We start from the raw sequence: 72,089 nt of genomic DNA, 5'->3' as shown, positions 1-72,089 counted from the left end.
AATGTTTAACTAGACTTACTTTAAAACAATTAATACTGTTAAACCAAAATTACTTTATCTATTGAACAGAACTCAACTCTCAGTATTAATGTCTGTGATGAATAATATGAGTACTACCCATTACATACTCAAAATATTCAAAATAGATGTTGTTCCCAACATTCCAATATTTCACTCTTAGTGCACAATTTATGCTACATATCATTAATGAAAATTTCAACCTTATAACATTTCATGCACTTATAGTTACAAGCTGGAACTCTTTTCATACATTCTTGTTCACATGGAAAAATACACATTGTACTTCAATGTCCATTTCAAATCCTTTTTTCCATTTTTTTTTTTTTTTTGTGTGCGTGTCCATGTCCACTTATAGTGGTTGATTTCGGTCTTATTATCAGTCCCCGCTAGAGGTGCATTTGAGCTGTAATCCCAGTCTATGTTCAACATGTTCAACAGTCTATTGGAATGTGAATGCTGTGTTTAACAGTTTATTCTGTGCTACATGCATGTATAAGCTCATGTTCAACAGTCCATTGGGATGTGAGCACTGTGTTTAACAGTCCATTCTGTGCTAAGTGCATGAATTCAGTTCAAGGAGGTATATACTTTTGTAAACCTCTAAACTCTGTTTTAAACAGTCCATTCTGTGCTAAGTGCATGAATTCAGTTCCAAGAGGTCTATATTTTTGTAAACCTCTAAACTCTGTGTCTATAGGACTGGAAAAAGGGGTATGGGTACACTGTGGGTGTCCACAGCATTTCAAAGTTTGTATGATGTGGTTGTGCGCTCATATTGTAACATGTTGGTGAGCCCAGCCTATCATATGTAAAAACCTTTGGTCTCCTATGTGGTCGTTGAGGTCGCTGAAATTCTCCTTCACTGAAGTTACTTGGAGCAGGTGAGTGGACGATGTTTTCTACAGATTGGTCCTCAGTAAAACTGTCCTCCCTCTCTGGAAAGTACTCCACTTGGTCTCGATCTAGGGGTGTATCAGTACACACAGGATTTTCTGATTGATGGGCAAGGCACAGATGGCTGCTGAACTATCACTGGATAATACTCATCATTGTCATCCTCTTCTTCTGGTTGTTCCGTTTCCTCATTTTTTCTTTCACTATTTTTCTTTGACTGTGTCTGTACTGGAATCTCTACAGGTAGGTGGTCACATGGCAGGAGGAGGTTGCGATGTAAGATTCTTGATCGTTGTTTTCCTTTTTCAGGTCTGAGTTCGTAAACTGGGATATCTTTACTGACCTAATGCACAACTGTGTGGATAGTATCCTCCCAGTGGTTTCTCAGTTTTTCTGGGCCGCCACGAGGTGTCAAGTTTCTGATTAAAACACGATCACCTGGCTGTAGTACTGAACTTTTCACTTTATTGTCATAATGACGCTTGCTTTTTCAATGCAGCCTCCTGAGCATTTTCTCTTGTGATCTTATATGCTTCTTCCATGCCCTACTTCCACTTTTCCATGTAGTTATGATGGTTACTGTCTCCCTGCTCTGAAGTCAAACTGAACAACATGTCTACTGGCAATCGTGGGGAGCGTCCATACAACAGGTAAAAGGGTGTCTTTCCAGCTGGCTTTTTGTCTCTCTGTTAGGGTCCTTAACATCTGGAGCAGTGTGCGGTTAAACTGCTCAACCTGTCCGTTCCCCTGAGGGTGGTAGGGAGTTGTTCTCGACCCCGCCACTCCACAGTATGCTTTCAGTTGTTTGAACAGTTGATTTTCAAATTCACCACCCTGATCATGATGTATTCTGGTTGGGAATCCAAATCTCAGTGCATAGTCATTGAAAATCTTTTCTGCAACTGTTTTACCTGACTTGGACGTTGTGGCATAAGCTTGCGCAAAGCGTGTGAAATGGTCGATAATTACCAGAATATACTCGTAGCCACCTCTACATTTATCAAGATGCAGGAAATCAATTGACACAAGTTCAAACGGTTGAGTGGTAACAATGTTCATTAGTGGCGCTCTTGTTTCATGGTGGGGTCTTTTATGTTTAAGGCACACACATCTCCTCATGACATAATCCTCTATTTCTTTTTGCATATAAGGCCAGTAAAATCGGTCCCGTATCAGTGATGCAGTCCTGTCGACACCTTGGTGGCCCATTTCATCATGGAGTTCTTTTAACACTGTACTTATATGCTGTCCTGGAAGAACCAGTTGTTTTCTGCTTGCCGTCTTCCTGTACAGGATTCCACTCTCTTCAATCTCCAGCTTATCCCACTCTCGAAGGAGACATGTCACCTGTGGACTGAGTTGTTTAAGTTGCGAACCTGGGGGCTTTTTTTCTGTCAGCTTGCACTGAATAACTGGTCCCACAGTAGGGTCATTTCTTTGGTCATGTTTAATTTGTTCCGTTGTTAATGGAATGACAAATGTCGTTGCAGGTATATCTGCAGGTGTGGCTGACACACCCATGGACCATACCACATTGGATTCATCCTGATTTTCCACCGCTTGTGTAGCTGCCCCAATCACATCATATGCCATCTCCTCTGAACACTCTCTCATGAATGTTTCCATATCTAGCGGCATTCTAGACAGACTATCCGCATCAATATTTTCTCTTCCAGGGCGGTATTTGACCGTGAAGTGAAAGTCTGCCAGCTCTGCAACCCACCGGCACCCTGTTGCATTCAATTTGGCAGTGGACAGTATATAGGTAAGTGGGTTATTATCACTATATACTGTGAAGAACGGGGCATAATATAAGTAATCCCTGAATTTTTCTGTAATTGCCCATTTAAGGGCTAAGAACTCCAATTTGCCTGAATGTAAATTATAATTTTTTTCTGCTGCAGTTAAGGTAAGGGAGCCATAGGCGATCACCCGCAGCTTTCCATCCTGCTTTTGGTACAATACAGCACCAAGCCCTTTATTAGAAGCATCAGTATGGAGAATAAACGGTTGGGAGAACTCTGGGAAACTCAGTACAGGTGGTTGGACGAGGCAATCGATCAACTGTTCCAGTGTTGACTGGTGTGCGTCAGTCCAGTCAATGGGAGTGTTGGACGGAACTCCACCCTTTTGTTTTGTTTGCCACTTTCTCTTTTGATTGGTTACTACTTCTGTTCCTCTGGGCGTTTTAAGCAAATCATATAGGGAGCTGGCTATACGTGAAAAATCCTTAACATACTGCCGATAATAGCTCAAAAGTCCCAAAATGGCTCTCAGCTCACCAACATTGCCTGGCTTTTTGTGTTCCAGTGCCCTTACTGCAGCTGTATCGGCAGGGTCCATTCTATTGCCTTCTGCTGACACTGTTTGTCCCAGGTACCGAACTTCAGCTCTGAACAGGTCACATTTTGTTGGTTTTAATTTTATCCCATGCTCCCTCAGCCGCTGCAACACCTTTCTGACATGTTTAACATGGTCCTCAAACGTCCTACTAAACACAAGAACATCATCCAGGTATGGCACACATATTTCATCCCTTAAGCCCTCTAAGCATTCTTCCATGCAGCGCTGGAATGCTGCAGGTCCATTCATAAGCCCGAATGGAATCCGCACCCATTCGTATAGCCCCCAGGGGGTCACAAAAGCTGTTAGATGTCTACTGTCTTTGGCCATAAACCCCTGGTGATATGCCTTACCCTGGTCGAGCAGTGAAAAGAGGGTGTTTCCCCCCAGGTTATCCAGTACATCATGAACTCCGGGGGATAGGATGACGATCAGGATGAGTTTTTCTATTGAGCTCTCTGTAGTCAATGCATAAACGCAGGGTACTGTCTTTTTTCCGCACGCAGACGATGGGAGAGGAATATGAAGACATAGATTTTTCAACCCACCCCTGTGCTATCAGGTCCTGCAAATAGTCTTTGATTTCTTTATACAAGGGTTTTGGCACAGAGAGATATGTTTTTGTGACTGGTTCATTATCTTTTAGTGAAATGTTCATTTGCAAATTTGGTACGCAACCAATGTCATCGTCAGTCCTAGAGAATGATCCTGATTCCTCTCTTAACATTTGAGTGACTATTTGTCTCTGTTGCTCGTTTAGGTGTGTTAGATCAACAGGAGGGTCCCATTGTTCATATGCAGGGGTGCTTTCAATAGATGCTTGAGCCTGGATGTGATGGATGGACAGAGATGATTTGTGTTAAATATGTTAACAGGATACTCTGACTTCACTGACTGCACAGACCCAATAACAGTCCTTCCTGGAAGTATAATTTCATGGTTTGTGGGATTCTGCACACTGACAATGATTTTTGGGGCCATTTCTGCCTTCACTGACACCAAGGTATCACAGAATTCCAGTCCTTTAGGCCACTGCGGGTCCTCATGAGGCTCAAAGATCAGGGTCGTATTCTCTTTGAAGGGTGGGGCATGTACTCAACACTCAATTTGAATGGAGCTACGTTTAGGCACACTGATTCGCTCATTTACTGTTCTCACTTTATATTCACGTGTTTGTTCTAGGCTCACAGCGTTAATAAAGATCTTTGCTTTGTTCTTTCTAAGATGAGGGAATGCCACTTTTACTGCCTTGACCAACTCCTCTTTGTCTCTGTGCTCTACCTGATCTCCTTGGCTGTGCAGCACAATGTGTTCAATGACGTTAAATCCAATAATAGGGCATTGTTGTTGTTTGCCTTTTAGCACTAGCACAGGTATTAGCCACTCATTATCACTAGCAGTAAGTTGAAAGAGTACTTCCAGCCAACCAACATATGGCATTTCAGTCCCATTGGCTGCTTCAAGTTGTAGGGGGTCATGGGGGTCAGTTAGCTCTGTTATATCCCGTAGCGGCACGCCTGGTAAGTGGTTGTGTTTCCAGACCTCGTCTATAGTGCAAACTTGTGAACCTGTGTCCCAAAGTGCCTGTGTCTTTTGTCTGTGCAGGAAACATCGGATAAGACACTTCTTTCCTACTAATTCTCTTACAGTATTTGTATTTCCGGCAGCAAAAACATTCTTTTTCTCAGATTTCCCACGAGACTGTATAACTTGTTTCTTCACACCTGAACATGCACGTGGCCCACAATCCCTTTTGTGTGTAGGCCAGTGGGCTTTCTGGCATTCTTTTGAACAGTATAGTGTATTTTTACACACTGAACAACATTTTAATGGCCGTCTTTCTTTATTTTTCTTGCAGCTTGCACAAGACTGGGACTGATTTATACATTTGGTTACCCCGTGTCCCTTGGGAGCAACCATTCTTAGTTTAAATGGCCCCGGCTTTCTAGTTTTGTCCGTCTCTCTGCTCTACAGCCCGCCCTGAAATGCTCAGTGCTCCCACACCTAAAGCAAGCTGACAGTACTCTTCACCAGCTTGGAAACATGCAACACACCTAGGTTGAGGGCGGCGTGCTGGATAATATCGCTGCGGTGCAAATCTCTGTTGGAACTGCGTTGTCTCTCCCATCCGTCCTGGGCCAAATATTGGTCGGTACTCCCGTGTCACTGTTGGTTGTTGCTGGTGGTAATATGGCATGGCATTGGATTCAGCCCTATAAGGAGGGGACTGTGGAGTTGAAAACATTGGACATGAGGCAGGCAATTTTTGGCATTCCGTGCTTGGTGAGGGATACTGTGGGGGTGGGGGTGGGAGTGGTTTTTTGTATAGTTTCCATGATTTGGGAAACCTCAGTTTTCAGGTCTTTCAACAGTACCATGTCAGCGCGCATTTCTTTGATTTCACATAACAAATCAGGGGGTAGTGTGCTTTGCTGGGTGGTGCGGGTTTTTTTCCACCGCAACCTCACTGGACTGCACTGTACTCACATTAGTGACTCGTGATGGGCCATTGTGTTTCTTTTTGTCCTGTCTCTCCTTATCATTGGCGCAGGCAATATTGACTCTCTCCAGCAGGAGCTCATCGGAGGTGTTAGTCTGCAAGAGGTAAGGCTGTAGGGCACTTTTAATATTGTCGTTCTGAAGGCCAGTCAGGACAGTATGCATAAATAGACTTTGCACTAAGGCTGGGTCGTACTTTAAACTTGACTCAGCTTCCTGAGAGGCAAACAGTATTTTCTGCCTCAGGTCCATTGCTCTCACCAGAAAGTTTTGAGGGGACTCTTTACTACTTTGAACCTCAGAAGTGAGCTGTTTGTATAAGTCCGTGGCACCTCTTTCTTGGTAGTGTGACCTGAGTATTCTGCGGAGGGCAGGCAGTGTAAGATTTTCTTTCCCTTCAAGGTAACTCCGTAACTGTAGGCCTGGTGTGATTGCGCGAATTACAGCGTCAATGATATCGGGTTCTGGATAGCCTTTGCTAAGCCCACTTTCAATCTGCCTGGCCAGGCTAGAAAAGATTAGCTTATCCTTCTGTCCTGGTTCACCTATTTGGCCTGCTATTTTGAAATCTTTGCACCACATGGAACTATCTGGTGGTGCTAGACTCATATTCTTTGCAGGAGTACTGATGCATGAAGAAGGGTTCTTGTTTTTCTTTATCAAGTCCCGCATTGCATTCTTTTTCTCTTCTAATGACAGCCTGAGTGCCTCAACCTCTTTCTGCATTTTTTCTTGTTCATCAGTTTGATTTGGAATTTCATTTTGTATTGTATCTATTATGTCCTGAACATTGAGAAGTACTGACATACCCTCATCCTCTAGGTCAGTTAGTTCTTCCTGTTCAAGGTGCATTATGATATGGGAAATCAGCTGACTGCGACTTTTACCAGTCACATGTTTCTCTTCAGGCCCCGAGATCTGAAGTGCATTGCATATTTTAGTTAATTGTCCTACAGTCAATCGATATAATGTTCCTTTAATTTCCAGCTGAAGCTTCTCTGAACATTTCTCATTCTTTCCACCATCAGTGAATAAACATGAATATGCGTACATTCTTACATAACTCTTAAACAGTTACGACAATAAACAGTATGAAACGTAATACAAACTATATAAAAGCCTTTTAGCTTTTCCACATGGCGAAAACCATATTAACATCACGCAACCATGCGTTAGGCCCAACTACCATGTGCTCCGCGCATAATCACGCACTAACACACTCAAAATAAACTTTTACACTTTCAAATAAAACATGCACATGTCATCAACATTTAAACTCGTTTTCTAAATGATTTATACTAACTTTAGTGATCCGTTACCTGAGAATAAACGGAGAAAGATCACAACACATAATGAGTGACGTTTTCCATTGATGGCGTTTACTCGTATGAGCCAACTCTCGCGATCTCACCTGATAACAATCGCCCGCATGGAGGAACTCTCGCGATACCGTGAGAGAGCTTGACATGAGCAATCGATCTCAGATAAACGGATCTACTCTAAACTTCACTATAATAAAGCATCGATTTCAGACTAACGGCTCTATTATAAACATTACAAAATAAAACAATAAAAAAAATAATAATGTTTAACTAAAATTACTTCAAAACAATTAATACTGTTAAACCAAAATTACTTTATCTATTGAACAGAACTCAACTCTCAGTATTAATGTCTGTGATGAATAATATGAATACTACCCATTACATGTGCACCACAGTCCCTCACAGTGACTTAGTGCCAGAACCAATTCAGCCCCTCGCCACACGGGCCAAGGCCTGGCAGGCCGTCCCCGGAGTGTCAGCTTGGGTGCTGAACATAGTAAAATGATGTTATGTACTCCAATTCACTCAAAGGGCCCCGTTTTTCAACGGCGTGGTCCAAACCTCTGTGAAAAGCAAGGATGTGCATGTCCTGCGTTCCAAGGTAAACATCATGCTGGCGAAAGGAGCCATAGAGATGGTTCCCCCAGCACTGAGTGAGTCAGGTTTTTACAGCAGGTACTTCCTCGTCCTCAAAAAAGTTGGCGGTCTCAGACCCATCCTCGATCTCAGACATCTGAACAGGGCCCTGATAAAGCGCTCATTCAGAATGATCACTTTGAAGCAGATCTTCCCGCAAATATGCCCGGGGGGCTGGTTCTTTACCTTGGATCTGAAAGATGCTTATTTTTCACATCTGGATAGCCCCCATCACAGGCGATTCTTGAGATCCGCCTTCGAAGGGGTGGCATATCAATACACGGTCCTTCCGTACGGGGTATCTCTGGCTCCCCGCACTTTTATGAAGTGCATGGATGCGGCTCTCTCCCCTCTGAGACAGATGGGTGTGCGCACACTGAACTACCTTGACGACTGGCTCGTTCTGGCCCAGTCGGAGGTGGAGCTAATATATCCCAGATCTATCATCCTTAAAAACTTTGAGTGCTTGGGGCTCAGGGTCAATTTTACAAAGAGCTTGTTATCTCCCAGCCAACGTGTGTCGTTCCTGGGGATAATTTTAGACTCGACCCACATGAGGGCCACGGTCACTCGAGCATTCTCTGGCCATTCAGCAGCTCGTACAGACCCAGAAGATGCTAGGTCTAATGAGTTCAGCATCTCCGGCTCTGAGGCTGGGCTTGATTCACATGCGCCCTCTGCAGCTCTGGCTGAAACCACGGGTCCCGCCCCAAGCCTGGCAACATGGTCGTTGTTCGCTCAAGGTGAACCAGGTGTGTGTCACAACCCTGGCCCCTTGGACGAACCCTTGCTGGTTCAAGCAGGGCCTGGCAATCGGGGCGATAGACAAGAGGAAGGTTGTCTTCACAGATGCCTCCAAGATGGGTTGGGGAGCTCTGTGCAAAAACCGTCCGGCCTTTGGCGCTTGGAACGGCCCAGAAAGTGAGCTACATATCAACCGCCTGGAAATGATGGCGATATATCGAGCTCTCCAGGCTTTCCTTCTTCTCCTGGTGGATCACCACGTCTTGGTCAGGTCAGACAGCATGACGGTGGTGTCCTTCATAAATTGCCAGGGTTCTTCAAAGCCCCTCTTCACTCTAGCGAAAAACATCCTAGAGTGGGCCCAGTGCAACCTGCTCTCGTTGAGAGTAGCACACATACAGGGCGTACTGAACATAGGGGCGGACATGTTGTCCCGGAGCAACCTTCCCTCAGAGGAATGGTCACTCCACCCCCGCTCAGTCCAGAGAATTTGGGGCGTCTTCGGGAAGGCAGAGGTGGACCTCTTTGCCTCAGAAGACAATCATCACTGCCCAATATATTTCTCAAAAGCCAGGGATGCGCTGGCCCACGACTGGCCCAGCCGCCTCCTTTATGCTTTTTCCCCGACCACGCTGATTCCCCAAGTAATCAGACGAGTCAGGGAAGGTGCTCACAAAGTCCTCCTGGTGGCTCCTCTTTGGAGGACCCAACCATGGTTCTCGGAGCTATCTCGGCTATCGCCCCTGGAGCCATGGCGGGACCTCCTCTCCCAAGCGAGAGGGACAATATGGCACCCCAGACCCGAGCTGTGGTACTTTCATGTGTGGTTTCTCAATGGGAGCCTGCAGGCCTTCCTGAGAATGTCTTAAACACTATATCTCTCAGGCCAGAGCTCCGTCTACAAGACGTCTCTACCTCCTGAAATGGGCCATCTTTGCCGTCTGGTGTACAGCCTGGGGCGAGGACACATTGACTTGTAGCATATCCCAGATATTGTCCTTCCTTCAAGACTTAATGGATAGAGGCTGTACTCCCCCTTAAAGTCTATGTTGCAGCTATAGCAGCTTCTCACGCTCCTATAGCGGTGCAGTCGATAGGGAGAAACGACCTTGTTGTTCGCTTCCTTAAGGGATCCAGGAGGTTGAATCCCCCTCATCCTCTCACGGTTCCTACCTGGGATCTTTCTATGGTTCTTAGAGGCCTTAAAGGCCCTCCCTTTGAACCAATCCAGACTGCCGACCTACGACCCCTGTCGCTAAAACCTGCCTTTCTGCTAGCTTTATCATCAGTTAAGCATGTGGGAGATTTACAGGCACTCTCTGTGAGCCCCTCGTGTCTTGAGTTCAGGCCTAACGACTCCAAAGTTGTCCTGAAAACGAGACATGGATATGTCCCAAAAGTCCTATCTACCCCCTTTAGGGTGCAGATGGTCGTTCTCTCCGCTCTTCCTCCTTCTCAGGATGAACAGGAGTTGAACCCATTCTGTCCTGTCAGAGCCCTGAGGTCTTACATTGACCATTCCGCCTCCTTTCATCAGGCGGAACAGCTTTTTGTCTGCTTCGGTGGCCGCACAAAAGGTCTTCCGGTCATGAAGCCCAGACTTTCCAGATGGATAGTTGGCGCTATAACACTCGCTTACTACTCCTTAGGCCTTCAATGCTCCTTGGGTGTGAGAGCACATTCCACGAGAGGTATGGCCTCCTCGTGGGCGTGGTCCTGTGCCATTGCAGACATCTGTGCAGTGGCCGGCTGGGCCTCACCGTCCACATTTGTCAGATTTTATAATCTAGATGTCCCTGTGCTTCAGTCACAGGTCCTTTCTGCATGAGCCTCCCTGCTGTGTCCAGCTTATGGTTCTCCATTACGACCCCGACCACGTCTGGGCATAACTATGTTCTGTGCTCTCTTTATATGTACCCTAGGCCTCTCCGGTGCCTTAGTTATGGGCTTGGGTGGATGACTACAGTGTTTCAGTACCCCGCTGTCTGGGCTACCCTGTCTTGAGTGCGAGCCCTTTTTCAAGTGCTCTGCACTGATGCTCGGTCATCCCCCTGCGTAGCACGGCGTGACTGTACTGTCCCCATAGCGTCTTGTCTTATTAATAATCGGTATTAATTAATAAGACAAACGACACAGTACTCGTGTAGTATTGCAAGGGAACGTACTCGGTTGCTAACATAACCTCGGTTTCCTTAGATATGAAACGAGTACTGCGTTCTTTGCCGTGCTACGCGCAAGACTCCTCATGCCGTCGCAGGAGTCAAATTTAATTGATTTGCCATGGTGAGACGGCCACTTATATAGCCCGAGACCCCGCCCCTTTTGGTGGGCTCACTCACCATTGGCTTGCGCACTCCGCGCCGTCATTGGTTCGTTTTCTTTAACTTCACGAACCAATGGCCGTGCAGTTCACACTGCATGGTTGTATAAAGGCTTCAGAATCGGAGAAAAAGGAGTTTTCCCCATAGCGTCTTGTCTTATTAATAATCAATATTAATTAATAAGACGAACGACGCAGTACTCGATCCGTATCTAAGGGAACCGAGGTTACATTAGTAACCGAGTACGTTACTGAATGAATCAGCATTTCTGAGTAGCCTAAATGATTCAAATGACCCACAGTCACCTGTCACCATCTACTGGATTAATGATTTATCCTGCAGAAAATATCTGATTGAGTTATTGCTCATAGACTTTATTCAGGGTAGCAGTATATTTAATTATTGACAGCAGAAATGAAAACAAGGCTGTAAGGGATAGATGCCAACCCTCTACACTGTGAGTAAATCACTCATGCCACAAAATTTCACAAGAGTCGACTAAAAAATGTATTTAATTAGTGAATAGCTAATAAATTGTATGATTACAGTTGCCTGTAATTGAGTTAGAGCCAAAAAATAAGTTTAGCACAGATATAGCCTAATTTCATTGCCTGCTGAGCTTTACGTACCGTCGCTATAAGCTGAGAGCGCCATCTGTTGCTTTCTCTCACTCGCATACTCACCGTGAGAGAAAGAGAGAGCACATGCAGGGCTCATTGACAGAACTGTCACTGTCCCAAACAGACCAGTGCTGTGTTGTCATGAAAGTTTATCATTTTCATGCATTTTTAAGCCTTGCCAATTTAAACATTTAAGTGCAAGAAGATAACATGCGCGCACTGTTTTGTGTACATAAACTGCACATCCGAAGCATGCGCCCAGAAAACCGCGCCTGACAGCACGTGAATACTGAACTGAGCTCTTTTTCATGTCTTCTGCTTGAACAATTTCACACAAAATTATGTCAAAATGTCGTCTTGGCGAGTATCCTAATAAAAAATATAGTCAGTTTTGTCTTAAGTGAATGTAAACAGTTGAGAATATTCAATTTCTGTACCTAATCTACCTAATCTGTATCTAACTACTGTTAATCTACCTGAAAAGCACTGTTTATTTCATTTGCATCTTTGTTCTGTTGTTGTTTAATTTTGCTATTGCTTGTAGTTTGATTATTTGTTCTTATTTTATTACAGACTGCTTTTTGACTTAAACTGTGTTTGAAATTTGTTTTATGTTTATATTTTATATTATGTAGAATTTTTTCATTTACTTTGTTCTTGCATTCCATGTAAAAACTCTGGCAAATAAAAAATTTACTAGCCAATAATGGCGACTCTAGCTTCCAGTGTTGTAGTACTCGAGACTCGGACTCGGTCTTGGACTCAGTCTCGAGACCATATTGTAACAGTCTTGGTCTTGTCATGGACTCGTGTGCATATTGACTCGGAATTGACTCGTACTCGAGCATATTAGGACTCGGACTCATTCCCGAGACCACTCGAGTCCCATTCAAAATATTTAATGACTATTACTGTATGTTAATGTTTGGGGGCAAATAGCAATGATAATATTGTGGTCAATAAAACAAAATGCATTTGAATTATAATTAACATGACAATGTGTACAATAGTAACAAATCGCTCAAAAGTCGGTGTCCGTCGATATCCGTCAGGGTGAGGCATTGCCATAACGCATTGCTATAGGTTGCGTGCGTGTGCGACTGACTGATTTTCCACAGTCTGTTCTGAGCCATATATGGTTCTTTCACTAAGTGCCTATGGCTCGACGGAAGAAAGAAAAATTTTCCATCAATAATCAAAACTAGTGTTTCGATTTAATTAAAAATCTATTATATATTTTAAAATATTACATAATTCACCAATGCCGGTTTGTCATGTATAACACCCCAACCAATCGTGATCTGACACAACAAGTTCAAATTTCATTGGACAACGTGAAGTGGAAATTACATGGACAGACGAGCGGTTTCTGCGGTTTGTCTCATTTTATAAATCAAATTGCATCGCTGACAAAATGGATGTTAACTGACTACAAAGCCAAAAATCGCATTAATGGTAAGTAGTGTTCAATTCATTTAATGTTAATACACCGTTTACTATTTGATGAAACTTTCATAGTTAATGAAGCCAAAGTGCCACCTACAGGCCTATTATGTAAAGTATTTAAAAGTATGTAATAAAAAGTATGTAGTAAAGTATGGTGACATAAAAAGAACTTTATTATATTACCATTTTATTTTACCATTACCAAAGTGGAAACAGTTAATATTTTTTATAACATGCTGTGATCCTTTTTTTTCAGGGTTCTTTGATTTAAAAATGTTTAAAATAACAGCATTTATTCAAAATAGAAATCTTTTCAAATTACCTTTACACCACCTTCTATGTGGCCTTTTTACCCTTGATAATATTTTGATAATATTTTTTAAACCAATATCACTCTAAGTAAATAAAATACAGTTTACATGCCATGGTATATTTGATGAGTATGGTGCCAATTTTATTGTTTCCACCAAACATTTACATATTCTTGAAGATTTCTTTAGGTCTTGTCTCAGTTATGTGAACTTGAACTTGTCTTGGACTCTAACCTCTCTGGTCTTGGTCTCGACTCGGACTCGACCCTCTCTGGTCTCGGTCTTGACTTGGACTCGAATGAGCTGGTCTCGACTACAACACTGCTAGCTTCAGTGTGTCCGTAGAGGGTTGGAAGCATTGAAAAATCGGTGCTGTTTTAAATTGAATGACTGAGACATCTGAGCTTTGAAAGATAAATTACTGTTGCTCTGTGATTGGATTAGGACACTGCCCGGCTCATTTGGTAATGAAGGTAAATTAACCAAGACACTGTGCAGACCCCTGGATGCTTTGATCAAAATAGCACGGACATGTGTCTCGGAAGGGTCACATGCACACACTAATCTAATAAGAGATATAATCTAATGAACTCCATTCATCTGTAACTGAAACGGTAAACACAATTTTACCCACCTTCTCTGTCAAGGCAGAAAAATACAGATGGCTAATTTGAACAAAAATTCTGATATTAATTTAGTTCTGGGCTACATGATTATAAGCAAGCCTGGTCTTAGCACCCTTTAGTTTATTAGTGAGATTCACATTTAATAAGTAACCAGTTCAAGGTTGTTGACTGGCTACAATGGCTTACGCTTTTATTTTCCATTTCAAATCATATTCTTTTTTGTGCAGTTAAGAGTAACTGAAACCAAAGCAATGCTAATAACAACAAACAAATAGATTTCCAAAACAGTTGTTGGATATATCATGATCTAATCTAATTTTGTGACAGATAGCAAATATCATGGTGTTCTGCCATATTTATTTTTTTAAAGCAGGCCATGACATCAGCATAAATTAAGTGTGCACACTTTCTAAGAACGCTATTATTGCTACAACTGACAGGATGTGACTGGAATTTAAGAAATGCCTTGCACAATAGCATGTCTGAACTTCTTTATTGCATGTACAGTAACACGGACATCCATGCTGTTTTATTTGTTACAGATTACTAGGGCTGATTAAAAATTTGCATCAAATTAATGAAACAATATGCAATTTGATTAGCCTAATTATGCAGCGTAATATGCATGCTGATTAAATGAATATTCCAGGTTTAATACAAGTTAAGCTCAGCCGACAGCATCTGTGTCATAATGTTGATTACCAAGAATTATTTTTTTGTTCCTTCGTTTTCTTAAAAAATAACAAACATTTAGGTTATCATGAGAGACATACAATGGAAGTGAAGTACAATCAATTTAAAGGTACACTATGTAACGTTTGACCCTCTAGCAGTTAAAAAATCTGTATGTATTTTACATCACAGTCACAGCATGAAAATACTATTAAAACTTAATTTTTGGAAAAATACTGTATTAATTTTTATATCAACTGGCTTTCTATTAATGCAATACAGTGAAAGGCAATCGTTTGTGGTCCTCTAGTGGCTTATAGTCCAGTGGCTTAGGGTTTCATTTGGGACAGGACCACCCCTGGGCACCCCTAGACACCCCTAGACACGTCATGGAGCCTGTCACTCATATGAGATCAATCAATAGCAAACCACAACCATCCAGTCAAATCCCGATGGACAAAATCAAGTCCCACCCTACATTTTTTCTTGTTCAAAAAGGCGTTTCACTCATATAAATGTCACAATAGGGAAGAAAAGATATTGCAAGTTCCGTTTCATGCCGACTTTAATATGTGAAATTGACAGCTGTCCTTATATCCAGATAACTTACCAAATAATATTAAATTAGACCGCTAGAGTTCTGATTTGGCACTGTGGCCATATGTGTCATGAATACGGCTCCGCGGCTCCTCCTCCCGGCCGCCGGAGGGAGTCATCACCTGAGTTTTGAGCTACTCCCCTCTGGACTACATTACCCATAGGCCCTCATTCCTGGGATGATTGCGCACACCTGCACTGCATCACACTCACACTATTTAAGACGCACACACGCATCCATACACTGCGAAGTCTTGATTTGCCCCGGTGATCACTACTGAGCGTTTTCTTGTGGACTGTTACCCTGTTATTGTTTGGACTGTTTATCTCCTGTGAACCTCTGCCGCCTGCCCTGAACCTTGCTTGTTTCCTGGATTGTGTTTGCCTGCCGCCTGCCCTGAACTCTGCCTGTTGTAAGACCCTGAATCTCTGCCGCCTGTCTCGACCTAAGCCTGTCCCTGTTACGCTACTGTCTTGCCCTTGTCTGCTTTGTGCTTTGTTGTTACAATAAAGAAACTGCAAATGGATCCTCACGCCGTTGGCCCATCATTACAGAAGACTTCGCCATCAAACGATCCAGCAGTTCTCCTGCAAATCTCCACCGAACTCTCAGCACAGGCTTCTCAGCTTGCCGCGCACCAGCACCAGCTGACTCGTCTTACGTCACTCACCAAGGAGCTGGTGAAAACCCTGCAGAGCTTGCGGTTTCCCTCTCCTGAAGCCATCACGCCGCCTCCCACGATCAATGCCAGTCAAGCGTTCACTTCTCCACCCGCTGTAAATCCACGCCTCGCACTACCAGAGAAATTCGACGGCAGTCCAGCCAAGTGCAGGGGCTTCCTCCTTCAATGCTCCTTGTTCATAAACCAGCAGCCTTTGTTGTATTCCAATGACACCAGCCGGATATCGTTTGTATGCTCCTTGCTCACCGGCAAAGCACTTGACTGGGCCACAGCGGTATGGAGAGAACATAGCTCTGTGTTCCCCACATTCACGGCCTTTCTACAAAGCTTCAAGGAGGTGTTCGAACACCCAGAGGGCGGCAAGAGCGTCGGCGATCAGCTGCTTTCACTAAGTCAAGGTAAATCTACCGCCGCCGAATTTGCATTGCAATTCCGCACATTGGCCGCACAAACTAACTGGGTGTAGGACACACTGAAATTGCTGTTTCGCAAGGGCTTGTCTCTGGAGCTCCAGGCCGAGCTCGCTTGCCGTGACGAGGGAAGATCACTGAATGCATTCATTGAGTTGGCCATTCACATCGATAACCTCCTCTGAGCCCGACGACCCGTTCGCTCCCTCGCGCCAGTCTCTGCCGCTCCTGAACCCATGCAACTCGGATATACTCCCCTTCTTCCAAAGGAACGAGAGAGAAGGCACCAGCTGCACTTGTGCCTATACTGCGGCCAGGCTGGTCACATCAAGCTCAACTGCCCCATTTGACCTAATGCTTCTAATCCCAAAGCGGTGAGTTCAGCACAGCATTTCGATTATTTGCCCAACTGCCTTAAAATCCCCATCCAACTAACTAGACGATCAAACCATATCTGCCTATGCTCTTCTGGACTCTGGTGCAGCAGGAAATTTCATGTCAGACACATTCATCCGTCAACACAACATACAACTAACCAACTGCAACTCTTCGTTAACAGTGGAGGCGCTAGATGGGAAACCAATAGGAGGAGGAAGAGTGGCGCACATTACCTCGGCGCTTGCCCTACAAGTTGGGGCGCTTCACCATGAACAAATTCAGTTTTACGTCATCCATTCACCCAACAATCCAATCATCCTCGGGTTGCCTTGGCTTCGAACACACAATCCGCACATATCCTGGAAGGAGGGTCAGATCGTCCAGTGGGACCCCGCCTGTCATCATCGCTGCCTGAGTTCTGTCACGCCATTACCTCTCCAAACCATCTCCGTCAACGAGGCTCCAACCGACCTCGAACCTGCTATACCAGCCGAATACACAGATCAGGCCATCGCTTTCAGTAAGTCCAAATCCACGGAACTACCACCTCATCGCTCCAGTGACTGTGCTATTGAACTGTTACCCGGTACCACTCCACCTAAGGGCAGGATATTCCCTTTGTCACAGCCAGAGGATGCGGCCATGAGATCATACATCAAGGGGGAACTGGCTAAGGGATTCATTCGGCCATCAACATCACCAGCTTCATCCGGGTTCTTCTTTGTCAAGAAGAAAGACGGCAGCCTACGGCCCTGCATTGACTATCGCGGCCTGAATGACATCACTGTAAAGTTCCGATATCCGCTACCATTGGTCCCTGCAGCCCTCGAACAACTACGTCAAGCCAAATACTTCACCAAGCTGGATCTACGCTGTGCATACAATCTAATTCGCATCAGGGAGGGCGATGAATGGAAGACCGCCTTCTCCACTGCCACTGGCCACTACGAGACCCTTGTCATGCCCATCGGCCTGTCCAACAGTCCTTCAGTCTTTCAATCCTTCATCAATGATGTCTTCCGAGATATGCTCAACCGCTGGGTCATCGTATATATAGATGATATTCTCATTTATTCCAACTCCTACGACGAACACGTTCAACACGTTCGAGCTGTGCTGCAACGTCTAATCCAACACAAACTCTACGCCAAGGCTGAAAAGTGCGAATTCCACCGCACCTCAACATCCTTCTTGGGCTACGTCATCAGCCGAGATGGAGTGGCAATGGATGACAGCAAAGTAAAGGCGGTGTTGGAATGGCCGCAACCACGCACCTTGAAGGAGCTACAGCGATTCCTGGGGTTTGCCAATTTCTACAGGCGGTTCATCAGAAACTTCAGTGGAGTTGCCGCTCCCTTAAAATCCATGACTAAGCGCCAATCTTCACGACTCGTCTGGTCACCCGAAGCAGTAAGAGCGTTTCAGGAATTGAAGGAACGATTTACGTCAGCGCCCATCCTCCGTCATCCAGACCCCGAGCTTCCCTTCATTGTGGAGGTGGACGCTTCCAGTACTGGCATTGGCGCAATCCTCTCTCAAAAGCAAGGTAATCCAGCCAAAATGTTCCCCTGCGCCTTCTATTCTCGCAAACTGTCAGCGGCAGAACGTAACTACGATGTGGGCAACCGAGAATTACTCGCAATGAAGGCGGCGCTGGAGGAGTGGCGCCATTGGTTGGAGGGGGCGAGACATCCGTTCATTATTCTCACTGACCACAAGAACTTGGAGTACCTGCGCTCAGCCAAACGCTTAAATCCACGACAGGCAAGATGGGCAATGTTCTTTACGCGTTTCCACTTCACTGTTACTTACAGACCCGGGTCAAAGAATGTCAAGGCGGATGCATTATCAAGGCAGACGGAGGAGATGGGACGTAGTGAGGGTATTGAGAACATTCTGCCCGAAACTTTGTTACTCGCTCCAGTACAGTGGGATGTCATGACTGAGATTTCGCAGCTCAACGAACAAACCGCACCCCCCGTAGCATGCCCTCCGAACCGAACATTCGTCCCCATCCAGCTCCGGGACAAACTACTCCACCAAGTCCATGACTTTCCGAGTTCTGGCCATCCGGGTATCACATTTACGCTTCAGCTCCTTCAAAACCAGTTCTGGTGGGAGACCATGCTCGCAGATGTCACCAAATTCATCAGCAACTGTATCGCCTGTCAAACCACCAAAACCTCACATCAAGTCCCTGCCGGTCTGCTCCAACCTCTTCCCATTCCCCAACGTCCTTGGTCCCACATCGCAATCGACTTTGTCACCGACCTCCCCGAATCCCAGGGTCACACCACTATTCTCACGGTCATTGATCGCTTCTCCAAAGCATGCCGCTTACTGCCACTACCCAAACTACCCACAGCACTAGAGACCGCCGAGCTCCTATGTAACTCGGTCTTCCGCTTCTACGGCCTGCCGGATGACATAGTGTCGGACAGGGGTCCTCAGTTCACCTCTCGTGTCTGGGCCGCCTTCTTTAAAGAGCTCAATGTTAACATCAGCCTCACCTCTGGGTACCACCCCGAATCCAACGGTCAGACTGAACGCATGAATCAAGAGCTGACACGGTTCCTCCGCACCTACTGCCATCAGAACCAGGCCGATTGGAGCCGATACTTAATGTGGGCTGAGTATGCTCAAAATTCCTTACGGAAACCTGCTACCGGAATCACGCCCTTCCAATGCATGTTGGGCTTCCAACCACCTCTCTTTCCCTGGTCAGGGCAACCATCCGACTTACCCTCAGTCACAAAGTGGATGCATCGAAGCGAGGAAACCTGGGATCTGGCCCACCACCATCTCCAGCGGGCTGTGAGGCGACAGGAGAACCAGGCAAACCGGCATCGACGTCCCAATCCTCACTACTCCGTGGGACAGTGGGTCTGGCTGTCCACCAAGGATCTTCGCCTCCGACTTCCATGCCGCAAGCTCAGTCCCAGGTTTGTAGGGCCTTTTCAAATTCTTAAACAAATCACTCCTGTATCATTTCGACTCGATTTGCCTGCTAATTATCGTATTTCTCCCACCTTCCATGTATCGTTACTGAAACCCTCCAGGGGCCCGAGAAAGGAGCCAGTGGGAGCCGAGACCCGCAACCCCCCACCCTTGATCATCGAAGGCGAGGAGGCCTATCAGGTTCGAGAATTGCTCGATTCCAGGCGCCGGGGTGGGAGGATACAATATCTGGTGGATTGGGAGGGGTACGGCCCGGAGGAGCGATCTTGGGTCAACAGGGATGATATCCTGGACCCGTCTCTCTTAGAAGAGTTTCATCGGATGCATCCGGAGAGACCGGCCCCTCGCCCACGTGGTAGACCTCGGCGCCCGCTTCCTCGTGTCTGGAGGGGGGGGGGCTCTGTCATGAATACGGCTCCCGCGGCTCCTCCTCCCCGCCGCCGGAGGGAGCCATCACCTGAGTTTTGAGCTACTTCCCTCTGGACTACATTACCCATAGGCCCTCATTCCTGGGACTGATTGCGCACACCTGCACTGCATCACACTCACACTATTTAAGACGCACACACGCATCCATACACTGCGAAGTCTTGATTTGCCCCGGTGATCACTACTGAGCGTTTTCTTGTGGACTGTTACCCTGTTATTGTTTGGACTGTTTATCTCCTGTGAACCTCTGTCGCCTGCCCTGAATCTTGCTTGTTTCCTGGATTGTGTTTGCCTGCCGCCTGCCCTGAACTCGACCTAAGCCTGTCCCTGTTTACGCTACTGTCTTGCCCTTGTCTGCTTTGTGCTGTGTTGTTACAATAAAGAAACTGCAAATGGATCCTCACGCCGTTGGCCCATCATTACAATATGTAATCTTAATGAAATAAATATATTATATCCTCCTGAGACCCCAAACATTTTTTTTTTTTTTTTTTTTGTAAATTTCTTTTTCTTTTTTTTTTCTTTTTTTTTCTTTTTTTACATCATTACTCTTACAATCACCAGTTGGAGTGCCCTAGATATTAGTCTCAGCCTCAGTCACGCCCACGGACTGTTGGGTGAAGGTCTGATACATATGGCACACTTATGGAAACACTTCAGAATTTTTGAAGTCGTCATCTGGTTGGTTGAATTACAAGACATCCGGGAGACGTGTGTGTTGTTTCTTTAACGGTCTGCGTGGAAACAAATGCCGTGACGCAAAACCCCCTCATGGAAGAAGAATGCCTTCGTGTTTACAACTGTGACAGTGAGCGCTTACCAGGATCGACTAAACGCTGGATTTTCAAGAGTATGTGAAGTTCACGGCTCCATTGTTGCAGTAAACTTGCACAATGTTCTTGAATGAATAATTTATTAGATGCACACCAGTCTGTTATTGTAGGGACATCGACATTTTCACACCCCTAAACATGATGCGGAACAAAACGAACTGTGATAGGTTGCGTTATATCCTCTTGGGCGGTCCTTGGCCAATGAAAGCTGCGATAGAGTCCAGACCTTCTGCCGCCAGTCTGAAGGTCTGGCTTCACAAGACTACCTGGATATCCACCAGAGGGCACTCCACCCTAGTCCATTACCATCTTATCTTGAACTACATTTCCCAGAATCCTTTGCCCAGACTCGTTATCCCTGATTGTTCTCAGCTGTTTCTCATTATATTGTTAGTCCCTGCCTATATAAGCCTCATTAAAGGATTAGTCCACTTTCAAATAAAATTTTCCTGATCATTTACTCACCCCCATGTCATCCAAGATGTTCATGTCTTTCTTTCTTCAGTCAAAAAGAAATTAAGGTTTTTGATGAAAACATTCCAGGATTATTCTCCTTATAATGGACTTCAATGGTCTCCAAACGGTTGAGGGTCAAAATTACAGTTTTAGTGCAGCTTCAAAGGGCTTTAGACGATACCAGACGAGGAATAAGGGTCTTATCTAGCGAAACGATCGGTCATTTTCTAAAAAAAATACAAATGTGTATGCTTTACAAACACAAATGATCGCCTTGCAAGTGCTTCCTCTTTCCGTATTCTTCAAAAAGCTTATGCTGTACGTATGTCCTACGCCTTCCCTATTCAACTTACGGAACGAACGCGGCGCCAGTTCCGTTTTTTCCGTAAGCAGAATAGGGAAGGCGTAGGACATAAGCGTAAGCTTTTTGAAGAATATGGAAAGCGGAATGGTGGAAGCACTTGCAAGGCGATCATTTGTGTTTATAAAGCATATACAGTTGTATTTTTTTTAAGAAAATGACCGATTGTTTCCCTAGATAAGACCCTTATTCCTCATCTGGTATCGTTTAAAGCCCTTTGAAGCCGCACTGAAACTGTAATTTTGACCTTCAACCATTTGGAGACCATTGAAGTCCACTATAAGGAGAACAATCCTGGAATGTTTTCATCAAAAACCTTAATTTCTTTTTGACTGAAGGAAGAACGGCATTGAACATCTTGGATGACATGGGGGTGAGTAAATTATCAGGACATTTTCATTCAGAAGTGAACTAATCCTTTAAGTCTCTCTTTGCAAAGTCATGTATGTGTCAGCACTGTATGTGCCTGTGTTCCTGTACCTTGTTATTGTTTGGACTCCTGGGCTGAAGCGAGCTTTGGAGTGGACTCCTGGGCTGAAGAAGGATCAGGAGCAGACTCCTGGGCTGGAGTGGGCTTTGGAGTGAACTCCTGGGCTGAAACAGGTTCTGGAGCAGACTCATGGGCTGAAGCAATTGTAACTGTGTAACTACAGCATTTGTTACAAAAGGACACTCTGCTTGTTACACACACAGGGACGTGCAGCAGCACACAAACATTTTTAAATATTAAAAATAAAAGGATTCCTCTCTGGAGAAGCGTTCAGTCTTTCCGCTTGCAAATTCCGCCATGTAAATAGTGAATCCGCCATGGTGTGAGTGCAGCTGGCTTTTAAAGGGAATGGGAGATGAGACTCTGACTGGTTTATTGCATGTTACGCCCAAAACACTCCCATTGCTCATTAAGAGACTAGGTAGGCTACAACCCTCTTGGGCCATTTTTCTGTCATTAAACTAGCAAAAGAGGATCATTAAAATGGGGCCAGTTGTGTGTAAACATGGACAAAAATGGGTTTTCTCATTATGTACAATGTATCTTTGTCTCTAATTATATAAATGTGTTCTTTGTTCAACATGTAATGAAAACAGAAGTAGAAGAAGCTATAATAGTGAGAGTAATAACTTGGCAACATTTTCATAATATATCATATTGCATAGAACTATTGATAATTACTTCCCTATCCACTTATTATGTCTCGCTAAAATGTCTGATAAGCATGCTGTAAATCCTGGTGTCCTCTACAGTGAAAATTAAACTGGTGCATGTCTCATAACAGAAAGTCATATTCTGATTTGAAACCCCACTAAAGTTGTCTTGAGGTGTTAATTTATGACAATATGAAAATTTGTCAGATTTAAAAGATAATTACAAAATATTATCAAATTCCCATAAAAGTGCTGTATTTAGTCATTCAGTAGTCATTTTTAAAGACCAAGGAGAAGGAGTTACACCTCCAAACATTTAAGATCTCTGAAAAGTCCTGATTGTGCTCTTAACAGGACATCAACTTAAAACTGTGGCTTATATGGTCTCAAAGCAGTTGCCTAAAATATAATGTCCTAAAATATAATATTACTCTTTAACTTAAGAAAAAAAAAAAAAAAAAGAAAAAAAAAAAAAATATATATATATATATATGGTCAATATATTCTGTAATGTAATAGGCCTACTACTTTCAGGTTGACAAAAACCTGAACAGCAATAGAAAGAAAAGAAAAAAAAAATTCAGATTTCACAATTTTGTTTTTCCATAGACTCCATTTTTTCAAATTAGTATTAATTTTGAGATTATTTTAAAAGTGAAAACTAAATGTTTATTTGCTTGTGCTCAGTAGTTCTCCATTAAACAAAAAGCCTTTAAAGGTTTTCTCTGTTTTGTCTGGGATCGCAGTCTATGAATGAAGCCACTGTGCAGTGCCTGGATGGACCATTGCCCGTCCCAAACCCCCCTTGAGTCACCCCACACATTATTCAGAGGGGCGGGACAGAGACACTGACTGAAGAAATCACCCGCTGCTACTCGTACAGATGTTGACAGGGCTCGTGCAGTGCAACAGCATCTTCGCATTTCACTGTTTTTGAAAGAGGAGCCGCTCACATTGCACCTTTACCATGGGGAAAGTTGAAGGCGGAATGAAATGTGTGAAATATCTCCTCTTCGCGTTCAACTTTATATTCTGGGTAAGTAATGCAGTAGTGTTGTATATACATGCCATCATGTGTGGTATTTTAGTAGGCTATATTTTGCTATCTGGAGCCACTTTTGTGTACACTTTCAAGTCAAATATTCGTTCTCTGTGTTAGAGTGTTTACACACTTTGTGCAGGAATTTAAAACTTGATTCGGGGGAAGGGTGAGAGTCACTGCTCGTACGACTCAAATCAGATTTTCCACCTAGGAAAATCCGCCCCTTTTTCCTTCAGCGTGTGTTTGTTTGGAGGGCAGCAGTCGGACACTGGCGCACTGTAGTACTGGGTGTTTTGATTCACCCAACTGACTTCGAATCTGTTCAATGTATAGACTTGTTCAAATTCGTTCACTGATAAGTTCAGTAAGCCCGTCTGCAGGTTACTACATTGTTATGCCAGTAGGTGGCGAGCAGTGAGCTTTGTTTACTATGAGTGAATCATTGAATCATTCACTCAGTTTCATTCATTCATGATTTATCCGTGCACATTATTAGGGGTTCAAGCACCTGAAACCCTATTGTAATTGTAAGGATTTTTATTATTTTTCTTATGCCTTAAAACTGATCGGGCAGCCCAAACCGTAAGGCCGAGAGACTTGAAACTTTGTCAGATGATAGTAGTCTTGCTCGCTACTCAGATACCCGGACTCGTCCAAATCGGCCAATAGGTGGCGCTACAGCGATCAAAAACGCAAAATCGCTAATAACTCCTAAACCGTTTGTTCTAGAGTCGAGTGTCTTATATCATTGGAATCCTTGGCTAAAGACGGACAAAACGATTATCTCCGATTTCATTTTCACCAGGAAAAATTTTCCGCCATTTTGAATTTTGTCAAAAACCTACTTTTGCAAACTAGTCCTAGGTTTTTCACCCGATCAGAACCAAACCAGTGCAGAAATGTTCTCTGGAGTCTGAATATCAAAAGTTATCAAAAAAAAGTTGAAATTTCGATTCACAGTCGCTAAGGGGCGCCAAAATGTTCGAAATGGGCGGAGCTACTTTTACTAAAATGACTATAACTCAAGAACAAAATGAGATATTTGCATCAAACTTGGTACACATATGTAGTGGCTTAATCTTTGGTCACAATAAAAAAAAATCGCGTCGGAGACCGATTGGAACGAAACTCGGTGGCCATGTTCGACTCATGGGCCTAGAGGTCTGTAAGAATTTTGAAAGAAATTGGCCACTAGTTGGCGCTAATGAGATTTACGCCTCAGTAATCACGTAGTGTTTAACAGACCCACAAAATATGCATATCGTTGGATAGATCTCCACATTCTGAACAATTTTGCCTCAAGAACCAATGCTGTCAATCAAATCGTTCATTAATTATTCGTGAATATGTGAAAAACCTACTTTTGCGAACTAGTCCTAGGTTTTTGGCCTGATCAGAATGAAACCAGTGCAGGACAATTCTCTGGACTCTCTAGATCAATAATTATCAAAAGAAAGTTGAACAGGGTCATTTAGAAAGTGGCCATGGCTAAATATACCCAAAATCCTATAAAGCCTAAATGAAAACTCAGAACTTCACGAAATTAGGTAAGCACATGCAGCATATGGCTCTAAAGAAGCATGCCAATTTTTATTGAGATCGGACCATAGGTGGCACTATAACTGTTAAAAACCTTTAAAAAACATGTTTTTAATGGTTTTGGATGAAAATGTGTATAACTTTGGGTGTGGTCAACTTATTTTCATGGGAGCCATGTGCTTAGACTCCTGAAACCTTGCCGAGTCCAACGATACCAGACTTGCCAGGTTTCGGCTTATAGTTTGTGCAACGTTGTGATTTAGCGCTTAGAAAGCTTTTGCGAATATCTTCGAAACTGTTAGTCCGATCGAGACGAAACCAGCGTGGGAAACACAGAATCTAAGTTGATTAACTAAACACGAAAGCCCAAATGTCAAAATTCTGAAAGGAAGTGGCAAAAAAATCCAATCAAAGATGTTCTTGGGTTATTTTTTATGCTCTCATATATATAACTATCTATAACTTCAAAACAAAATGAGATATTTTCACCTAAATTAACACACATATGTATGGGCACACTCTGAGGACACCCAAAAAAAGTGGTGCAGACCGGGCAATAGGTGGCTCTATAACTGTCAAAAAAACTTTAAAAAACAATATTTTTCCTTAGTAAATTGCCTGAAACTGTCCTTTTGTGCCACGAGATGACAGCAGAAGGCCACTAATATAGTTCAAGGTTTCAAGGTTTTGTCATTTAAAATCCCTTTTAAACTATATAAATCCTTATAATAACATTATAAATTACATTTTGTCAAGGTTTACCACTTCATTTGTTCATTTGTTGTATGTTTTTGCAATAATATAACATTACAATTACATTGAGACCTGAAAATGATGATTTTTAAAGGGGAAACATGGAATCTGCATTTTCTTACCTCATTATTGATTTCAAATATCCATTTCTGCAACAGAATGTGTGTGTAGGCACGTTTAATTAATGGAGTAAACATGGAAAATAAACTTAAAACAAAACAGACACTTTTAAAATGAAAGTGAGCCAGTAAGATGTCCTCTGCTGCCACCTGCTGTCTAAAATAGTAATTTTGTCATACTACTCACTAATAATGTTCTATAATTCATATTTAAACTTAATAAAATCATTATTTTAACATTTACTATCAATTTTTTGTCAAAATTCATCACTTCAGTTCCTTTCGTGTATTAGTTTTAACAGTTGTGCCATATTGAGTAAAATGAAACCTGAAAATGATGTTTTACTGAGATTTGCAGAAAGCATCTTTACCCATTGTGTATTTCAAATACTGAATCTACAAGAAAAGATGTGTGTGTCTGTGTTTATGTGTGTGTGTGTGTGTGTGTGTGTGTGTGTGTGTGTGTGTGTGTGTAAGCATGCTTAGTATGTATCAAGTATTATTGTTTAAGCCTTTTCTTTCTCTGCGTTTGTTTTAGCATATATCATAGCTGTTCCTTTATGATTTAAGTGGTTACATGCTGGCTAAATAAAACAATTCCTTTTTACGCACATGTGCTTAAAGGCCTTAAATGCTTAAACCCCGGTAAATGCTGCTTGCAGCTTTAATTATTATTATTATTTGTAATTCATGTGTCCTTGTAATCATCAATCAAAGTAACTTCCCCTGCCTCTTGCAGCGATGTCTCTTCTCTTCTCCGATGACGGCTTGAGGGCGGGACAACCTGTCGCTCACATGAGATCAACCAATAGCAAACCACAACCATCCAATCAATTCCCGCCCTACATTTGTTCTTGTTCGAGAGGCCATTTCTCTTGCATATATGTCACAATAGAGAAGAAAAGACTTCCTTTTCATACTGACTTTAATGCCCAGTGGGTCTATAGATCCTAGTTTACGAACGAGATTCGATTAATTAGTTCATGAGCAGGATCATTCAGTTAATTCAAGAACGATGCCTTATTCATTTAGTTCATTCATGAACAATGGAATATTTATTTATTTATTTATTCATTCAATTGTAAAACTATAATTTAATTATTATAAAATTATTAAACTAGAATTTAAAGTTAACACTGACAAGTCCCAGTTTGATCACCAAATACCTCGTTCAGACAAAGTGACTTGTTAAGTGAACATTGTATTCGTTCGTTTGGCATTTTCCTTCACAGACTCCACCTGAAATGCTATTTCATGTAAATAGCCAGTCTTTGATGGCAGTTCAGTCAAGCACTTTAAATAGACTTTAGTGAACCGAGTAAGTGCATGAGAATGCGTTCTTCGTTTAAAAAAATTGTGAAAACACTGATTCATTCATGCTAGTTCTACTTGTATGGGCATTAACTACAGCATGGGAGCAACAGTTTAATGAAGGCCTGACTATTTTTCATTGAGTTGACACTTTTATCTGATTTACCATAAACGTTTCATACAGCAGAAGCAGACTCTCCTGATTCTTCTCAGAGGCACATGATAGTTCATGGTCAAACTTTTCTAGAGTTTTCTGGAATGAATATATGACCGTTCTTTAATTTATACGTGAATGTAACCATACATTAAAGTAAATTCTCAATGTGAGTGATTAGAATAATTACACTGAATAAAATATGAGAAAGTCTGGGATGATGCAATAAAAAAAAAATAAAAAAAAAGAGGAATACAACAGCATTTATATTTTGGTGGTATTTTTTTCTTTAAGCCCTGGTTAATTTCTTGCATGCATGGTAAACACCTGGACTTATCAAGGAATTTTAAAATATTAATTTACAGACTGGAAAAAATAACTAAAAGTAATAAAATCTTAAAATGTCACTGCAACAGTATTTCTATAATCAGTTTCTATTTGTAAATTTGTTTAAGCTCAACTCTCTAAAAAATATTAAAAAGGAAAAAAATCCCTCTAGTAATCATGAAGAACTGGCAAAGTCATTAAAATTCATTGGTCAAAAGGTTTGAGAGCTCTGTTTTTGAGTTCATCATACTGTTTTGTGTAAATGTTTTGACCTGTTAACATTAATTGACATAAATGTGGTTTATGCACTTCTAAGAATTGCACAGAAACGCCTAGATTCCCATTAAACAAGTCTGAACTTTAGAAACATTCTCTTTTTCCACAATAACAAAACTCTCGTAAAACTTTATTAGTATTTTGTATGACATTACCATGCCCCCCACCCCACATTTTCAGCCATTTTAGCATCAGGTTTTGCCAATGAGTTTTCAAACAAGTGACATTTTTAGCTCCTTTAGCTGCTGCTCCGGCACTTTGGACCTTCAGTTTGACACACACGTGTATACTTAGCTGTCTAAATGAGGACATACTAAACATGCCATGTTTTTATAGAAAGCTAAATGTCTTCAAAGGGAGGTTTTGTTTATTTGGTTTATTTTCATTCTCACAAACTCTTGTGTTCATTCTAATTACAAATGTAATCATAGAATAGATAGATGATCTGCTACATTTGCTAAAATGTTAAGTCCACTGTAAAAATGGCAAATAATAAAATGTTGGAATAGCAAAAATATTGTAATAAGTTGAGCTAATAATCTTGCTTGGGCTTAGTTAAGAAGACATTGTATATTAAGTCGGCAAAAATATATTTGAAAAACATTAAATTAATAATTATTGATGGAGAATATTCATTTATGGGCCTGTCAAAAAACATTTATACACAAAACTGCATATTATAAATACAAATAACTGTATGCAACTCATTAAACTAAAGATGATGACATCATATGACAACATTGTAGAATAGTACAGTTTGAAAAAGTTTGTTACTGCACAATACACACTGCATATAGTTTCATGTAAAAATAATAAGCAGCATACATACTCTAAAAAAAAAAAAAAAAATATATATATATATATATATATATATATATATATATATATAAGTTGTAAATCAAACAAAGATTATTAGGGTACATTTTACAAGAAAACACAAAACAGATTTTAGTACTTTAGCAGGTTGGTATATTAATCAGTTATTGAAATATAACATTTTTTACTGTAAATTTAAGTTCAATCTGTAAAACCTAAAATGTTGCTACCGTAAAGTTCTGGCAACCACAGCTGCCATTTTTACTGTAAATTTCACTGAATTTTTTATAGTGTATTTTAATATTTCTACTTAATGTGTTACTTGCAGTTTCTTTGTAATTAATTATGAAATTTACTTAATTATTTGTTTAAATTTAACAATAAATACAAAGAAACTGCAAGTAACACTGAATTAACCATGGACATTGAAGTAGAAATATTAAAATACACTGTGAAATTTACAGTATAATTTGTAATTTACAGTATAATTTATAATTTAAAATGACTGTGTATTTAAGCGTTCATAAACTGATTGGCAAGTCTATATGATTATCTGTGGGAAACTGACAGCATGTTACAGATATTGTCAATATATCTATATTTGTATATCCAGTACTTATGAATGCCTAAATAAACAGGGTTTTTAAATCACAAATTATTTAACTTAACTTGTTTTGTTGCTGTAGATATTTTAATATTTCTAATTCAAAATTTCATGTGTTAATTGCCATTTCTTTGTAATTATTTGTGAAATGTACTAGCAGTTTCTGAGTGAAAATTGAGAATTGTTTCAATTTTTTTCAGTGCAGTTAGCAGTACTCAAGTATTTCATTCCGAACATTCATTTATCTGAGCTTATCCAAACAGTTATTCCAAACAACCATATTTTATTCAAAGGAAGCTCTTGTAGTACTCAGTGTAACTTTTTCCACTGCAATGTCGGTGTGTTCAAGTGCTCCTGGAAAGTTCATATTTATGAGTTGGGAAGTCGTGTTTACGACGTCAGGTGCGTTCACTTTCATCAGAGCAAGACGGCGGTGTACCGTCTCTTAACTACACATTAATACAGCAATGTTTTTAAACACTACTTAAATGAAGAACACAGGTTTGTTTTGCTTTTTAATGTTTTTAATTAATTTATGAAGCCACTGTAAACTTTATCATTACATATTATGTTGTTATATTACAATGCTATTATATTTTGTGCAGGGAATTAGCTTGATAAAAAAGCCTGACAATGTCACTGCTAAATATTGTGGTATTCCGCCACATTTCACACTGACACGCTCCCAACTCGTAAAGATCGAGGCATAAAAAAAATCCTGAGCTTCCCACTCGTATTTACGACTTTTTGGTGGTGTTCATGTGCTTTCAACTCATCAGCTCATGAATGCACTATGTACATCAGTGTTGAGGGTGTTTCGAAAGAGGCCTTGTGAAACAAATTTGTGAAAAAAAACTACCAGTCTTTGCTGCTGCTGTGAGATTTTGGTGGCACTGCAAGCCACAGGCTTTCTTAGTCCAAAATAAAGGGGTGGGGCCTGGTTGTATTAGTTAGTAGTGTGTTGAAACGCGGTTTGTGGGACTTTTCCCCAAACACACTCAAAGCGGTTGACCAATCACAACACACTGGTCCAGTCAACCAATCAGAGCACACTGTGCTTTTCAGAAGGAGAGGTGTCATAGAAATGGAAACTAAACGGAGTGTTACTGACAGACTGAAAAGAGAGGTGCTGCAACAATGTCAAATATGGGGAAAATAATGTGTTTTTTGAACATTCAAGTATGGAAACCTATTCAAGTATAGAGCCCAAAAACAAAATCAAGACTTTGTAAAAGGGCATGTATAAGTGCCCTGTAAGAACTGTTCAATGAAAGGTTCTTTGGGAAACCAAAAATGGCTCTTCTATGGCAACACTGTGAAAAATCTCTTGGGAACCTTTACTTTTAAAAGTGTAGTTTAATACAGTGAAATGTGGTTAAACAAAATTAAAGAATAGAAGTTTGAGAATACCAAGCCTGATTAAGAGGCCGACAGGGAAATAGGATATAAAAGGGTTCGAGATTGTTGCGTGTGTGTGTGTGTGTGTGTGTGTGTGTGTGTGTGTGTGTGTGTGTGTGTGTGTGAGAGAGAGCGCTAAAGAGAGACAGTTGGTATGATCATGACCTAGTTAACCAGTGAACACAAGAGTTTTGTTAGTAAAATTATGCAAATGCACAATCTTGTTCAATAACTTCTTCTTTTTAGAGATTTGTGTTAACTGTTGTTTAGAACAACAGTTATTTGAGCAACATTGCAATTTTATCAAACTGAAGTGCTGAAAATGTTCATGGCCAGCTTTAATCCCCATAGTTCTGTTCTGAGAAGATCTTGGATTATCAATCCTGGATTAACAATCTCTGCTTCTCTTCAAAATGTAGCTGGAATGTTCTTGCCAATAAATTAAAGGATGAATTTGAGAAAAATCTCTGCAAGGGAGCTTTGTTCAGTTTGACACAAAAACCTAAATAGCCTCAGAACAGTCTCTTTTTTTCCCAGCTAAAACCTCTTGCTCACAACCTGGCAGCTCAGCCATGGAAAATGGGCACAGTTTGGACTAGACAGAATAGGACAAAGGGAGGAAATTGTAGAGGATAATGATCTCTGGCCTGTTTAGAGCCACATTAATCTTGCAGATATTATCATTCATGTTGTCTGACTGACAGCATTTAGCATCCATTGGCTGTTTGTTTACAATAGCTTGTTCTCTCCTCATAAGCCTCATAAATTATCCAGTGAAGATCCAGTGATTATCATCTTCGATTAGGAAAGATCCGGAGTCAATAAAAATGAAGATATATTGACAATATCTGTGACATGCTGTCAGTTTCCAACAGAAAATAGTATATAATTGTCAATCAGCTTATGAATGCTTAAATACACAGTGTTTTTAAATTATAAATTATGTAACTTAGCTTGTTTTGAACCTGAAATATTTCTATAACAGAAAAAAAGAAAATCAAAATATGCATATTTTGCATATTCATGAGTTCTAAAAAGGCATTTGTAATATATGTGAGCTGTAGAAATTTCCCTTGGGCTCAACTTTCAAATCAACACAAATTCAGAAATATGGTGTTTGTACAAATGAAACATTAGCAAATGATTCCACTGGAAAATATGTGCTACAGTATGCCTACACTGTGTGTGTGTGTGTGTGTGTGTGTGTGTGTGTGTGTGTGTGTGTGTGTATGTACAAAAATATACCTTTAATTAAGTATAAGTTCAAGTTTTCTTACCCCATTGGGAAAGAAAAATAAACATAAAACGAACATATATTCTCTGTTTAATCATTTTAGCTTCTAAAGAAAATACATTTATCTTAAGTATGTTTTACTGCAAACAAGACAATTTTATTTGTTGGTTGGTTGGTTGGTTTCAGTGTTGGCAGTACCCATAAATACAAACAGAATTTGGCTGTTGTAGATGGTCTGTTGAGAGTGAATCATATTCCCCTGATGTGTGTTGAATCAGAGAGCCTGATTAATTATTAATAATGCTTTCAGATTGAACTGTACTGTCAGGGGCACAGCGAACAGGAAGACATAAATGATTGAGGTCAGAGCTGCAAAGTGTCTCTAAAGACAAGTAAAGTGAGACAGAGGAATACAAACTATGATGCCCCTTACTGTGACAGCAATAATGTGGTTATTGAGCCTCAGGTAAAAAGGAAACGGAATGTATTATTTTTGGCTCTACTGCTTCCATGCTATTTTTGGTAACAGTTGGATGCCTTATTTGCACAATAATGTTAAAATGTTGTGATAAAAAAGGACACTACTGGAAGTACACATACACAAAACAATTTACTATAGTCTACTATAGTGTTGCTATAGTTGTACAGCATATGGTTTTTATATGTGCTTTATGAATGAAAACTTGACTTGACTGGACTCAGGTATGGTTATTTCTTAATCACCAGTTGTTCTATTGACATACAGACTTGATCCGAACAAGAACAGCACATTAGGAGAGGAAGTGGTACATAAGTTATGATAATGCTGCTGTAATTGATACTAACAGGACAGGAGTGGCTTTGTGGTGAACACCATTAGGCGTTTTAAAGATTTCATGCCTGTAGGGATAGTTGTGGCTGTGTGTGTAATGTGCACTTAGTGTGTTGCTGTCTCTGGGTGTTGCGTGTGTGTGTATATATGATTGTTTCTTTAAGTGGGCACTTTTATGTACTTTTATTTTTCTTTATTGAAGGTCTTGGTAGCTTTTTAACGTTCCTTCTTCTTGTATATTATCTTGTATTTTTGCTTCTTTTCAAATGCCCTTCATGTATACTTTTTATATTGTTTTACCTTTGTCAGAGAACCAGACTTTCAAAAATGTTTTTGAAACCGATAATATAATATTAATGGAATAAAAGCCCACTTGAATGTATTAAAGAGAGTACACTTTCATGATTATGTAACACACTTAAGTACACTTTTTAAAAATTAGTGGTCATGTTAAAAGTTTTACTTTACAGTACATTTTAAATCATGTTTTGATACTCTTTTTTCGTACTTTAAAGAAGTACACTTATTTTGATGTGTTGACTAAAACACATGTTGATTATAATTTGAACTGTATTATTTAATACTGCATTAAAAAGTTATATAATTAATATATTATGTTTTGAATGTACTAAATTACAAATTCATCATTACAGATATATTCAAATATGGAAATTTTCAAAAGAAATGACTTAAGTTGGTCAGACAGTCCAGTTTGCTGTGATTGGTCTACTCTGCTATGATTGGTCAGATGGCCCAGTCTGTTGTGATTGGTCTACTCTGTTCTGATTGGTCAGATGGTCCAGTATGTTAGGATTGGTCAAACGGCCCAGTCTGTTGGGATTGGTCTGCTCTGCTCTGATTGGTCAGATGGCCCAGTCTGTTGTGATTGGTCTACCCTTACAGCGCGTGTCAGAAATGAAACAGCCATTACCATATCTGGGGCACATTCAAGCTCAAATTGGTGTGCAACGTTTTGCTACAGTTTCCGGGTTGAACGACATGTTTCCTGGAAACGGTGTGCAACGGTGTGCAACGAGGTTTAAGATACGTTTTCTCTTGTTTGGTGGGTGTGTCAAAAATGTCAGCCCAGTCAGCAGCAACATGTATATAAACCACGCAGTATTAAAGAGACAGCTCGCACAATGGGTCCAAGTAAAGTCGTTTACAAATGTGTCCGCTGCAGCTCGGTATATGCAACAATTGAAGCTATATTAGAAGACCTGTTTGTCATAAGAGTTAATAATAAAAATATAGCATATCAATTCTTCAAAAAGAACACAATGAATGGCCTTCTTAGCTGCCATAGTTGCAACTCTTGAGTCATCAGAACAGGGTGTTCAACGCACCACCGTTTCCATTTAAAAAACGTTTTGCAACATTTTGTCGGCGCTGAACGCAGCCCTGAATTTCAGCTCCGGATCTTCCTTAGTGCTTGATACACAGTGACACAGAGTTTTTTTTAATTTTAGAATTTCTACCAGAGAATGTTGATGACAAATGGTGGAAATGACATGACAAAAATGTCACAGAATGACATAAATCTTCTGTGATTAATGTATGTCCACTGCTGAGCTTTGTTAGTGGACAAATTAATATACTTGCAAGTTTGTGGTTTAAGGGAGTTTAAAATCCACAGGGTCAGAAATGCCCATAGTTGCCGAAACACCCCTGTGCATGTGGGTGTGTGTCTGTGTCTATGCCTCAGGCTGGCAGATACAAGGGGAAGGAAAATGAGTGAAAAACTGGGCATTGAGAGGTTTTGCTGAATCAGACTTCAGCTTGTGGTAATGTAAGGCCACAATTACACAAAGAAGCAACAGCAGGTGGTGGGGTACAGCATAGTGTGTGTGTGTGTGTGTGTGTGTGTGTATGTATGTTTGTGTGTGGAGAGCGTCCCCTGATGTTCTCTGACCACACCCCTCATCAGTGAGACAATAGCGCACTCTCCCTTTCCACTGACACGCCTCAATAGTATAACCCTCATGTCATTATAGCCTAATTTGCCATAATAACTTTGCAAGAACCTTATTTCCCAAATTGGAAAATGTGCAGTTATTTTCTACCTGAACAGACCTTTAAATTTCATTTTAGTTGATGTAAAGTTTTCAGGGTGATTTAGGGTGTGTTCACACTTGTAGCTCGGTTCGAACCAAAAAAGAAAATGATACATTTAGTCCTGGTTCACTTAGCATTCACACCGTCATTTTTAACACCAAACCTAAAGATACAAAACAAACAAACAAACAAATAAAAAAAACAACAGCTTTTATGATGTATATTTTGTGACTGAACTTGCCAAACGTCCAAAACAAAACTGTTTGCTGAAAACACAGTGTCTAAAAACATGGTAATTTTGAACAGCTCGCCATGTTGTCATTATCACGTGACATATCAGCATCAGTTGTGTCGCTTCAATGCCATTCACAACTCCTCTCCCGTTGCCTCATGGGATAGTAAAGTGTCCATCATATGTACACTTAGTAGGTCATCCAGGTTCTTTTTGCCTACTGTTTTATGAGTAATGTGAATTCAGACATACTACTTTTGTCACATACTGTTTGTCACCTACTATTTCATGAGTTCACACCACAAATAATGAGATAGTTAATAGTATGCATGTCAGATATATATATATATATATATATATATATATATATATACTCATGCTGATTGGGTAGACATGCTGATTGCTGACTGCTGGTTGGAGTGATGTGATGATTAGTTTGATAGTTTGATCATTTGAATGTGTTCCTCCCGAACTTTGTTAATAAAACATCATATAATAGAGAGGTAAGAATCACACCAAAGTTTGTTTTATTCGAATTAAACCTGCCGGTGAACACACCCCAATTCGTATTTAATAATATTTTGAACTTGAATAAAACCAGTTTTACCAAATAAAGCACATTGTTTGTTATCTGGCAAACATTTTTACTGTGTAATTTATTTCATTTGTATTTATTTGTTAAAGATAGCATTAGTAATTGGTCAATCAGGGTGTTCTAATACCAGTACAGAAAGTGGTTTAGTGCACTACACTGAGATGGAAACTTCTCTGAGCTGACTGGATTCTGTTTTCCACCAGGAGATCTAATCAGCTTTTCCTGGGTTTGGGTTGACCAATTCTTTCATTCTTTTTTTTCCCCCCCGTCTTTCTGTTTTTCTTGTTTCATAATGTCTCAGTTTGAAATGTTCCACTTTCTTTTCCAACATATAATTGATGTTTTTGTGTTTGCTGTAGGTTCTTTATTAGAGAATATATACACATGATCTCATGATCTCCAGTTTATATTGTGCTCATCTGGAACATGAAACATCAAAGAAACGTCTGGTAGTTTAATCATGGCCTGTGTTTTCTTTGCTACAAATGAAAACTCTATTTGTTGCAGAAATTATGGAAATTACATAAAAATGTGTTCAGAAATTGTTTTTAAAGACACCATAAAACTCCCAATAAACTTTAAAAAGCCAAATCTTGTTTCAATACATGTAAAATAACCAAAAAAAAAAAAATCAAAAGTGACCCAACAAACAATTTTAAGAGTGGAAACTGCATGGCCTAAAGTTGACTCACATTAGTATTCTGGCATAAAATACACTCACTTATTTAAAACATATTTACAGTATTTTAATTATCTTTATGACTCTTTTGTTTGTTATTCTTGGATTATAATAGCATTTACATTTAAAACAAAATCAGTGGGTATTACTTGTAATTATTGTCTGTTATTTTTTATTATATTATTTGTATAACATTATTGTTTTACTCTACAGTCTCTAGAAATTAATTAAAAATTAATTATATAAAAATTAATATTTTTATTCAGCAAGGATGCATTCAATTGACAAAAGTGCATAAAATTTGCATCAAAAGTGACAGTCAAGACATTTACAAACCCGATTCCAAAAAAGTTGGGACACTGTACAAATTTTGAATAAAAAAGGGAAGCAATAATTTACAAATCTCATAAACTTATATTTTATTCACAATAGAATATAGATAACATATCAAATGTTGAAAGTGAGACATTTTGAAATGTCATGCCAAATATTGGCTCATTTTGGATTTCATGAGAGCTACACATTCCAAAAAAATTGGGACAGGTAGCAATAAGATGCAGGAAAAGTTAAATGTACATATAAGGAACAGCTGGAGGACCAATTTGCAACTTATTAGGTCAATTGGCAACATGATTGGTTATAAAAAGAGCCTCTCAGAGTGGCAGTGTCTCTCAGAAGTCAAGATGGGCAGAGGATCACCAATTCCCCCAATGCTGCGGCGAAAAATAGTGGAGCAATATCAGAAAGGAGTTTCTCAGAGAAAAATTGCAAAGAGTTTGAAGTTATCATCATCTAAAGTGCATAATATCATCCAAAGATTCAGAGAATCTGGAACAATCTCTGTGCGTAAGGGTCAAGGCCGGAAAACCATACTGGATGCCCGTGATCTTCGGGCCCTTAGACGGCACTGCATCACATACAGGAATGCTACTGTAATGGAAATCACAACATGGGCTCAGGAATACTTCCAGAAAACATTGTCGGTGAACACAATCCACCGTGCCATTCGCCGTTGCCGGCTAAAACTCTATAGGTCAAAAAAGAAGCCATATCTAAACATTATCCAGAAGCGCAGGCGTTTTCTCTGGGCCAAGGCTCATTTAAAATGGACTGTGGCAAAGTGGAAAACTGTTCTGTGGTCAGACGAATCAAAATTTGAAGTTCTTTTTGGAAAACTGGGACGCCATGTCATCCGGACTAAAGAGGACAAGGACAACCCAAGTTGTTATCAGCGCTCAGTTCAGAAGCCTGCATCTCTGATGGTATGGGGTTGCATGAGTGCGAGTGGCATGGGCAGCTTACACATCTGGAAAGGCACCATCAATGCTGAAAGGTATATCCAAGTTCTAGAACAACATATGCTCCCATCCAGACGTCGTCTCTTACAGGGAAGACCTTGCATTTTCCAACATGACAATGCCAGACCACATACTGCATCAATTACAACATCATGGCTGCGTAGAAGAATGATCCGGGTACTGAAATGGCCAGCCTGCAGTCCAGATCTTTCACCTATTGAAAACATTTGGCGCATCATAAAAAGGAAGATGCGACAAAGAAGACCTAAGACAGTTGAGCAACTAGAAGCCTGTATTAGACAAGAATGGGACAACATTCCTATTCCTAAACTTGAGCAACTTGTCTCCTCAGTCCCCAGACGTTTGCAGACTGTTATAAAAAGAAGAGGGGATGCCACACAGTGGTAAACATGGCCTTGTCCCAACTTTTTTGAGATGTGTTGATGCCATGAAATTTAAAATCAACTTATTTTTCCCTTAAAATGATACATTTTCTCAGTTTAAACATTTGATATGTCATCTATGTTGTATTCTGAATAAAATATTGAAATTTGAAACTTCCACATCATTGCATTCCTTTTTTATTCACAATTTGTACAGTGTCCCAACTTTTTAGGAATCGGGTTTGTACAATGTTACTAAAGATATACAGTGGGGAAAATAATTATTTGATCCCCTGCTGATTTTGTAAGTTTGACCACTTATAAAGAAATGAAAGGTCTATAATTTTTATGGTAGACTTATTTTAACAGATAGAGACAAAAAATCCATTAAAAAAATTTAAAAAAAAACACTGTACAAAGATTACAAATTGGTTTGCATTCCAGTGAGTCAAATAAGTATTTGATCCCCAAGCAAAACTTGGTGGAGAAACTCTTGGCAAGCACAGAGGTAAGATGTTTCTTGTAGTTGGTCACCAGGTTTGCACACATCTCAGGAGGGATTTTGGTCCACTCCTCTTTACAGATCCTCTCTAAATCCTTAAGGTTTCTTTGCTGTCACTTGGCAACTCAAAGTTTCAGCTCCCTCCACAGATTTTCTATAGGATTGGCTAGGCCACTTCATGACCTTAATGTGCTTCTTTTTGAGCCACTCATTTGTTGCCTTGGCGGTGTTTTGGGTCATTGTCATGCTGGAAGAACCATCCACGACCCATCTTCTGGCAGAGGTAAGGAGGTTCTCATCCAGAATTTTATGGTACATGGCCCCGTCCATTGGCCCCTCAATGCAGTGAAGTCATCCTGTACCCATAGCAGAGAAACAGCCCCAAAGCATAATGTTTCCACCTCCATGCTTGACTATAGGGATGATGTTTTAGGGTCATAATCAGCATTTCTCTCCCTCCAAACACAGCCGAGTTGATGCCAAAGAGCTCATTTTTGGTCTCATGTGACCACAGCACTTTCTCCTAAGCCTTCTCTGAATCATTTAGATGTTCAGACTGGCCTGTACATGTGCCTTCTTGAGCAGGGGGACCTTGCGGGCACTGCAGGATTTCAATCCATTGTGACGTAGTGTGTTACCAATGGTTTGCTTGGCGACTGTTGTCCCAACTGCCTTAAAATCATTAACAAGCTCCTCCTGTGAAGTTCTGAGCTGATCTCTTACCTTTTTCATGACCTTCCTTTCCTCATAAGGCAAGATCTTGCATGGAGCACAAAACAGGAGGCGGTTGATGGTTATTTTGTGTTTCTTCCATTTCTGAAAAATCGCACCAACAGTTGTCTTCTTCTCACCAAGCTTCTTGCTGATGGTCTTGTAGCCCATTCCAGCTTTGTTAAGGTCTACAATCTTGCCCCTGACATCCTTTAACAGCTCTTTGGTCTTGCCCATGGTGATGGAGAGGTTGGAATGGAAGATACAGATTCTGTGGACTGGTTTCTTGTATACTCATAACAAGATGACATTAGGAGTACTTTCTTAAAGTGACAGGACTAATCTGTGTTCCACTTGGGCACATAACCAATCTGTGGGAGCCAGAATTCTTGCTGGTTGGTAGGGAATCAAATACTTATTTCACTCACTGAAATGCAAATCAATTTATAACATTTATATGTGTTTTTTCTGGATTTTTTTTTTTTTTTTGATATTCTGTCTTTATCCATTAAAATAAACCTACCATACAAATTATAGACCCTTCATTTCTTTCTAAGTGGTCAAACTTACAAAATCAGCAGGGGATCAAATAATTATTTTCCCCACTGTATATTCCAAATAAATGCTGTTCTAATCATCAAAATATCCTGAAAAAACACGTTTCCACAAAAATATGAAGCAGCAAAACTGTTTCCAACTTTAATAATAAGATATGATTTTTTTGAGTATCAAATCAAGCTTTGCCATCACAGAATTAATTACATTATAATATATAATTGTCACCATTATGTTCTGTTTGTTTGTGTTTCATGGACTTTCAGTTTGCATTCTTTAATCACATGTATATCTTTGTTTAATTTCCCGCTCTGCGTTTGATACCATGGTCATGTCATTATTTTCAGCTGTGTTTGATTAATTAGTCTCCTTTGTTTTGCTACTGAAGTTGTACCTTCACATTCAGTCTCTGTTCAGTCTTGTTCACGTTATGGTGTGTTTGCATGCCTGCCGTGGATTATCATTAAACTTTGCCTTGTGGAACTTTATTCATCTGCCTTCATCTGTATTCCTGCAACAAACCGTGATGGAAGGACCCAAGACCGAACCACCCAAGTGGATGAATGGGTAAAGTTCATCCTGAGCCACGATTTTTTGGATGATTCGAGGGAGTCTTTCCAGTTTGCCATCACCAGCTCCCTCGACGACGAGACCCTGTGGAGCTTGTTCCGGATTGGGGCAACATTCAACCACCCCATTGACCTCCCAGATGCCACAGGACTGAACTGGAGGGAAACCTTAATTTGGTGTCTGGAGAGCGTTGTATCCCGGTCAGGAACCGAGCCAGACCCAGAGCAAGTTCCACCTATGACGACCGCGATTGAGTCACTTGAGCCCCCCGCAGAGAGGGAGAAGTTTTTTGCAGCAATGAGTGATCCAGTACTTGAAGAAGGGAGGACAGAGCCCACCATCACCCCGAAGTATCTCACCAGGGGTGTAAGCCAGTGACATCAGCAGCCGGAGGTCTGGATAATACGGAGGACTGGCTAATGGACTTAGAAGGGGACTTGTTGATTCCCACCCTATCCCACCCGGTATCAAAATCTTCCTTTGAATTATGAGGACTGTTTGAACTTGAATCAGTCAGTCTGTTCGGACCTACCACTGTTTAAAGACAGTACTAAAGACACTATGGACTTTGAATTGTCAGTTTGTACAGACTTAAAGCTGTTTAAAGACAGCATGGAGGATATTATGGACTGAGAATGAACTTTTTCACTAACCTGTATTGACTGTGTCATCCTGACCGTGGCCTTGTCAAGTCTCTTCTCTACGCCACCTCAGAAGTCAGCCAGTCCTCCAGCTCCATTGCTACCAGTGGTTTGCAGCCCTGCACTGTCTCAGTGGAAACCGTTATGAAGTCGAGCCGCAGGTCATGCAAACACCAGCAGTGTCTGCGAAATGAGGATTCTACGGCTCCATCTCCTGCCTCTGATCCGCTACATCTCGGCCCGTCGACCTGTCGGTTCCGTCTTGGCTCCTCCCACTTTCGGCTCCACTGGAGACCCTCAGACTTGTGGCTCAACCGGGTTCCCTCGTCCTGCCGGCTCCCCTTTGGTCAGTCGTCACACCACGAACACCATGGACTTGCGGGCCATCCGCTGCACTCCGTCCCTCCACCCCTAAGGTTGCAGCGGGTTCCTCCTTTCCCTCAGCATTGCATCGGTCCTCCATCACACCCTCGGGTTCTCCGGCTCCACCTCTGATGCTCGTCGCCACGACATCACCTTGGTCTCCAGTGCCAGCGACTCCCCTCAGTACCATCAGCCTTCTGTCTACGCCATTGGATCCACCAGCTCAGTCTCCACTGGTCATCACACAGAAGTCAACAGCCTCGCCAGCAACATCTTGGATCCTCCCACCATCGACTCTGCTGTGGGGTCTGGAAAGCTCTGGGTCTGTGCTATAGGACATTTAACATCTGTGCTGCCAGGGTTTTGTTGCTGTCCACCTGTCCCCAGTACTCCAGCGCCGTAGGTCACCATCCCTTCACCTCATCCTGCCACCATCCCTTCACTGCTGCATTTCACTATCCCTTCACCATCTCCTCGTCCCCCTCCCAAACCTCCTCCATCCCTCCCTCTGTTTATCTTCTGTTACAGCATGAGGCCGTGCCTTGCCAGAGGGGGCGTGATGTCACCATTATGTTCGGTTTGCTTGTGTTTCATGGACTTTCAGTTTGCATTCTTTAGTCACGTGTGTATCTTTGTTTGATTTCCCGCTCTGCATTTGTTACCATGGTCATGTCGTTATGGTCAGCTGTGTTTGATTAATTAGTCTCAATTGTGTTGCTATTTAAGTTCTCTGTTTGGTCTCGTTCATGTTATGGTGTGTTTGCCTGCCTGCCTGGATTATCATTAAACTTTACCTTGTGGAACTTTATTCATCTGCCTTCGTCTGTATTCCTCAAACAAACGGTGACAATAATAAAATACATTTAGTTAGGTTTATATTATAGTTAGGTTTATATTATATTATATTTTTAGGTTTAGTTAGGAACTCATACATTTAGTTTGGTTTATACTTAAAATTAGTGAAAACTAATTATTTTATAATGAATAGATTTTAGGGAATATTATTGAAGTAGAGCACAGACACACTCACTCATTGTCCTGTAGCGGAGTAACAGACAGACAGTTGATCTTTTGTCCTACAGTTAAACCCTGATGCCCTGAGGGGAGAGGGTGGATGGGGGGGTCTCAGAGTGGGGCAGTGTGCTGATGTCAGCCGGATAATGTTACACTGCAGTGGGGTTACTGAGTGTTTGAGGAGTTGCATCTCCCAAAGGGGGTTGTGCTATATGACAGCTGGAGGACACAGGACAAGGGTGAAGAAAGTGCTGCTTGTGTTGCATCATCCTTGTGGATTTCTTTTTAAACAGATATGTAGTGTGACTCGTGATCACAGCTTTAGATAGTCTTTGCCAGTCTTTCAGGTCTTTCAGACCTGAGACATCTCAGAGGTGTTGATTTTACACAAACGCCCATTTTAACATGTTTTACCCATTTATGAAGCCCAACAAATGGAGAAATGGCCTCAACTGGGAGGGACAGTTTAAATTTAATCAAACTCTACTCAAACGCATGGTCTTTTCAATGTGTGAGGAGTGTCTGCTTTCTTTGTCAGCAATAATTAGAGTTCATTTAAGAGTGATGGGGGCTGAATTCTACGGTCTGCTTTTCCTTTCATGGTTTGGCCTTCAGTCATCATTTCTTACTAGATTTAAGACCTGAAGGATCCTGCCAGAGTGGAAAAATATCTGTGCCACTTCTCCATAACTTCAGAAAAAAATAAAACCAAGAGTACAGAATTTTTTAGGCCTTAGATATAGGTCTGACAATGTTTTATTTATTTATTTTTTGACAATTCATTTTGAGGATTTTAATTTTAGTTGGGCCGAAGTCATTTAGCACCAGGGGTGATTCTAGGCCCTTAAAATGTAATCACCTGAATGATTGGGCCAGTGGTGCTTCCTCCAGAAAGTTGATCATTTTCACGTTTTTAGGTCTTGTCAGTTTAAAGGGGACCTATGATGCCCCTTTTACAAGATGTAATATAAGTCTCTGATGTCCCCAGAATGTGTCTGCTCAAAATACCCCACAGTCTCCGGTATCCCCAGAATGTGTCTGCTTAAAATACCCCACAGATCATTTATTATAGCTTGTCAAATTTGCCCCTATTTGGGTGTGAGCAAAAACTTGCTGTTTTTGTGTGTGTCCCTTGCAAATGAGCAAATGAGCTGCTGCTCCTGGCCCCCTTTCCAGAAGAGGGTGGCGCTTTAACAGCTCGCGCTTCGGTTGCAACAACAACAAAGCTGGAGAATCTCACGCAGCCAAAATGACGATTGTCAGTAACGGTGTTCAGCCTTACATTGCTCAAACCGGAGTTGGACATGTTGCCGTCATGTTAATCTTTTGTGAAAATCCAGTGTTGAATTGACCCTTGTTTGTAAAGCAGTCCGGCGTAAAATGATGGCATGATAACAACACTCTAAGCGATGACAGAATATGCTAATCAATGACTTTAAAGGGAACCCCTGGTGTTAAGACTTGTATGGATTAATATAACGTAAATGTTGTCTCTTACTGAAATATGTAGTAGAAAACCCATGAAAGATTTACGTTATTTAAAAAATCCATGAAATATTTGGACCGATTTGGACAATGGGCGGCGCCATTTTGTTTAGGTGCACAGTGTGTTCTGTGTCGATGACGTCAAATGGTTGCACTCACTGAGCTACTGACACTGTCCTATTGCTATTTTTACCGCAACACAACTCGGAATATAATATACGATGCCACATTGTGCAGTTTTTGGTTGTAATTTTCAGTCGATGAGCCACAAAAGAAGCGATGTAAGTCTTTACTGCTTTACTAGCGATAAGAGGAGAAAAGAATGGGAAGTATCCCTTTAAGATAATTAACTCCACATCAGCTACATAAATTCATTAACTAACCATTCAGAAACGTCCTGTTCCATTCTACATGTTGTCACTTCTTCTTGAGTCTCTCCATCACTGACTCTGTTTTGAACATAAAAGGCTGAACAGTTTCTAACATTTTCAGTGAGTCTGCGTGAGGTAATCGGCACTGCTAACACAAGCTCATGACGCTCCGCCCTCTTTTTGAGAGCAGCAGCTCATTTGCATTTAAAGGGACAGTGAGCTTTTTTTCTCACCCTCAAAAAGTGACAAATTTAACATGCTATAAAAAATTATCTGTGGGGTATTTTGAGATAAAACTGCCCTTGTTTAGGACATATCGATATATAACATGTTGCTCAGTAATTTTATTTGATGATTGATTCTTCAAAAATGTATCTTTTTGTGTTCCATGAACAAAAAATTGCAGCTTTGGATTTTCTTTTGTTCTTGCAGCTGATGGGCTCGCTGGTTCTGGCTGTGGGACTCTGGCTGAGACTAGATCCAAATACTGTGTCACTTTTAGGAGAAGGCGGACCTGAGACCTTCTTTATCGGTAAGCAGTCAGTTGATAATATTTCATGACTACTTCTCCGTGGCCATACAAATATCCAGATGTCTCCTTACAAAGAGCAATGTCCAGTTCTCCAAACAAATACCTGTAAAAATACTGATTGAGTTCTATCCCTTATCCCTTATAAAATGTTATGTTAGAAGATGTTGACCAAATTAATGAAATGATAATATTTAAATAATAATTATAATTAATTAATATAGAACATCATAATTATAGTATATATACAGTTCTGCAAAGTATTTTTAAAAAGTATTTTATTTAGTTGTTTAAGAGTTTTGGACCCCACTGTGGCTCATAAAACAAATAAATGTATGACAGACAGAGCTAGTGTTTATTGGTACTGGATGGAAACATCTGAGGCCACTCAGGGTGGTAAAGTTTCCACAATCTTCTGCCCAGCCATGTGAGACACAGTAAGTTCTTGTACATTTCAGAGGTTGGGTGTTTCTGAAAACAGGAAGTGACATTTCAAATTGTGCATACATGGAGGAAACCACAAGACTTCAGGTTTGCTGTAGCAACAGTTCAACCTGGGAGGAGAGAGAGAAAGAGAGAGGTCATGCAATGCTATATCTAGATGCAGAGGAGGGCACTACTTCCATGAAAATATACTTACCCTCCAACAGCCTCCTCCAGCTTGGTTTAGTCAGTGACATCACCCTCATTTGTGGAATTTAGTACTTAAAGCTGTGATGAGAAGCCAATGTGAAAGAGCGTGACTCAAAGTATCAGCAATATTGCAGTGACAAAGTCACATAATAATTTTTCATCAGCTCAGATGAAGAGTTGTAACCCGCACAGTCAGAAAACTGCATGCTCGTTTTAAAGCATCGCTCACACTTTTTGTCACATTAAGATACAAATACAGCCCACATACAATTACATTTATAGACTTACTAAATATATATAAAGACTTCATATATATATAAATATATATGGTAGCACTTTATTTTACAGTCCTGTTCCCTATATATATATTATGTATTATTACAGTAATGAACCTACACCTAAACCTAAATATATAGTTTTAACTCAGACATTTTCAAATACCACATTTGATTTTAGAGTGCAGCGGAGGTGAAGAATATTAGTGTCACGGCAAGAAGAGGAGAGAAGTGATGCGGATCTAAATATAGCACTTCATATTTATTAACAAAAATAACAACCATAAACTAGAATGGGTAAACAGGAGAAGGAGAATGCAGCAGCCTTACATGCAAAATGTAAAGGCAATCTACCTTATTTTGCAATGCGGAAGTTAGCTGTTTTCTGTGAGTGTGGTTCATTAGCTGCTAAAGGGAAATAACTAAGAATAGCAAAGTGCACTAAATGGTAAAACTATTTGCACTACAAACCAGTGTTTTTATAATTACAACAAGACATTAAAATAAAATGGTAAGAAATAACAGTTTGCAATATCAATCAGCATAACAAACTTAAAATAATTGGCAGCGGATGACACCGGAAGCCAGACGCATTCAATTTACAAATGGCTGTGCCTGCTCTAACGTGAAAAATATGGTGGATACTGAACACTGAGCTGAAAACAACTTTGTTATGAAGCGACGAGAATACTTATGCACACAAAAATAAAACAAAAATAATGACTTTATTTAACTATTTGAACTGTTGTTCACTGTTGACATAGTGAACGCAGCTCAGCGCTTCCGTGTTCTATGTCAAAACACTGACTCATTATTGGCCGGAGTTCGGACGTAGAAGACGGAAGCGCTGCACTGCATTTACTACATCGAATGCGTATAATAACAGTTCAAATTGTTGAATAAAGTTATTTTTGCACAGAAAGTATTCTCGTTGCTTCATAACATTAAGGTTGAACCACTGTAGTCACGGTGACTATTTTAACAATGTCTTTAATACCTTTCTGGACCTCAAAAGGTGCAGTGACGTTGCTGCGTATGTGTGGATCAGATACCCTCGGATTTCATCAAAAATACCTTAATTTGTCTTCTGAAGATGAACAAAGGTCTTGTGGGTTTGGAATGACATGAAGGTGACAGAAATTTCATTTTTGGTTGAACTAACCCTTTAAATATAGTGAATATTTGCATGGTACTGTTGCAGTATACATGTTACTTTAATCATATTTTGTCAGAATAATTAAATAATTTGAAATGGCCATCAATGATGTCATTTCAGCATCTAGCAGCAGGGGTTAACTGGACCATGCTAACCTGCCAAACCTTAATCGCTTGGAATCTGACAATGCTGACAGTGACCAGTTCAGGCTTAGTCTTCTCTGTTTACACCAACACACACACACATACACATTTTACATGACTTTTAGATTATAGAGTCAGCAATGACAAAGGATTGTCTTCTCCACAGCTACTGTGGCAACAGTGTAAATATTACCGGCATGTGACAAGATTGTTTTTAGTCAAGGAAGAAGATAAAGGTTGTTTTCACTCTTTCTGTCACACTTTATTTTAACACTCTCAGCTCAGAGGAAGTATATGGTCTGGGAAAATGCAAAGTGGTTTTTTTTTTTGTTTTGTTTTTTTCTTGTGTGGTTCTGTATTTACACTTGCAATGTTACCTTTCTTTAGCAAATCAGCATATTAGAATGATTTCTGAAGGATGATGTGACACTGAAGACTGGAGTAATGATGCTGAAAATTCAGCTTTGATCACAGGAATAAATTATATTTTAAAATATATTAGAAATAGAAAACAGTATTTTAAATTGAAGTTATATTTCACAATATTACTGTTTTGCTGTATGCTTGATTAAATAAATGCAGCCTTGGTGAGCATTAGACTTCTATAAAAAATATTTATAAATCTTGAAACCCTAAACTTTTGAAACATTTAATACCCTGACCGGAATGTTTGAGGATTATCATACATACTACAAGCGTGACTTTGAAAGCACTGCAATAATTACTCAACATCTTTTCTATTATAATTTTTAATCCTAAATAAAAATGCTAGATAAAGGCAATATCCCCCTCCCCCCTCCCACACACAAACACACTCCCTCTCTCTCTCTCTCTCTCTCTCTCTCTCTCGCTCTCGCTCTCTCTCTCTCTCTCTCAAGAGAGTTTAGATCTCATTTCCAGACTTCCCACCTATCCCAGGTCTCCTGTGGCATAATTACAACAGCTCAGGAAGAACTCCTCATGAACTAAAGAGCTTATGTCTCTAGATTATTCATGCACCCCTTGCCCTCTTTCTATTTTGCTCTAATGAGGATAAGAAGTTGATGGAAGAGGCTGGAGTGAACGCTAATGACATCATCTTTAAATGTTGTGTGCGGTCTCGCTGTTCTCAAAAACATGCTGTTATCTCACAAAAAGACTCACATAACGCTTGTGCTTCCCTCTGCTGGTGTTCAGGTTATATTACATCCTGCTGAAACTAATTGTCAAGACAGAGGTCTAATACCTGGAGAAAGTTATTCTTTAGCGTTCACATCAGTGGCAGTTGCTCGGCTGGAAGTTCACTATTTGAAATCATTATTCAATTGTGACAATTGAAAGCCAAAATTATTAGTGTGATATATATATATATTTTTTTACTGTTGTTATTTTTAATTGTTAGCTAATAGTTGTTTATATATTATATACTATCAGTAATAAACTGCACTGTAAAATAAGAAATGAATATCTCATAATAAGTACAGTATATTAATTATTTTACTTTAATTTCTTCACTTAAACCCTCAAGCTTTTATAGTATATCGGATTTTGCATATCGGAAATTGCAGAGAGAACTTTTAGTTACTGTGACAACAGGTTTACAAACGCTTTCAACAGATTTCTGCAGAACTGGATTCTGTAAATCAAAATTCAAAACATCCATTATCTCTTCATGCATTTATTAAATATTTGAAATATTTTTAAAATAAATATTGTTTTTAGTTACAAATAACAGTAATCTATATGACAAATTATACAATATGCCTTTTTATTTCTCAAGAGATATTAACAACAGTTGGTGCCGAAAAAGCATAAAATTGTTTGGTATGTTACATGTGGGTGTGGTCATTGTAACTGTTATGTGATATGTTGACTGTTGCTTTATTCTTGTGTCCTGTGCAGGGGTTTATATCCTCATTGCGGCCGGGGGTCTGGTGATGCTGGTGGGCTTCTTTGGCTGCTGTGGTGCCGTGAGGGAGTCTCAGTGCCTGCTGGGATTGGTGAGTGAGATAGTGCTCATTCTTCTGTTTTGGGTTTAACAAAACAATATTTCTCAAATCAAATGCTCAGCGAGAAGCTGACAGTAAGCTTACAAGGTTGTCAACTTGATAATCTTGATAATTTCATAGTGTACTAATTTTTTAATTTTTCAAACAAGAGGGAATGTTTTAGATTGAGACAAATATATCAATTAAAAAAATCAATACCAACAAAAAATGACATAATTCATCAAATGCATTGCTATCATACTGATGTTTGTGCTGTTGTTTTTTTTTTTTAAAACATTTCAATTCGAGAAAAGAATAAAAAGAATAAACAACTAGAATCTTTAATTAATAAAACATGGAATATAAAGTAGAAGTAACCCAGGTGCTGTGTCTCTCTTGCATGGCAGTTTTTCACCTGTCTTCTGGTCATCTTTGGAGCAGAAGTTGCAGCAGGAGTGTTTGGGTTCCTCAACAAAGATAAGGTACTACTAAACTGGAAATGATGTGAGGCTTGTTGATTCAGAGGTCAATTGGAATGATATTAGTCTGATCTTTCAAACACATTTTTATTAATTCTTCATTTAGATCATTGAGGAAATAAAACATTTCTATGACGAATCAGCAGAAAACAACAACAATAATGCAACTGTCCGGTCCTACCACATCATTGTGAGTTTATACTTTTATTACACTTTTTGTGTCTCTCTGTTGATTTATTCAGGAAGAATAAATATAGTGTAAATATAAGTGTAAATTGCCCAATAGAGATTACGTCTTGGGGTTACATATGTAAACCGAATGAATGAGATGCTGCATCAGTTGCTGTGGCTATGGGAATGCCTTTGGTGTGCGCTGGTGTCTGAAGCACATGTAAAAACACGCCAATCATTTTCCAAGGCAGTCATGTGATGTCACTCAGTGTGCCGGCATTACTATAAAGACACGTCTGCGATAGATGTCATCAACTTCGATTTGTCAGAAGATGCACAGGCATGCCTGAAGTATGGCAACGCGACGCAGCATCTCGTTCCCTTCACAGGGAACCGGGTTATATACATAACCCTAAGGCATTCCCTTTCGAGGGAACTCGATGCTGTGTCACTATGGGAATGTTAATACCTGCTGCACCATACTGAAATATGCAGCTCTCAAGCATACAGCAACTCAGGGATCTAAGTGCAGGATTGACTTTCCCAGTTGCCACTAACAGAGTGACCATCTGTAATAGATTTAGTGTAGCTCAGTGTCAGTGCCCTGGAGACCTACTGGCAGGTGAGGGTGTACGTACAGACAGGTAAGGAGGCCTACAGGGCAGGTCCAGGGACTCTAGGAACCACGGCGGGTAAGGTGCCTCGGGCAGCCATGGCGGGTCAGGTGCCTCGGGCAGCCACGGCGGGTCAGGTGCCACAGGCAGCCACGGCGGGTCAGGTGCCTCGGGCAGGGTCAAGTGTCTCGGGCTGCCACGGCGGGTCAAGTGCCTCGGGCTGCCACAGCAGGTCAGGTGTCTCAGGCGGCCACGGCGGGTCAAGAGTCTCAGGCAGCCATAGCAGTTCGCTAGCCTTGGGACGCCATGGCGGGTCAGAAGTGTCAGGCAGCCATGGCAGTTCGGGAGCCCCACCCACATGTATATGCCCCCCCCAAAAAAAAAATTCTATGGGAATTTAATGGTGGCAGGAAGGGTTTTGTGGGCTGGAATGTATTGGTGGGCTGGAGCTGGGTCGAGGGCAAGGAACTTGGGTGGTGCCGGCAGGGCAAGGAGCTTGGGTGGCGCCGGCAGGGCAAGGAGCTTGGGTGCGAAGTCTGGAGCTGACTCAGCCTCTGGTGCGGATTCTGGAGCTGACTCGGGCTCTGGTGCGGAGTCTGGAGCTGACTCGGGCTCTGGTGCGGAGTCTGGAGCTGACTCGGGTTCTGGCGGGGCGGCCATCTTGTCCGTAGACACTGGCAGACTTGGACTTGAAAGCGTAGCAACCGGCGGACTTGGACTTGAGTGCGTAGCAACCGGCGGACTTGGACTTGAGTGCGTAGCAACCGGCGGGCTTGAGTGCGTAGCAGCCGGCGGGCTTGAGTGCGTAGCAGCCGGCGGGCTTGAGTGCGTAGCAGCCGGCGGGCTTGAGTGCGTAGAAACCGGCGGGCTTGAGTGCGTAGAAACCGGCAAGCTTGAGTCCGTAGCGGCTGGCGGGCTTGAGTGCGAAGCGGCCGGCGGGCTTGAGGGAGAAGGGGCCGGCGGGCTTGAGGGAGAAGCGGCCGGTGGGCTTGAGGGAGAAGCCGGCGGAGGTTTCGGAATGCCAGCTGTACATACTGAAGTCAGTGGAGGATCGTTCACACTGGACAACAATCCCCTCTGCTCTCGGACGGGTCTCGAGACGTGACGTGACTCTGGGCGATCAGCGGAGACTTGACGTGACTCTGGGCGATCAGCTGAGACGTGACGTGACTCTGGGCGATCAGCAGAGTCGTGACGTGACTCTGGGCAATCAGCGGGGACGTGACGTGACTCTGGGCGATCAGCGGAGACGTGACGTGACTCTGGGCGATCAGCGGAGAAGTGACGTGACTCTGGGCGAGCAGCGGAGACGTGACGTGACTCTGGGCGATCAGCGGGCTGCTCTGGGACGACAGCGGGCTGCTCTGGGACGACAGCGGGCTGCTCTGGGACGACAGCGGGTTCAGGCTGGCAGACTGGTCCATGGACAAAAGAGCTTAAATGCATCTTCCAGGCACGCAGGACAGCCAAAACATAGAATGTGAAGACAGCCCTCTTGGCCATGACAGGACTGACAGGAAGAGCATGCAGGGCTGGAGCGGACTCACGGGCTGGAGCGGGCTCTGGAAGATCAATGGTGGCTTGACTTGGCTCATGAAGATCAACTGTGACTTGACTTTGCTCATGGAGATCAACTGTGACTTGACTGGGCTCAAGAAGATCAACCGTGACTTGACTTTGCTCATGAAGATCATCTGTGACTTGACTTGGCTCATGAAGATCAACTGTGACTTGACTTTGCTCATGAAGATCAGCTGTGACTTGACTGGGCACATGAAGATCAACCGTGACTTGACTTGGCTCATGAAGATCATCGGTGACTTGACTTTGCTCCTGAAGATCAGCTGTGACTTGACTGGGCACATGAAGATCAACCGTGACTTGATTTGGCTCATGAAGATCATTGGTGACTTGACTTTGCTCATGAAGATCAACTGTGACTTGACTTTGCTCAGGGAGATCAGCTGTGACTTGACTTTGTATTGTTGTTATGGCCACCATTTTGTGAGTGTTCTCTTTAGCGGCAGCCATTACATGATTCACCGTGGTGTCGCATTTCTCCGCAACACCCACAGTAAATGGAGAGCCAACAGACAATAAAGCATAATCCAAGAAATGACTAAGGGAGGAACGGGGTCCATTTCTAACTAATTGTTCTTTGAGTGGTTGGTTAATACCCTCAAAGAAAAAAGTCAATGAGTGCACAGTCAGGCAGATCTGAATAATATGCAATCTCCAGGTATTCAGTGATGTAATCCTCGATCGATCGTGTGCCCTGCTTGAGACATAATAGTAAATATGCAATGTCCATACCGGGCCAATGTTCTCTTGAAAAGCCGCTGGATCCTTGTGTTGGCGAGGTCTTCTGTAACGAGGCGGGACTCAGGGTAAGATCCATCTGCAGGCTTTTATTAAACAGAGTTCGTAGTAAGACAGGCAGTGGTCAAACAGTGGCAAACAGGTATGGCAGAGAGCAGGCAGAACCGTAGTCGAGGAACAGGCAATGAATCAGGGCAGGCAGAAAGCATTCACAAAACCAGGAAACAATAAACAATCCAAAAGGTCCAAAGGGCAGGCAGCAGGAATCGTAACACGGGGAACAGACGGGATCAGTAACAGGCAGGCAGGCAGGCAGGCAGACAGGCAGACAGGGTAAATAACGCTCAGAATTGCTACAGAGTAAACAAGACCTCGCAAAGTGTGTGAGGGTGTGTGTGGCTTAAATAGTCCAAACAATGTGCTGCAGCAGTATTTGGCAATTGGTGATTGGTGGAGAGAGAGCTGATGATTGCCAGGGAGGATTGTGGAAAATGTAGTCCGGGAATGACAGGGATACGTGACAGTATCATTGTGTTTTAGTTTGGTTTTGTCCCTATCTTCCTGTTCCCAGTCATTGATAATATCTATGGATGTTAATTGAGGTTCACACCTATTCACTGTTGTGTTAATTAACTTCCCTTGCGTATTTAAGCCCTGAGTTTTACTTAGTTCCTTGTCTAGTGTTAACGTTATATTTGAGCGTGTAGTGCTTTGTTTTCCCTGGTGTTTATTAAAAGTTAGTTTGATCGTTTTGAGTTTTTCTTGGATTATCTACTGCAGCTCACTGTAGCAGAACACTAGACCTAGATATGTGAGATTTGTGAGATGAAATAACATGGATTTACATACAGTATGCCTACTCTTGTTGGAGCAAGGAGATCGCTCCCTCGAGGACCACATGAGGGACTTTTTAGACTTGGCGTCCCTCACCCACTATCTGGACTGCTCACTCTGTGTATTTTTCCAAACAAGCCTCAACGAGTGGTCCAACGCATGCATGCCTGTGAGCGGTCCTTGGGGAAATTTTGCTGCTTTCATGCAGTGGGTGCTGGCAAATAAGGGATCCCTCTTTACCATCAGCATCGCGGACAAGGCCAACACCAGCCCCACTCCGGATCCGGAGCCCAGCCAAGCCCCCCAAGGATAGGATGACTGAGCCCACCACAGTGCCAGAGCCAACGCCTGAGCTAATCATCACCCCAGAGCCTGACGTAAAGTCTGACCAGGTGCGTGAGTCAGCAACATCGTCCATGAGCTGTGCCTGGCCTCTGTACTATGCAAGGAAGTAGAAGAGGTTATTCCCAAAAGCCTCTCACCTGGGACCGAGGTGACAGTCTTTCTCCAGTCTTCTTTTATTTTATTTTTTTTATTATTTTTTATTTTTATTGGAAGAGTTGTCCTTCTTGTACCGCTAATTGAAAGGGAAGTGCATTGCTCGCTTCTACCTTTGATTGCGTAAATCAGAAGGAGCCACAGAGAGAGTGGGTCACATAAAATGATCTTGTCCACCTTCCCCTCTGTAAAGCTCTTAACCCTAGTTTGATTGTTGCTACTTGCCACTGGTCTTGTTTGATTGTTGCTACTTGCCACTGGTCTGTGAAATATCCCCGAGTTCTTATATCCTTGGGCGAGCTTGCTTGATCCCTTACCGGAGTCTTGAGAAAATGCTGGAGGGGAAACAGATGAAAAGTAGGATGCAATAGTGATACACTCCACTATGAACTCTGTCTCCTACCTTTCAGACCTTTTTAGGAAAGTGGATTGATGTACTTAAACCTCCATTGATAATGTATTGGAGAGGGCAACATATGAGAGAGTGGGATGTCAATTTTGATACACTCCATATTCTGCTCTAACAATACTGCTGACATCGCTTCCCTGCATCAGAGAAGAATGTTCACATCACCTCCAAATAAATGGAGGTGACCTTTCTTCTTAAGAAATACCTTAAGCCCCTGTCTCAGTAGGATGTCTTTTTTATAAGCAGCATTCCCCACGAGGAGTGAACAGTCATAGTCCAAGACTATTTCTTGTCTCCACGCTTTCTGAGCTGAAGAGGGCGATAAAATACAGATCACATTTAACACAGCACCAACTTGTCTGTTAATCTGCCACTTGACTATGCCTGCTCAAGAGCGATCTTATGGAAGGTCCACACCAGCTTGAGCTTGCGTTGAGTGAGCTATTTTTCTCTCTTCTCATCACTTTTTTCAAGCTCCTTCTTTCCTCAATCCTCACCTGGAGGCTCAAGAAAAACCCACTCGAAAAACCTTTTGTACTCCAACACCCTCACTTTGAGGAGACCTGCTAGCCAAAATGTGCACTGCCTTGATCCCCGACTCCTTGGAGGGGAAGTACAGACTGCCATGCTCACCTTCTGACCCTCACGCCAGGAACTGGTTCTTGGCTGTGGGTCTGAGGGAGCTACGGGTGATGATCCATCATGAATGCAGCAAGGGATGAATCTCTGGAATGCCACAGACTGAACTTTCGCCACTCGACCACTAGTACCGAAGAGGCTGGAATCAGGGGCACCAAGGAGAAAAGTTTTCTCCTTTATCCCCGACAAAGTTCAGCCACAGATGTTGCTCCGTGGCAATGTTAGCAGCTATAGATCGGCCGATCGTACTGACCATCTGCTTTGTTGCATGAAGGGGCAGATCTGTGGCCCTGTGGAGTTCCAGGATTGCCTCAGGTCTTAGTCCCTCACCCTTATCTAGGTTCTTCAGAAGGTAGGCCTAGTACACATGCAACACCACCATGGTGTGCGGGGCTGCATAGACCTGCATGGGCCTCCGCTGCGTATGCCTTGCCCACCAGCTGCAACATGGTTTGACACAGCTTGGATGGCAAAAAGGAGCATTCAGTAAAGATGCCGCACCAGGGAAGAGGTAGCTTCCAAATGCCTCTTCTACCTGGAGCATCCTCACATATCCTTGCTCGCATAGTTCTTACACATTTGAATAATTCGATGGTGAACTAGTGACTACACGAGACCGAAAGGCTCGCATGGGGGAGAATGTTGATGACCCGGCAGGAATTGTTCATCTAGTCTGCCCTGAACAACCTCCTGCTTCTCCACCGAACAGTCTAGACAGAGTATAGCTGTGGCATGGGTCATAACTTCCAACAACTCCTCAAACCTGGGGCTATGGGAGGAGGCGGTAGATGCAACATTAGATCTGGCCAACATCATGCTCTCAACCAGATCAGAAGAGGCTGCAGTGCGGGCTTCCGGATCAAATTTGAGAGCCTCAGAGTTAGATGAGGAAATCTGAGAAAGGGAAGAACCTATCTCAAATACCCCCACAACCTCCATCTGTGATCCACACAATCTGAGTCTTCACACTGCCTCGGCAGATGCAGGACCCGAACTGTGAGGCACATTTGCCTGACTTCCATCCCCTGTAAAAAGAGCCAGACAGGAGAGGAGCTTCTTTACTGTGAAACGATCATAGTGAACACACCCAGCTCCCTCAAGAGCTTACCACATGTGCTCCTAAACAAAACACACATAGATCATGTGCATGGTTTTCTCCTCCTAACACTTCCTAAATGTATGTTTGCTTGCTTCTATCTTATAATCGTTGATAGAAAGACAACAACAAATAAGAATCACAAGACACAGAACCCTTCCTGATGACGTGTATATATAGTCATGCTGGCCAATGATTGGCATATTTTTACATGTGCTTGAGACACCAGTGCACACCAAAGGCGTTCCCATAACATCAGCATGGAGATCCCTCAAAAGGGAACCAATATTTACTGAATAATACACTTATTTAGAAATGTCATATGCTTGTTTAGAGTCATAAGTTGAAATTTAAATCACTGCTGTTTTTGTATTATTATTATATACAGTATTAATATTTTGAATTAGTATTTCATCTAATATTTATTTTACTGCATTTTGCAGCTTTATTTCAGTTATCGGATCTAAATAGTTTTAGTACACTAACAACACTGATATACTAAATATAATGGTTGTATATTTGTCTAACAAGATTGAATTTGTAACGCTTCACATCTACAGTTGAACTGCTGTGACTCACCTTCAGCAAAGCCCACTTTGTGTCAAGACATCAGTTCAAACAAGGTGAGGATATCTTCTCCTAAATTAATTGTTATTTATGCAATAAGTAGAAAAATTTGCTTCATAAATACCAGTATGTTTAGAATTTAAAATTGTAAACACTTCAGTGTGAAGTCAATGTGATGCCTGTTCAACATGCATTGAAACTGAATTGTGTAGAACAGTGGTTCCCAAACTGGGGGGCATGGAGTAATATAAAGGGGGGCTCGGCAAGGCTAAGGGATAGTGTACAGTCCGCAGGGATGTATTATGGCGTTGTATATGGGTTTAGTGATGCAGTGCATCACGCAGACCGCCCCACCCCTCTGCAGCTGCTCTGGGCCGCTCCTCTGGTCTAGTGCTCTGGGCATTAATTCGTTCCTGACAGTCAGCAGATTGTTATACAAAAGAAACCTCTTCAGGATGATACAAGACCCCACTGTGAAATTATCCCACTTATTATGCGGCTACTTGCCACATATATAAATTTGACATATTTTTTTACTTCAAGATGTCTCGCAGTACCCGCTTGAGCGGTGTGTTATCAATTGTAGTGGTTGTTGTCGTGTAATAACAGACCACTAAATGGCACCATTGAAGAATCAAAATTGAGTATCGCAGGGAGGGTGCCATGTAAAAATATAAATGGTTCTGCACTAAGCACGGACAAGTTTGTGAAAGGACAGCCAGTGCCAGGTAAACGTAAATCAAACAATAAATCTACTTCAAATATCACAACTACCAAAACGACGTGTCTACACAAGACACAAGCTATGCGACAAATAGAACAAAGCAAATAGAACCCCTTATAATCAGTGAGTCTGTCTACACTGGATTTGGCATGACAAGACAAAATCCCTGACAGTAAACTGATGCCCTGTTCTATTTCTGACTTACTCCAGCGCTCTGGCACTTGAAAATAATATATTCACAAAAAGGAGGGCCCGGCAGAAAAAGTTTGGAAACCACTGGTGTAGAAGGATGTGGTATTAAGATACATATTATCTGTTTCACTGTCTGCAGACATGTCACGTGGCCATTTCAGAGTTTTTCAACAGTAAGCTCTTCATCGTGGGTTATGCTGGAATTGGAATCGCAGGAGTCATGGTAAATTCCAATATGTCAATAAATGTAGTCAATTTAGTCAATTTTTATTTCCATCTCTGTCTTCAGCCAGTATATATGTACAGTATATATATATTGGGGTGTCAATTTAATGTGTTAATTTAATTAATTATTTATGTAAAAATAACACATAAAATGATTTAACGCAATGTAGGTCCCCTTACATTTCATACAGTTGATTGGTGACGAACATGATGCAGGGCAACAACTCACTGTGTGATGTAGCCTTTAGAATGCCCCTGTATGAGTTTTTGTCTCATATTTATATCATATGACATAGTTAAGAAATATCACACAAGTGCTGTTTTTGTCCCGAATAGCACAAGTGCAAATGTGATACTGTCACATGTATTAAGTGTTGTTTGTTTAGTTTCTTTTTCATGGACTTTTAGTTTGTATTCATCAGTCACATGTGTTCTTTGTTTACCGCTACTCATCTCTTTCCTTGGACACTAACCATTCATCTCAGCTGCTCATCATTTAATTCGTCACCATCAAGTGTTTAATTTCCTTCCTGTTCACTCTTAGTTGTTGGTCATTGGTGTGTGTTTGTGTTAGCTTTGTTGCACGCACACACTGTTACACCTTCTGTCTGTCAGTTTATTTTGTCATTAAAGACATTTTGTATTGTGTACCCTCATCTTCATCTTCTTCATCTTTGTGACAAAACGACCGACCCAAGTATGGATTACGCTCGAGGGAGCGTAGACTTTTTAAGCTATACTGAGCGGTTTTGTCGTCTTGCCATCACCAGCCCCTTCAACAACGAGACCCTGAAGTCATTGTTCTTGATCGGGGCTAATTATCACCATCCTGTAGACCTCCCAGACACCTCTTGACTAAACTAGAGGGACGCCATCATCCGGTGTCTGGAGAGCGTCTACCCCCAGTCCAGAACACAGCTGGACCCAGAGCCCGTTTTACTACCTTCGACCACAGAGAAATTGTGTGCTCCTCCCAACTTCGGCTCCACGAGACACCTTCCGCCTTGAGGCTCCACCGGGTTCCCTCATCCCACCGGCTCCCCATTGGTGGGCACGGACTTGTGGGCAGTCCGCTGTGCTCTGTTCCTCCACCCCTACGGCTGCAGCGTGCTTTTCCTTCCCTTTGGGTATGCCTCGGTCCTCAATCACACCAGCATCAGCTCAGTCCTCGGGCACTCTGGCTCCACCTAAGATTCTCGCTGTGGCATTGCCTAGGCCTCCTGTCCCAGCGATGTCGCTCAGCTCCATCGGTTCTCCGTCTGTGCCCTGGGATCCATCGGCTCTGCCCCAGTCGGACATCCCAGAGTTGTTGTCAGTCTCTACACCACCTTGGCTCCCCCCTCCCTCGACTCCGCCATGGGCTATCATCACTGTGCTCTGGGTCTGTGCCATCGGCCTTCCGTCATCATCGCCGCAAGGGTCTCGTCGTCATCTGGATGTGACCATTCCTCCGTCGCCACCCACTATCACCATCCCTAAGCTAACTCCTTTCACCATTCCTGCACCATCTCCACGCCCTCCCCCTAAGCCTTCTCCTCTCCATGCCACAAGGTCACGCCTTCCGGGAGGGGGCGTTCTTTCACACGCATAGGCGACATTGGGCCCCCATATTTATTGTAGTCATGGAGTTTCCCGATGTGAGCTCCACTACAATTTGTAGCGGTTAATGCCTGGGTATACTACATTTTCCACGTTCTGCTCCGTCTCACGCACAGTTGAGCGTGCAAGACTTTCAAAGTATACTCCTACTTTGAAACAGAAAGATGCGTTCAGCGCATGCACACAATCTAGAGGACTTTTCAAGCACTCAAGTCACTCGCAAATGTGCTGTTGTACACACGGGTGTGCAGATGTCCACAGACCCTCTTAATTGGGATATTACTTGACACAGACAGTGCACGAATAGTCGCGGAATGCGGACGGCTGAAGTACTGTATACTTTGGGCTTGAGTATACTGAGGCCTCCGCAGACAGCGCGTGTCCTAAGTGAGATCCAAGTCCACATGAATGGTTTGTTCAGGGCACAAGCAAGAAAAACTTACTGTTCAGAGAGTCAAATCTAGTCCACAGTTTAGTAAACATTGGAACCTTGGAAGTTATTGTTGACTGTGCCGATAAACATTGCATCGTATGAAAGAACTGAAAACAAACATGAAAAACCATGAGACAGGAGACACTCTCGGACATTGCAGTAGGCAAATGAACATTGAACGGTCCATGCATGTGGATTTGGATAAAACAGTTAATCACTTTGATGCCGTGCCTGGTGGATGCCGTTTATCCCTTCACTGTGGCGTAGTGGACGGGCAAGCAGGGCATATTAAATTATTATTATTAGGCTACTTTTATTATTACATTATTACAATTTATTTGCCCCGCAAAACTTTTTATAGTGCATCACCACATAACCGCTGCGCTACAAAGACAATAAAAGATTAGTTAGATTAGCTTACTCCTTATTTCAAAAACAACTTGTTTAACACAAAATATTTCTCATGTTTTCACTATGGGCCACAATAGAAATATTAATCTCTCATTGTCTCTAAGAGAATATGTGCCGTTAATGCAGTGCCAGATGACGGACTCTCGGTCAGTTTTTACTTTCACTTTCTGTAGTGAATAATTGACTGGCATTTCAGACTTCTTCACCCGCATAACTCTAGCGCAAAGTTTGCAAATTGCTTGTGTGATATCCACTGGCTCGCCTTCATGGTTTAAAATGGAAATATTTTCAATATTGCGACGTGGCATTTTTCTTTATCACCAGTTGCTCACAAAATGATGGACATGGATTCACATTTTGTGCGCGTCATTTCCGGGGGATAATAAAATTGAGTAAATTATTAAATGAGTAAATAAACAAGTAGGTAAATAAGCAAGTAATAAGCAAACTTAAAGGGATAGTTCACCCAAAAATGAAAATTTGATGTTTATCTGCCTACCCCCAGGGTGTCCAAGATGTAGGTGACTTTGTTTCTTCAGTAGAACACAAATGATGATTTTTAACTCCAACCGTTGCGGTCTGTCAGTCGTATAATGCATGTCAGTGGGAACTCCATCTATAAGAGTCAAAAAAAACATGCACAGACAAATCCAAATTAAACCCTGTGGCTCGTGACGACACATTGATGTCCTAAGACACGAAACGATTGTGCGAGAAACCGAACAGTATTTATATCATTTTTTACCTCTAATACACCACTATGTCCAACTGCCTTGAGCGCACGCACGGCATCTGGTGTGTGAGTCTGAATGCACTCTGATGCCGGAAGTGATCAATCGCACTCATTGACATATACACACGAGAGATCACTTCCATCATCAGAGCGCATTTTTAGACCTCACCAACCAGATGCTCAAGGCAGTTGGACAGTTGGTGTTGTATTAGAGGTAAAAAATGATATAAATACTGCTTGGTTTCTCGCACAAACCGATCGTTTCGTGTCTTAGGACATCAATGTGGCGTCACGAGCCGCAGGGTTTAATTTGAATTTGTCTGTGCATGTTTTTTTGACTCTTATAGATGGAGTTCCCATTGACATGCATTATAGTTAAAAATCATCATTTGTGTTCTACTGAAGAAACAAAGTCACCTTCATCTTGGATGTCCTGGGGGTAATCAGATAAACATAAAATTTTCATTTTTGGGTGAACTATCCCTTTAAACTTGTTTACTTAAAATTTCTGCGAATAATTTGCTGATGCTTTTTTTTCTTTTTTTTTATCTCTGAGTTCTCTATTTTGTGATTAAAGACATTTCGTGTAGGATCCTGTGAACCCTCATCTTCATCTTCTTCATCTTTGTGATAGATACACAACAGTTCAATAAATAAGAAGTTAATATTTTGTTATATTTTAGACACAATATTATCTGTTTTGTTATTGTCTTAATTTTGCCAACAAAAATATTACCTGGAAAGCCACAGCAGAACTGTTGTGCATCTCCAAGCAACACACAGCAGTGTTTCGTATCTGATTGAATCCACTTTTTGAGCGAATCAGTCGGTGATTGTTTCAATGATTCAGTGAACTAATGATTCAATGGCCCATATATAAAAGAGCCATTTACTTAATTCCTGAATGAATCAGCCGTTTGAACGAATTGAATGAATGAATGACTCAATGACTTACTCATATAGACATTACTACCACCTACTGGCAGTTTTACTTTCTTATTTAGAGTATCACTTCATTTAAAAAAAAAATAATAATATTAATAATTTCTCATTTTGGGGATAGTTTGCCCAAAAATGAAAATTCTCTTTATTTACATTTACTCATCCTCATGTTGTTTCAAACCTGTATGACTTTCTTTCTTTTGCGGAACATAAAAGAAGATAACTATGAAGAATGTTGGTAACCAAACTCTTTTAGTCTGTAAATATATCTAAATACTAATTAAGATGGTCGTTGTAGCCTAAACATGTAATAAATTCTATGTTGAATCAAATAAAATATTTCTTTCTAAAGCTATTTTTTGTAATATCTGTTTGATGCTTTTCTCATTTAACACAATAATTACTTTATCTTTTGGGGTTAATTTTTCAGCCAAATTGTGCACTACTGTATACAATAATATTAGGGATCATTATTAAGGAAGCAAACCATGTCAATTTAAATTTCATGTCACCTTTGTGTATGTGTAATATCTTCTCTTTTAACAGATTATTGGCATGATCTTCAGTATGGTCCTATGCTGTGCAATCCGGAACAGCAGGGAGATGATCTAACACAGTCTTCCTCGCCCTGAAATGACCTTTCTCCTTTGACACTTAACCTTCACTGGACTTGCATATACAACAATAACATTCCAACCAAGTTCAAGGTGTTCTTCTGCCACCCTGTTATCTCAGGAGCTAAAAACAAACTCCATGTTCATAATCGTGTACACCTCCCGATGCTTATTCCAGCCTGGTTGTTTTAACTGTTTCAGATTGCTGGGTTGTCATTATTTAATGCCTACTGGTTAGGTGCTGAGCTGGATTTTCCAAATGTGACAAAAACAAGATGCCTTTTCATTATTTCTTTAAATTGTGTTAATATAATTTAGATATTAACTTCAGTTTTAGTGCACACTGATTTGTGTTTTTATGCTATTCTTGGCTGTTGCTGTGTGGCTTCACATGTCAGATAAAAATATTGTGTAATGTGATGCCAGGGGTTCTGTGGCAAGCCCACAGCCGGGTGGGAACGGCGATAAGACCCACAGATGCCTTTCACTTTATGTTTGTACACAAAGAAAGTAGTCTTCTTTGTCACCAAGAGATCGCAAACGCAAATAAACATTTATGAAGGATGCACACAAAACTCTAAACTCACATGCTGGAGATCTTTAGAGGAATCCTTGTATTATTGAAGACCATATCGTTCAGTAAGCCCTCTTAAGTCTTTCTTAGGAATTTCTCTATGTCCTTTCCACTTCAGGAAAAGCACAGGAACACATATTTCCAGCTTTGCTTTCTTGCTTTTGAACTCATGCTAACACTGGCGAAATGATTGGGTTTCTGTTATGCAACAGCTGCAGCCCCCACTGATGACGGTACAGCATGGTGTTCTCGGGTTCGATGGAGCCAAATCTACTCATTTATGTGGACCTTTTGATGTGGAGTTGCCTGGTTATTTTGTGCATGTAGCCATAAGTAAAGACTCAAGGCTGATACTATCTTCTACTGTCTGTTCTGTGAAAACGAAACGGATCAGACATGAAAAGCATTTGAATCATTTGTTTGATTCATTCCCCAACTAAGGATAGTCTAAGCAGTGTCCTTAATTGTGACATGCTACAAATAAAACTATTTTAAACATTTTTTTTTTCACCATGCATTTATATAAAATGCATGAATAAATCAGACATGCATTCGGTGACCTCATATTAATATGAGATTGACCATGTAGATTCCTTTCTACAATATCACACATTCATTTATATAATTAGTTTCTTTTCTTCTTTTTTTTTGATGGTTTTTGTGATTTTGCCAATTATTAAATAGGACCGTGAAGTTGAGACATGAAGTAATGAGAGAGGGAAACAGGATCAGGAAAGGACCTCGAGCCAAGGCATGAACTCAGGTCACTCAAGGTACATCTGCACCATATGTCGTATTTTGAGGTTTTAATTAGATTTTGTTTCCTGGATTTCCAATGACATCTCACACTTTTGAACCCAAACATTTTTACCCTAAACTTTTGAACTACCCTTCAACTTCAAATGATCAAATTCAAGATTTTGGAATGAAAACTGAAGTATCTACAAATTGTAATGAGCCGCAATTTCCACATAACTGAACTTAAACAGACTTGCATTTCTGTATACATATCTGTGACAGTTTCATAGGTTCTTATTGTAGTTGTAGCGATCATGAAGATCTGTATTGTGCGGTTGATGTGTATAGAGGCAGCTTTAGCCAGTGTACAGTAACTTTTGCTTCATGATTTTGTTGCATTTGAATATTAAGGCGCCTTTTTTAATTTATACGAAAAGACAACTTAATATTAACGCTTTTTTTTCATGAAAGGATTGGAAAAGGGACAAAATCTCTCTTTTTTATTATTTATAATGGGACAGCCATTGGTTGGTCAGATATATTTCTGCTGGTGCATCACTGCTGAAGTTCCTCAAGTTGAAGTGGCATTAGAGTAGCGATTAGGATACGTCGTAGTCGATGCTAACAGAGAGTAACACATGAAACAAGTGTTCTGTTCACATTCAATGTTGATGTAGATCTGTCCTCCAACCCATTTGTGGTTGTTCAGACTGTAAAACAACTAGTATGGAGTGTGTAGCTTCAAGTAGAAGCTCTGTTGTAAACTATTTTTGGTGTGTCATTCATACAATTTGTGTAAACGATGTAGAGATTTTTTTTTTTTTTTTGTACTGTAAACAACACTGAAAATTTTTTGATGTTGGTGTTCATAATTTGTGTGTTTAATTTATTTTCTGGAGTTCAAAAAATAGCAAAATAAGTTCAAATTAGCATTCGAGTTTCTCAGGAACATTGCAGCATGAGAACAAATAAACTTGTTTGAAGTTTCTGAGTCTTGTGTTTTTTCAGATTTTCATATCACCAGCGACATGTTGCCGATAAAAGACATAGCATCTTATCAGAACCATCTGTTAAATTCAGATATTTATGGGTGCATGGGCCCTGCTTTCCCAAGTAAACTGAGTAGGATATACAGTGTACCACAGGACCTTCGTAGCCTACTGATTGCAATCGAAGGCACTGGATGTGATATATTAGTAGCACAATCTTGAATCCATGTTGTATCACATGACATCATGGGCTTGAGTTTTATATATATATATATAGTGTGTGTGTGTGTGTGTGTGTGTGTGTGTGTGTGTGTGTGCTTGTGTGTGCTTGTTTTTGTGATTTATGAGGACAAAAATTTGTATAATGACATGGGTATTACACTGGTATTACGACGTAATTATGAAATATGAGGACATTTCATGAGTCCTCATATTTAAAATAGCTTTAAAAACATACTAAACAATGTGAAAATGCAGAATGTTTTCTGTGATGGGTAGGTTTAGGAGTAGGGGTAAGGGGATAGAATGTACAGTTTGTACAGTATAAAAACCATTACACCTATAGAATGTCCTCACTAAGACAGCAAAACAAACCTGTGTGTGTGTGTGTGTGTGTGTGTGTGTGTGTGTGTGTGTGTGTGTACCCCTACAGTGTGAATTTGGCACCGGCTTGCAGTCATAAGTTGAAAAGTAATGCTTCTACCTCATTCATTCTAAATATATGTAGAATGAATTTTTCAGTTTTATGTTTGTTTTTTCACATTATTTAGGCCCACCATGTATTTTGCCAATGTCTTATTGAATTGTAATTTCTGACAAAATATTGACATAAAAAAATACAAATGCTTTTGATATGAAACTGTTTATGTACAAAATATAAAATATAGAAATAGAAATATATAAACAGAAAAATTCACATTTTAAAATCATTTAAAAGTGACTAAACTTACTAGGAAAGCTCAGAAATGTATACATTTTTTAATGATTTTGTGTTACTATTTATATTTCTTGCCACATGAGCACCAGAGTCGAACAGAAATGCTGGTTCATTATTAATATTAACTTATAGATTTATTCTAAATTAAAAAATACAGTAGTTTAAATATAGAAGTTAGAAAATAAAACCAATTTATAGTAAATTGCACTGCTAACTACAGTTGATCACGTACACACAGTCAAGACTTTGTCTTGTCTTTCTGACATGAACTGCACGTCAGCTGCAAGTGAATACTATGTAGGAAGCTCTTGGGCAGAATCACACAGGCTAAAGTTTCAGCTGCAGTGCACAGTGTGCACTTTTCACCAACACAGATGTGTTCTTAGTTAACACTCGCCAAGCACTTTAGATGTCTGTATATTTGAACTGTATATATATATTTTTTTTACACTACTGCGACACGTGCTATTTGAATCTTTAACTTGTCATTTTCACTGAAGCACACATATAATACATACTGTACAAAACTTTTATTCTTTTTTGGGCTAAAAATAAATAAGTGTTATATTTCAATACTGCTAAGACTTAAGGATACAGTCTTTTAAAGGCTTGATTACTACTATTTCACTACTAATTCATTAATTGCATGTTTTTTTTTTCTTGTTGTTGTTTTTACAAATTATCACCTGTTCTGAGTGTTTTGTTAGATTTAGTTTTTTAGTGTCTTTCACATCTCTTAACACTATCTTACAAAGCAGATCGATCATTTTGAAAAATATTGATAAAAAAAAATAGTTGAAAGTATTTCAAAATTGAAATATCACATACTTCACTACATCTTAAAAATGGTTGGTTAATTTATTGTGTTATTGTGTTCAACAGTTTCTAAATTAATCAGCAGTGTTAGTAGCAAATAGATTAGCCAAACAAACTTTATAATTTTGTGGCATTCCACATTTAAAAACAGCTGAAAATGTTCAAGAAACGTTTTGTATTTTGTATAAAAATGTATTTGCACATACTAACTGCAAAATCAGGAACATTGTGGAATTAACATTGAGTTTAGTTTGTCATGGTCTTAGTGTCAAACCACTGTTCTGTTCCATATTTCTTCTATTTAGTACATTTCAATGTGTGAATCCCACTTCAATCACCGATTTCTGAACATTTGAACTACTTGGAAAGGTTCAGGATGTGTACAGACATGTTTAAAGCTCTAAGTATGAGAGTATGAGTACAATTTAATAAGGTTAGGTTAAACAGAATGTCTTTTAATTCTGTTAATGTAAAACCCTTGCCTCACTTCAGCAGGAATCAAACATCCTGTCTCTGTGTGTCTCTGTGAGTCATGTATATTGTATAACAATGTCTTCATAGATATGTCTCCATGCTAATGTCCACATTAATCAGCAGCACCTGCATAGTATTGTGCATATACAAACATCACAAGAAAGGTAGGAAGGAACTGATAATGGAGGACATGTGTATAGAAAAAACAGATATTACAAGATTGTCTGGCTCATCGAGTGCATGAATCATGACTGTACGCTTTCAAATCAACCCTCACTGAGGATAAATCTGACTGTCTCTGACCATACATTTCCAAAAGAAAAAGAAACCCAGTCATGTTAAGTGATATAGCTTCTTCAATAAGCCATTTGAATATGCTAAAGGTAGCATGTAAAGACACTATCAGTCTTCTCCAAAAAACATTTGTTTCAACACACACTCATGACAAGACATAATAATTTGCACAAGATGGCGAAATCGTGATGTCCAATAACTTGGATTATATATAACCTTCCAGGTTACAGTCATGGTAAAGTAGGTTTTGGTTGTATGTTTTTGTATGACCCAGATTTGAACGATTTTATCATCTCATATAAATTATTACAAATTGTCATTCGACCAGGTTGGTTTGTTCTCAAATATTTAGTCGCATTGTAGCTGCGTTGGTCTTTAAAGTTTAATTCAGGTGGTTTCATAGTGTGAAGATGTTTAGACAGAGTAAAGGTTGAATGGGGTTTGTCCTAAGAGGAACTCTCCAACACCAATGAAGTAAACCACTTGAGCAATTCCAAAGAGTGGAGCAATGACTAGCGCCCTGCAGCCGGCACCCTTCAGAAAAGCAGTTGGCCCTTCTTTTTGCATTATCTTTCTGTAGGAAGAAAGAGCGGCATCATCAATAATAAACCGGAAGAGGAACCAAAAGTGGTTACTATTCCTCTTTCCCAGAATGTCCGTTATCCAAGTTACTGGATACTATACCTGATGCAGTCTAACACGCCATTATAGGTGTCTTCATTGGCACTTTTATTGAGTGACTGCAGCCGGGTTTTCACCACTGGATAGAGATGGATCAGCCTTAGTCTTTGCACATACACTAACATCTACTCAAATACATGTTGTTCAGCCAATCTTGAACACTCACCATCACAAGGACTGACTGCCACAGCCGCTGTACATCCAGCCACACAGCCCGAAATAAAAGACCAGTAAAAAGGCACATCGTCTTCCTCAGATGTCTTGCCCAGCTGGTTGATGTGGGCAAACAGCGGAAAGTAAACCACAGAGAAGGGGATATCCCTGTAAGAAGAAGACCCAAGGTCTGTTTTAGAGAGATAACTTGTTGGATGTTCCTGGATCAGCGTCTTTTGTCCAACATACCTACCAAACAATTACAGCCCTAACCCCAACCAACCCCTAAAAATTGAGTGATGCAAAAGACAATTTGAAACCAATTTGAGCAGCCAGAGCGCCTAGACTGAGAAGCATCTGTAAAAATCTGATTGGAATCGCATTACAAACAAGTATATTGATCCAGGGGCAAGTCCAACTTGACCAGGGGTGTCCAATCCTGCCTTTAGAGGGCCACCTTTCAGCAGAGTTTAGCTCCAGTCCTAATTAAACACACCTGAACGGGCTAATCAAGGACTTCAGGATCACTAGAAACTTCCAGGTAGATGTGCTAGAGCTAAACTCGGTAGGAAAGGGGCCCTCCAGGAGCAGGACTGGACACCCCAACTTGCACCAATATTTAATTTTGGTATTTAGGCTAGTGGTACCTCTTATTTAGGCCTGTGGTATTAGATTTGTTCATATTCTGTTTGCCCCAACCACAGTTTATGCAAGAGGATTGGACTGGAATGGATTGCCTCAACATTTACATTACAGAATGGAGTCTTACCTCATGAGGGTTGCACCTAGTCCTTTGTAAAGTCCCTGGATGCCCTTTGTGCGAAGCAGTTCCTGGGTTATCTGAATGGCTGACACTTTCCTGGTTGAAGACACAGGACCCACATTGTATGTGCAGTTCAGGACAGGACTGGCCGTTCCAAGTTTCACAGTGTGGAGCACGGGCCTCTGCTGAGCCACTGGATGTGAAAAATGGCATAGCCTGTCAAATATCTTCCTTCCCATAGAAAATTTTAGTCATACAAAGTGTGTTGGGGAAACATTTGGGTAAAAGAAAGACATATTCTCTGATTTGATGACTGATTACATCATAGACGTTAAGGGCATTGAAAACTGTTGATTCAACATGATAGAAGGTGAACTTGGGTCAGTATTTATGACTCACCAAGTCGTCCTGCATCCTGAAGTTGGATCTTGAGCATTTCCATGGGGGTTGTTACAATAACCTGACACATCCCTGCCCCGCAACCAGCCAGCATTTCCTGAAACACGCTCAGCTTGAGTCTGAAACACAGGTGTGTATCATTCACCCTCTATTCATGGAATTATTCTTGAATACAGCACAATTTCTTGATAGAAGCAGAGGAAACGTACTCTCCCCTACTGAGTCGTTGACGGAAGAAATCATTGGCGGCTAGTTTGATGGCCTTTTCAGGAGTCACCAGTGTCAGGTTGACTGCTGCACCTGTAGGAAGAAAACTTATCAGTCGATCTATGACAAATATTTACCACTACAAAGATGTTTTAATTTTGTTGTTTTAAGTTTTGTGGGGGAAACTCCTGCTTTGGATCCTCTTATAAAATATTTTGTTTGCGAATGTAGAACTTTGCAAACTATATCAAATATCTAAAAGTAAGTCACAGTTAAAGGTATTTAAACACAGCTGCCAGACCAACACCCATTTCAGTCCAATCATTTTGGATCAGTGCCTCGCTCCAGTTTATGTAAATGGTATAAAGTGCTGACATGCAAATTATGTTGCTTTATGAAGATGTCCTTAGGGGCTTTAGATTTTAGGAAAAGATGAAGGTCGAGTGATTTTTTTCTTTTAAAAATTCTATCAATTTAAAACTACTTACCTCTGTACATTCCAAAGTATCCCTCAGATCGAACAGTCTTTATCAGACAGTCCATCCTAATCACAATAATAAGAATACGTTATTGTTATCTACTGAGCTATATCACCATTCTAAATCAATACAATGAAGCCTGATAAGCCGCACCTTTTTAACTCATACATTGTGTTCTGAGAAAGAAAAACTAGTTTTCAGGCATCCATAACAGGTAATTATCTCACTTTCTCCCAGGAACTCTCTTTCAAAGAAACTGATTTCTTTGTTTAGGGTTAAGTGAACTTGCAATAAGTGTTCGGTGTCAAGTTTTGAAAGTGGATTAGAATAGACAAAACAAAGTTCCTAAATGAATTAAAATAAACTAAATATTACAAATGTGGAATGCAAGCATACATATTTTTGTAGACCCGTTGGCTTCCTCTTTGGTTCTGGAGTCTTGTCTTGGCAAGATCTATGGGAAACACACAGGTAACACCCACCAGTCCAGCAACTCCACCATTGATGAGCTTGGCAGGGAGGCTTGCGAGCAATAGAAAAGAGCAAATAAATTAATCAATACCCACCAAAAATGTAGTCATTGTATTGCTAACACTTTCAATCAGTCCTAACCCATTCTTCCATTTTACATTTGTACAAAATCAAGGCACTGCTTTGAAGGTAAAGATAAATGACAAAAAAGGCGATGTCAGGCTGACACTTGTGTATAAAAAGTAAAAATCAACAGGTTCAGACTAATTACAATAACACTGCAGCACCAAATGTGTTTTTACTGAAAACATTACACAACATACAGTGGTTCTGTTTCCATACCTGATTGGTTGTTGAGCCATGGTGAGAGGTTTGTGATCTGAGGACTGAGGTAGACAGAGGAGCAGTCACTGTGCAAAGCAGCAGAGAGGGGATTATATACAGCAACTCCTTCCAGGAGCCTCGGGCAACACTGGCGTTCACTCCCTCACTGTGTGTCTCCACTAGGACTGACTGCACAGCCAATCAGAGGAGCAGGATCTTTTTACAGTAAGCATGCAAACAGATACTTACACTACTGCACACACACTTGCATACATATTTAAGGATTTTAGGAGTACATGTACATTTGTAGGTTTTACAGTCAATCTTTGGGGGAAAAAAATGACTTTTGAAAGAAAAGTGTTGGATTTCTTCCAAAACATGCTCTTATGTCCAGAATTTTATACCTGAATGACTCCAAATTATTTTTTATTTTTGGAATATTTCCTTCACTATCAGAAAACTTTCATAGTACAATTTCTTTGTTTTTAATTTTATTGAACAATTTATAAGACGTGCTAGTTACATTAAGAACAATCGTGTTGATACAGTATTTTATGTTTCAACTTTTATTGTGCTGAAATGTAAAAATATTAATGTATGGCAGGATATTTTTTTGTATTTTCACTTCAATTTATGTAAAATGTATGTGTGATTTACATCAAATTCATTTTTAATAGTTCAGATGATTGTGTTTTTTTTTTTTTTTTTGCTTCAATTTCACATTTGATGACAGTTTCTGTCATAACACAGAAGGAGACAACACAGATAAGTAGTGAATCATTGGTATTTATTTGCAGAAACCGGAATCAATAGCAGGAATGAGTTAATGGTGCGTATAACTGCAGTCAGAATGTTTGAGAATGATTTAGCTGGATGATAACAGAGATCTTGTGTTGCAGAGGTTGATGGCAGAACAAATCTCTGATGATCTGGTAGATGGAGACAGATGACTGAAGATTGGTGACAGAAGAAACAGGACGATGGCGGTAGCAGGTAAGTAGATCAGACACTTACCAGGAGTCAGCTAAGTGTCCATTAATATAG

The 72,089-nt window shown here is 40.9% G+C and overlaps 2 protein-coding genes across 2 annotated transcripts; one reads left to right on the top strand and one right to left on the bottom strand.

Annotated features, from left to right (window-relative positions):
• The first annotated feature begins 23,547 nt into the window (after positions 1-23,547).
• On the top strand, positions 23,548-65,046 carry tspan2b (tetraspanin 2b). The gene is made up of 8 exons (XM_051880380.1): positions 23,548-23,742; positions 44,977-45,076; positions 49,162-49,259; positions 49,655-49,729; positions 49,833-49,916; positions 56,867-56,929; positions 57,929-58,012; positions 62,679-65,046. Exons 1-8 carry the CDS (start codon positions 23,674-23,676, stop codon positions 62,742-62,744), a joined length of 639 nt encoding a protein of 212 aa, XP_051736340.1. The 5' UTR covers positions 23,548-23,673; the 3' UTR covers positions 62,745-65,046.
• Positions 65,047-67,751: 2,705 nt separating this feature from the next.
• On the bottom strand, positions 67,752-71,198 carry slc25a55b (solute carrier family 25 member 55b). The gene is made up of 9 exons (XM_051880054.1): positions 71,064-71,198; positions 70,647-70,772; positions 70,260-70,315; positions 69,774-69,864; positions 69,565-69,683; positions 69,172-69,358; positions 68,416-68,570; positions 68,253-68,328; positions 67,752-68,142 (listed from the first exon to the last, which is right to left on the bottom strand). The coding sequence occupies exons 1-9, from the start codon at positions 71,081-71,083 to the stop codon at positions 67,983-67,985; spliced, it is 990 nt and encodes a 329-aa protein (XP_051736014.1). The 5' UTR covers positions 71,084-71,198; the 3' UTR covers positions 67,752-67,982.
• Positions 71,199-72,089: the final 891 nt, after the last annotated feature.

This window comes from Ctenopharyngodon idella, chromosome 22 (assembly GCF_019924925.1).
Source record: "Ctenopharyngodon idella isolate HZGC_01 chromosome 22, HZGC01, whole genome shotgun sequence".
NCBI classification, from domain to species: domain Eukaryota; kingdom Metazoa; phylum Chordata; class Actinopteri; order Cypriniformes; family Xenocyprididae; genus Ctenopharyngodon; species Ctenopharyngodon idella.
The sequence above is the reverse complement of the archived record's forward strand: the minus strand, read 5'-3'. Positions and strand labels throughout refer to the sequence as shown.

What these genes read in the sequence shown, in the direction of transcription:
- tspan2b (XM_051880380.1), top strand. Translation starts at nt 23,674, where the DNA reads ATGGGGAAAGTTGAAGGCGGAATGAAATGTGTGAAATATCTCCTCTTC. An exon ending in CTCAGTGCCTGCTGGGATTG is followed by an intron (nt 49,260 to 49,654) that starts GTGAGTGAGATA and finishes CTTGCATGGCAG; the next exon opens with TTTTTCACCTGTCTTCTGGT. An exon ending in TTGGAATCGCAGGAGTCATG is followed by an intron (nt 58,013 to 62,678) that starts GTAAATTCCAAT and finishes CTCTTTTAACAG; the next exon opens with ATTATTGGCATGATCTTCAG.
- slc25a55b (XM_051880054.1), bottom strand. Translation starts at nt 71,083, where the DNA reads ATGGCTCAACAACCAATCAG. An exon ending in CAACGACTCAGTAGGGGAGA is followed by an intron (nt 69,684 to 69,773) that starts GTACGTTTCCTC and finishes CCTGTGTTTCAG; the next exon opens with ACTCAAGCTGAGCGTGTTTC. An exon ending in TCAGGATGCAGGACGACTTG is followed by an intron (nt 69,359 to 69,564) that starts GTGAGTCATAAA and finishes TTTCACATCCAG; the next exon opens with TGGCTCAGCAGAGGCCCGTG.